Source organism: Geospiza fortis, unplaced genomic scaffold (assembly GCF_000277835.1).
Source record: "Geospiza fortis unplaced genomic scaffold, GeoFor_1.0 scaffold164, whole genome shotgun sequence".
Lineage (NCBI taxonomy): Eukaryota > Metazoa > Chordata > Aves > Passeriformes > Thraupidae > Geospiza > Geospiza fortis.
The window spans coordinates 1,366,463-1,436,086 of NW_005054426.1; the positions used below are offsets into that span (position 1 = coordinate 1,366,463).

Below are 69,624 nucleotides of genomic sequence, written 5' to 3' on the forward strand. Positions count from 1 at the left end.
CCCCCCCCCCCTTCTCCTTCTCAGCCGGCAGTGCTATCAAATTTCAAGGGGGCACAGACACCGACACCAGCTCTCTCCCTCTCTCTCCTGGGGGTGGGGGGGTGGCTGCCCGATGCCTCTCAGGGTTCCTCCACCCTTCCATCCTGCAGGGGCCTTCACCTCCCTTCTCTGCCCAAGGCCTGGCCTACCTCACCCGGCCGACGGAACCCAAGAAAGCTTCACCCTCCGAGTTCTCAGCTTTTAACCCCCTGTGTTCTCAGAGGCGTGTCCATGTCCTCAGTGGCCACACCAGGTGCCAATATTCAAATCTGAGCACCTATTGGTTTGACCACAACATCCCAAAAAAACTCAATTCCTTTTTGAACCAGGACAATCTGTTTGAAGATTCCAGGTGTTTTCATGCTAGAGAAACAAACACACTCACTCTTTAATATGCAGCAGGGATTCTTAGCACACTGTGATGTTTCAGCTCTGGTTGCCACCTCTTGACTTCCCTGAGGAAAGCTACCACTCCACATGAATCTTGCCCTCCTCTCTGAGCATATTTTACATCCCTCTTCATTTGAAGAGCCCCTTTTTGACAAGGAAGGAGTTTGGAAGTCAGGCACAATGCAGATGCCAAGCCTGGTTATGAGCCTTGCTGGGAGGGATGATGTGGAAGTTGGTGCCCACAATGTTGCAGTTTCAAGCTAAAGGCCAGATTAACTGAGAAGTGTTTCCCTAAGTGTGATTTTCCTTGAATTCTTTTTTAATCAGTGCTGTGCTTCCAGGTGAGTTTTCTTCTTAGACTGAGTGATATTTCTGTAATTTAGAATGTCCTTCCCAATTACTGTTAATTACCTTGTCATACAAGGAAGATGATTAATTGCGTTACTTGATTTGGAAATTCATTGTTCAAAATGGCCTTCAGAAGCTGCTATGCTTAGAGCTTACAAGAATGACGAAATTGCAGGTTTGCCCTATGGTTTGGCATTTTCAGTACACAATTGAGATAAAGACAGCAGCTGGGGGGAAAAAGAGGGTATGTCAGAGAAGCATCGTGTGAGATTTCCTAGCTAGAAATACATCAGGTTAAGAACAAGGCCTCCTTTTAATTGAATTCCTTACTCACTGGATGTGTTTCCAGTTGATAAGATTTCTGACCTAGTGTAATGTTCCCTCTCAAAGAAAATACTATTTTTTAACTATGTGTAAATATCAGTCTAATGTAAAATATTTCCTTACTTCTTCAAATTAATTGATGTTTCAATATTTCATTTTCTAAGTGCTTCTTTGAAATAAGGATTATGATCCAAGCTTGCTTTCCTTATCAAAGACTATTGAGTTTCTCCCATATTTCTCACTGGACAAGTGACACAGAACTTGTCCCAAAGAGGGAGGATACTGAGAAATGAAACTTTTTTGGGAAGTGGGATGCAAAAGTAGTGATACAGTGAGGGCAAATCAGCCCTTTTGTAAAGCAAATATAAGAGAATGCTAATCTGGTCCAGTAGCATTTACTATTTATTTACAGCTGATCAATAGAAGTCATTGAAGTAAAAGATGTCCATGCTGATAAGAGGTCTGAAGAAAAGCAGACATTTATATAAGCAATGAAATAATTTATTGCTATGATAATTACATGAAGATTTTTCAGGAATCAATTTTTCTGTCATAACATTTTTAGCCTCGTTAGGGGAATATAGAAGAAATTTATGTCTAAGACAAACTTAGTATATATCCAGAAATTTGTTTGACTTGAGGTTACACTTAGGATCTACAGTAGCTCCAGCAGCTGAGGCACTGACTCCTCAGGGGCCCTTGGAAAAGCCTCTTTTGCCAGTGTTATGGTTCCTGAAAAAGGACAGTAATCCTAGATGTTGATTACATGATCGGAATTTTACAAAACCATACTGTAGTCTGTGCCTACCCTTTTAACTGATGTTGAAGCCCAGATATTAAAACATGAGGATTCTTGGATAAATAGTTTACCCAATATAAGGACTTGTTTGAAGAGGAAAAAAATATAGGACGAAGAAAAAAGAGAGTGACATATGACCTTTGCTGAAATGCCACAAACCAGAGCAAAATGTTTAGTAGTGTAGAAGACAGTTGATTACCAAGGAAGCTGAGGAATGGACTGCTGACTTTGATTTTTAGTAAAATAATAATTCAGAAAAAATTTCAAGAACAGAAAGGCGTTTTCAGATCTGATAATTTCTATTCAGCAGTTTTGCTGGAGGGAATAAATAATGATTTAAGCAGCTGAAAGAAGTAGAAGATGAGAAGGAATAGAATCAGGTTATCTGTCTACCATTTCCTTACTTGGACTACTCTGTTTCCCATTATGTTGTCATTCAGTTTCTGTCTCATTTATATGAGCTAGAAATTAAATATTTCTATAATTTGCTTCTTAATATAATAGCTGTCTTTCCCCCAGAGTTGTTCAGAGATGTCTCTGTGAGTTGTCATTCCAAGTAAAATAAGGAAGGCAGTTCTCAATCTTTCTCCATATCAGGCCTCTTTATGTGGTTTGTTACCTGTAACTGAAATGGGTTAATTTTAAGTATAAAAAGCCTCTCTGCTCTTCACAGACTCCATTAGATTCAGTTGAGTTATATTGAAGGTCTAAGGATTCCACCATTCAATATATTTTGGGTGTAGTTTACTGTGCCAAGACACAAAATGGATTGTCTGGGCTATGTGACTCCATCCATACTGATAAGTATATTACAAAGTGGGCATCAAAGGCCTTATGGTTGGTGAAAAGAAAATGATTGAAGAATGAGCATCTGTGGCAGCTGCCAAAAGGATGAGCTTTTTATTAGACAAGAAGTACTGCTACCATAGGCATAACAGTTTGGGAGCAGACCTTGAAAATGCCTTGAGATACCAGCATTAAAATAACATTCTGCTCATAAAATTTGCAAGCATGTTGGCCCTACCTGCCTTGGAGGCTGTAATTCCAGCTTTTTTTTGTTGTTGCTATTTTTGTTGTTTTAGGGGTTGTTTTAATATATTTTATTATCAGCTTTCTGTGTCCCCTATTGAAGGGAAATAGCTAAAACTATCTGTGTTATATGGTTATAAAATTGCTGCTTACCAAATGTAACTAATTTCATGTTGCTAAAATACCCTAAAGAATGGGTTATTAGGAGAGTGAGAAACTGTTCCCTTTATGAGTAAGGGCTTTTTCATGTCAACTTTTATGAGGTAATGCATGTAATGTAGTATTATTGCAGAGGAAAAGCAGTTGTTCAGCTAAAATTTCCAGAAACAGAGCATCTGATTTTTAAAATACTTCTTGTTATTTAAAACTATATTCTTATTTTGCATCTTTGCCTAATTTTGAGCTATTTTTCACTATCTGAATGTGGAGATTAGGTGTGATCCTTCAAAGATATCTACACTTGTTATCAGCAAGGATGGTTTAAAGTGATCTTGATATCCCTGTGTCCTTTTATCACAATCTTTCATTAAGTTGAGGTGTGTATTTAATCATACAGAGGCTTAATTAAATTTTCAGTTCTTTGGGTCAGAGACTTCGTAAGTGCATCTCAAAGATGCAGTGGCTAGCATCTGGTTCCTATCAGAAAGTTGTATTCAACCTGTGACCACCACATCTCAGTTTTACCAGTCCAGAAGCCATCACTGCACATGACTTGAGAGTTGACCATTACTAAATTGCATGCAGGAGAATTCCTAAGCCATGCTCTCTTCTGTACATAAACTTAATAAAAATCTTTTAAACATCAAGTGACTTTGTATTCTCATAGGTGAAGTTCTATTTTCCTACCCTGATTGTTTTCCACGTGGTTTTTTAAATCAGTGTTTCCTGTTTAAAGCATTAGGTCTACAAACTTAATGTACAGTCCTCAAGTAGTATTCCTCCTTTATGACTGTGAGTGCTCTGAGCATCAGCATCCTTTCTGTAAACTAGAAATAGTGCTGCCCCTCCACTTGTCTTTTTTTTTTTTTCATTTGTTTGGACTCCAAAATATCTGTGAGAAGGAACAGACTGCATGACTGCAGTATTGCTTGCTGGCAAATAGCTTTGCTGGGTTGAATGCTGTACTTTTATCCTTACTTACCAAATATTTGGATTTGAGAGGTTCTCTTGGTCTCTAAGGAAAGTGGGAAATGCATGTCACTTTTCACTATCAGAAGAACCATTTCAGAAAGTTCTGGCAAACTGTTCTCTGTGTATTGCTGTAGTTGTGCACCTATTAATGGGAAGTGTTTCAGATGGAGGCCACTTTTAGGGATGGGGCTGTTTGGAGCCAAAATGTTGTGTTGATTGTAGTAGCTGGAACACCCTGGATTATGTCCTATGTGAGGGATGTAAACCTGCCCACGGAGATAAATATTAAACAACTGTGGCTTCGTTCTGCAGCTGATGGTTCTGTTACATTCCATTTTGCTCGGCTGCACTGGGCTCAGTGAGGAGCGGGGTGTTTGATGCTTGATCCATGGGAGGCCAAGAATCTGAATTTCTGTGGAATTCTGTACAAGCCTTTGGATGCAGTTCCTCTTGCACCCACCTCTGTGCACAGCATAAAATTTGCAGACACCCCAAGCTAGGCATAAAATAACCAGTTTTAACATCTTGTAAAACAGAGGGTGTGAAACAAAGCTTGGGGTCATGTGATGTCACCACCAGCGGCACAGCTTTGTTTTACCTGGTTTTTCAGTTCCAGAAATTGCACGCTTAAAAAAAGAAGAAAAGGATAAATTGTTGAAAGCCACTTTTCTGTTGCTCTGCATGCTTTATCTGCTTCTGCTTGGCAACCTCCACACCTGCTGTTCTGACTACTAAAAATTGTCCTTTCTTTTGTCCTGCAGGTATTTCTGCTTAAGAGGAGAGGACAAAGGATTCACTAGCATTTTTCTTGGTTTCTGTGCCTTGTTACTTTCAAAATTAAGCTTTTGTTAACAATCCAGTGTTCTTGGGGTTGAAAATTCAGGGGTTTTAATTAGAATAGCTGTGAACTAGGACAGTTGCAGTAGTACAGCCATGTATTGCCCTTAAAACCAGCTTTTTATGGTATTTTTGTGTGCAGCAGTGAAAAATGGCATTTTCTCCTGCAGTGTGAGGCTGGTTGTTCAGTCAGAATGAGGCAAAAGAACAGGTGAAAAGGAAGTTACTCCCACCTTCTGTTGTGCATTTTTTTTCCTTTCCTACAGCCCATGGTTAAGGCTCCCACACAGTTTCCTTTTTCCTTAGCTGGAGTCTGCTTTAGGAGCAACCTTCATTTGTGATGTTACTGAGAAACATTTCAGTATGTGAAACATTTGCAGATGTTTTAAGAGGAGAGGCAAATTCTTTTGAACTTGCTGATGCTTGTGGGTCCCTTTCATCTTGATTCTGTGATTTCTCAGTTTACTCCAGTGGATGTTTTTCATCATTTTCTTTAACAACAGGGTGAGGAAGCTTTGACCAAAATGTTTGCAGGAATTCAGAGTTATTTTCTTCTTAAAGGACTAGTATCAGGCTTAAAAAAAAAAAAAAAGACCTGCCTTTTGCGCATTGGAGTGTTATCCTTAGGAAAATTGGAATAATTCTGTCAAAATACTTGCAGAGCAGATCTAACTAGGTCAGATAAGCTACACTTTGTGTTGGCATGATTAAATGATCCTCATTAGGGGGGAAAAAGTAGGTTTTTTGCATTTTGAAATGTTTAATTGGATTGTAAAGGAATGGAGTAATAATTTGTATTCGTAAAAGGAAACATTCTTTCTAAAGCTGATGGAAAGAGGAAAAAGTCTTTACAAGAATTTCGATTTCCTTTGTATTTGCTATGAACAAATTAATGCTTTTCTGAGTTGACTTCAATTTTTGTTTAACTTGCTGCTCCTATTTTTTCACTTTTGAACAAAATAACATTTGAAAATGTCTACAGACCCAGAGTGACAGAAGGTTAGAAACCCATCTGATTAAATGCAGATGTTGATAATTGATGTTGAAGAATGTGAGAATTAAATAAAATTTAGATGTCCCAGACTTCGCACTGGAAGGTTTATTTTTCAGAAGAGGCCATTTTGAAAGGAAAATGTGTCAAAATATGTTCCCAGAGAGACTGTAGGTAGTTTTTGCTTTCTGTGTATATACAGCTGGGAGCATATTGGGGAAACCAAAAATGTGCTCACAATTTTCACTAGATAAACTGCTAATATATTACTTTTTTCTCAAATGGATATTAAAAATACACAAGCCAGGTTTACTGCCCTTTTTACAGGTATACACATTCACAAGTTTTAGAGCTATACTCTAAAGCACAATGAGGGATTAGATCTGGGAGTTTTATAAAACCTGGCTGTTATAAAACCTCTAATCTTACTATAAAAACTCATTTTATTTCTTAGTAACATCCTTAGAATTACTTGGACAAACTGTTTCACATAAACTAGTAGAAATTGTATTATTAATTTAAAACAGGGTAATATTTTTAATTAAAGCACATATGCTTTGGTTCTGTGCTGAAAGTAACTCAAAAAGTCCAAGTAGAAGTTTCCCTAGAGAAGAGCCTTGCATTTCTTTAAAAACTGAAACTTGATTAACAGTAGAGATTAGAGATTTGTAATCACTAAAAAATGTATCCTATCCCTTTCTTAAACTCTCTTAGAATAATATTACACAACTGTGTATACCTCCTTATCATTCCTGCCTCATGGGAGACCAAGACCATTCATAATTTCAGAGTAAAAATTCAGTTTTCTCAGATTGCTTTGTTTCATGCATAGTTTGATTGTCTCACCCTGGCAGATTTATGAATTCATTAGCAAAGCACTCAGTTGAGCTCTCAAGATTGTAGATCAGCTGACTCAGTAGTCCAGGTGTACATCTCAAATGAGTTATTTCACTAAAAATAAGAGTTCTGGATGACTACAGCAAACCTTTATCAGCTGTCTATGCTCAGGCTGATAAAATACATGCAAATGAGAAAATACAAATATTTTATTTCTCAGTGGCTTCAGATCATTAGGGAAGGTTGCAGCTCTTGGCTAAAGAATGAATCTTGCTTAATGACAAGTGAGAAAGTTGCCACTAACTTGTGCAGAAGTTAGTTATCAGTAAATCATCACAACTGCAACTGTTATTTTTACAAAGCTGACTGTCTCCAAAAAATAGTTTAGGTCTTTTTCCCCAAAATATATACAGTGTAAGGCCAGTTGTAGAACAGACAACAGTCTAAGATTTTCTGACCTTTATCAGAAATAAATCTAGGAAATTAAATATCTATTCTGCCAAATGCAAGAATGTAATGAATCACTTATTTGCACTACAGCTACATTATGGTATTATCTTTAATATCTTTACATATTCTGTGGAGACAGTTTAGAATTTGGCTGTGAATAGAGAGTTTGTGCTCTCTGGTGGAACTTTCTCATCAGTTAAATTTTGTGATTATATGGTCTGAATGCACCACTGACTCTCTAAAATTAATTCTCTTGTAATAAAGGGACCCTTTAACTTCTGTATCAGACTCTACTGTGGGAACTGCTAAAACCCTATTCCAGCTTGGATGTTTATGATGTGGCTGTGGGACAGTTCCCAATTACCAACTAAATGTGTTAGTGAAAAGAGGAAAAAGAAAGGTGAAAGGAGAGGAATGAATGGCTTTGACAGGTGACACTTGTGGCAGATGCAGGTTTCTTGGCCCCATCCTGTTAATAACAGCTTGAAGTTCATAAGTTGGCCTTCAGACTGTACCTCAGAGCTTTATTTTTTAGGATTCATGAATGTTGTCTCTTCATAACTGTTTGGAGAACAGCTATGGGAAATAATAAACATGGGAGGGTGGAATAAAACACAGCAGTCTATATTTTCAATTATAAAATTCATAAAAAAAGAGGAAGAATTTTGTGGCCTAGGTAGTGTGATATATATTTGCTCAGCTTTAGCAGTACTAAAGCTCTGACTGCAAAGGCTTCATCTGCAGCTGGGTAGAGACTCACACGTGCTTAACTTCCAGCAGATGTGTAGTGAGATGTTTTTAGGGAAGAGGCACTGAGTAATGTTAGTGCTGCATCACAATCCAGAAGGTTTTCTACCAGCAGCTCCTTTTCATAGGTTGTTTCAAGTAAGGCAACTGTCAATTGAAACCTAGTATCTGTTTGTCATAAACATTTTGTTGAGGTCGCTGCAGTGTGAAACCACATGTTTTCTTAATAATCAGGTTTTCTTTCATGCCACTTATATTGCATCCTTTGTAATAAGCCTGTAATTTCATTGCAATGGCATTCATGAGCACATACTGGATGCATTTTTAAGCCCTCTTTAATGTGAGAAGTGAACAGAGCCAGACTAGGAGTTAGGTTTGGATCACTGCCTTTTCTTTTCCTTCTAATTTTAAACAGCTTTCTCAACAACTGTCAGGCTCTGGTCGTGTTACTCATCCCCTCACTGCTGCCACAGTGCACCAGCATTGTCTCTCATGTAGTCCTGATGCATTTTTACCCATGTGGCTTTGTCTGAGTGCAGATGTGCCTCTCTTCATTTCAGAGGGATTTACCTGTGTGCCCTTGCAGTAACTGAGAATTAGCAGAAGCTCCATGGCTCTCTGCACTTTGGTAATGCTGTGTTTTTATTTCTCCTGGAAGAACTGGCAGCTCTTGGGATGTTTGTTAGGATTTTCAGGGCACTGAGAAAATACAAAACCACTGAATACAAAATGATGCTGAAGTTACTTGCACAACCTTGCTATAAATGATAGAGGCAGATCAAAGAGGGGGCATAGAAGGTATAACAAGAATGTTTTTAAAAGAAAGATTGCAAGAGATGTAAGCTGTTAGCCTAAGAAAAGGCTGAGTGAAGACATGATAGCACTTCTTGTATGTATTAACTAAAAGATTGATGCAAAGAGAGGAAACCAGTAGGTAAATCATTCTCCAGCTCCACGGGAGACAGGGCTTCAAGCAAAGCAAAGGGGCTGCAAATTTGGTATAGGGAAACCTTTCTAGGGTAGAGAAACTCTCTAGGGAATTGACTGAGAAGGTTAGAAAACCACTGGTGGTGGGAATCCTGTGAACTTCTGCTAAGAATGGTTTAAATAGTCTTAATCCTATGGCAGGAAAAAGGAATTAAATAATCTCCTGAATTGCCCTATTTTCTGTTCCAGGCAGAGAGAAAGCTTGTGAGGCAGTGCTGATGTGTTTAATAAATTCTCTTGCTCTAGCTCCTTTTGTTTTTCCTAATAACCAAAAAAATGCAAAATGTGCATTGTTTTTCAGACATCTCTTCTAAACATAACTTTCCTTCAAAGTCAGGGGAAAATAATTCCTTCATCAGAATCTTCCCTCATGAAATGGTTGTTTCTCTTGGCAGCTTTTCTTTGCAGTGATTCACTGATTCCCTTCAAGAAAAGACAGCTAGATAAAACTATGAGGATAACCAAAGCAGTGTAGGTAGGAACAGAGTGAGAACTAAAATGTCACAGAAAAGTAAAATCTGGTATAATGAGCTCATGCATTTCTATGGTCCCCTTGATCATAACATTACAGCACCTTTCCTTTGAGTGGTGCTGTCTTTGGATCATGCATGTGTATTTTCTGTGAGGGAAAACAAGATTCTGGACAGGATCCTTATTCATGAGAAGATAGCAAAAGTCATGAGTGAGGACCATTTCTCCTGTTCCAGATTAGATGTGTGTCATGGTTTAACCCCAGCCTGCAACTAACTGCTATGCAGCTGCTTGCATAATAATAATAATAATAACAACAATAATAATAGTAGTAGTAGTAAAAAATAGTGAGAGAGGGGAACAAAGATAAGATGTGGACACACAGTGAAAAAAAGCCTCTAAAAATGTGATTCTTCAGACATTTCTTTAGTCTGCTTTCTGGGGTAGCTGCAGAGATACTTGTGATTGCCAGCAGAAGGGAGGAGGTGGTGTGAGGGTATGAATCTTAAAGGAGGAGGAAAAGGATGGGCATCATCCTTACCTCCACAGTGACCACAAATAAGCTTGGAATGGTGCATTAAAAATGAAAGCAGATGCATTAGACCACCTTTCTAATTGCTGGTTTGCTGAACTAAAAGGAAAACATAATCACACAGCCTCCAGACGCTCAAATTCTACTCAAAAAACAAGAAAAAAGACTCCAACTAAATCTTCCTTTCCTCCATCCTTCAGATGTAATGCTCTTGCTTTAAAATGACATCAGTCTTTAATTAATAACAATAATAAATAATAATTTATTTATCTAGACCACTGCTAATTACCATGTTTGTGCCATCCCTATTCTGTGGCCTGACATCCGGAAATACTGTGTATGACTTAAGCTCTTCCTTATAGCACATCACCTGTTGTCCTGCACATCTCTTCCAGTGGCTGAGTGGATCTCTAATACCTCAGAGATGTCATTGTTGTGCTGCTGAAATATGATGGCTTTAGCCAGATAGCAGCATGTAAGAAATTCAAAATAGTCATGGAATTAACAGTTACTTGTATTTCTGTCCACCAAAAATGATCTTGTTCCGTGTAATGATCACTGAAGCAATAAAATTATTGCTTATTAAGTTATAAAATTGGAGCATTTCACTACCACCACTAAAATATACCTAGATGTATGTATTCACTGACACAGATTCTGTCACTCTGCTGGCTCTTGATATGCATCTCTATCTAGTCCCCCACTCTGATCCTCCCAGCTGATACTCTATAAAATACAACCATTGCACGAGTTGGATTAAAATGCCAATTTCATTGTTTCCCATTCTGTTGGATATAATTGAATAAATTTTCCCTCCCTGAAAAGCTTTTAGATTTGTACCTGCAGTGCTGTTTAAGAAATTAGCAGTGAGGCTGTACTCAGTTGCTAACAGGATTGTACTTTCCAAGACATGCACCTGATTTCCAGACTGAGTTATTCTTCCACAACTGATAAGAAGCTTGTTTTCATCATTCTCACTGGCTGCTCAAGTTGCATGATATTTTACAGGTGTCTCCTACATTATAACTATCTTTAAGTTACTTTAGTCAAGAGTCCTGAGAGAAATAAAATTAACTTTGCCAAAATCGCATAGTGATCATGTTACTTATGTTTATCTCCCTAATTAATTGTTAATTGGAATGCATGTTAACCATGCCATTAATTTTGTCTGGATCGACAACACACTCACAAGCTTTTGATTACCTGAATTATCTCATTTACTTCTAAAAATCTTCTTACATTTCTACAGGTCCTCTGAAACTTGCCACTGTTTTCCAGCAAACTGAAAAAATTATATATGTGTCCCCCAGCCAGCTCTGCTGAAATAACTAGGTACAAATTACATATAAATGCAAATATCAAATTGCAAACCTTAGTATCAACTCATTAATGTCATCCTGAATTATTTTTGATATGGAAATATTTATTTAATAGGCTCAGCTATATCAAACATCTTTGTCATCCCAGATACACAACAGGAGTGCTTATTGATCTCTTTTTAATTAGCTGTTAAGAAGGCCAAGATTTGCCTTATTAATGCATCACTACCAGAATTCCTGCAGCTTTGGTTTACTCAGGAAAATATCAAATTCTTTTTATTCCTATCAATACTGGCAATAGCTTGTTCTTTGTAGCTGTTTTTCATTATTAAATGCCTACATTCTCAACCACTGGCTTGTATTCATTATTATTCTTTTTTTAAAGACAATTCCAACTTTAAGTCTGCTTAGTTTTCTAATTAATATGATATTCCGTCTGGAAAAGAAGGGAGGCATTTTTCAGTATTCATGAGAAATACTCTTACTTAACATTCCTAGTTTATTGCACTTTTATTTTCTTTCTACAGTGTTAAAGCTTCAAATTGTTTTCCTCTGGAGGAACTGGCTTATTTTAAAGCTAGAAATACAGTGGTTTGGGTGTTAATCATGCTTGCAGCAAACAGTGTAAACTGGTGTGATTTCTTGTACAGAAGTGTAGATATATTATACAATAGTAATATTTAGTAATATATAGTAATATTTAGTAAATAGTGATATTTATGTATAGTTTTTACTTAATAATCAGATCTTCTTGAGGTATAAATTGTGTTGTTTTATTTTTCTGTATTATCTACTATGTATAATTTGGTCCCTGAGTAAAGACAACCCTATGAATGGGTTTGTCTGTATTCGAGGTAGAATTGATCTAAACTGTTTTCCTTAATAAGCCTTTGATATGTACTGCTGGGTTTTTGTTTCTGTTTATTGTATGTAGACGTTTAGATTGGGTAGGGTTTATTTGGTTGGTATAGTCAAGGGTGTTAATTAATTAGATGGTTTTTGTTAGATGTTGTTTCTGATTTTTGAAAGATTTTTTTACTTAATGTTTTTAAGGTGGTTTTTAATAGCCTAATGTATTTCTTTATTTTGTTCGTAGTTGGTGTGTGATAGGGGATATAGTATACTTATTTAATGTCATGTTCCCTAGCCCAGGTGTTGATTAGGTTGTTTTTGAAATGAGTTCTGTTGTTTGATTTAATCTTTTTAGGGGTATTATGTTTCTAAAGGACTTGTGTTTCAAGGCCTACAATGGTGTTTCTGCCCAGTTTTGAACTGAAACCTCCACAAGAAGTTACACCGGTTTTTAGATTTGTGATCCATATGCTAAGATAGCTCTTGGTGAATCTGCTTGTGCCACACACAGCATTTTGTGTTAGTGAGGAATCTTTTGCCTCTCAACACTTTGTAGGTAGCACCATGTCTCCCCTCTGGTGCCCACATCTGTTACTCAGAATTCAGTTGCTCACGGTGTGTTAATTTTCACCCCCTCCCCCTTTTGTTACGTGCAGGTGCAATTGTTTGGGGATTTTCATTTGATTCAGTAGGTTGGAGCAGACACCAACTAGTAAACCATGCAGTATTTATAGGATACAGCATATTCATATACAGCTTATTTTATAGGCATTTAGCAAAATGTGTTGCTTGAGGTGTTGGGAGCAGTGTAATTTTTACAGAAATTGCCATTCCCTTTCTTTTTTCCCCAAGCTGTTCCATTGTAAACACCTGAGAACAATTTTAGCAGTGCAGGAGTTGGATTCCGTGCACCAGGTTGCTGCAGCACCCCCTGGGCCATCCTGTCTGTGGCCCCAGTGCACACACACACAGAGTTCATGCACAAAGGCAGAATTGACCTCTGCTGTTGTGCCCTGATGCCAGTGTGAGTCCAGGATGCTGGAAACCTCTGAGACCCATAGTTAGTTGGATTTATCAGTGATAAAAATGACAGGTGCCACCAGTCCTCTTGGTGGTGACGCCCAGGACAGTCCCTGCTATGGCTGCTGTTGTTGAATCAAGGTGAAGAGGAGTTTGGAAAACTGTCTGGGAAACACCAAGGAGGGCTGCCAGTCAGATCAAACTGCATCACTTCTCACTCCCTGTCCTAGGGAAACAATAAATAATAATCCCATGAAAGGCTGTGATGCTAATGAAAAGACATTTTTTGAAGTGTTTCCAACCATCTCAGTTGCTGACCCACTTTCTGAGCGACTGCACCCTCTAATGGGGTAAAACAGATTGACTTTCAAAGCAGTCAGCTTATTTTTCTATTGTTTATTCCTTTCTGGCCCTTACGCATATAATACAACAGCCTGTTCTTGTGACAGTAAAACAAAAAGAGTTCTGCTGGATGTAGATTACAGGGGACATATGAATATTCAGTAAAAACTTCATATGATTCATCTCTACTCTGGGTTAATGAAAAGTATGTAAACAGCTGTATATCTCCATGGTGAAATGGGAAAGGAATTTTAATCATAGAAAGGAGAATTTATTTCCCTTTAAAAAAGTGAAAAAAAAATTTCCAGAAAGAAAATTGATTTTTTTTCCCTACTGTGTGAAGCCATGTCATTTTACCAAAGCTTTGTGGGGAAGTGAATATTTGAACAATGAAAAGAGATGAAACAGACATTTAATCATGCTGTTGCATCTTGTCCAACAGATAATTCTCTAATGGACCAATGAAAGCCAACGATGACAAGTTGTGGTCAACAGTCCTTGAATGTGCTGATGGTTCTGCTTTCATTACTCTTGTCAGCAGGTAAATTTTATAATTTATCTTTTACTGATGTGTGCCACAGCAAAAAAATAATTGCAATTTAATACAGGGTTCCTACAAAATAAACAAGACTAAATGATTGTTAATTGTCTAATAAATCAGTCACAGAATCATAGAATGGTTAGGGCTGAAAGGGACCTTCAGGATCATCTAGGTCCAACATAAATTAAGCCTCTTTGTGTTTAATAACTGGAAACTGGAATTTGAAATGGAATTGAAAATTCACTGTAAGAACAAAGCAGACTGAAAAGTTGAAATAGTAGCTTTATTTCTTTGGATATGCTACTTTTTCAGCTCACCTAAAAGAAAAGAATAATTTCTATACCACCATAAAACACATCAATTTTGCTAAATAACCATCCACTGGAAGTAGAGCAAGTCAGGTTCCAGGTGTGTGTTTTTCTGTGTGCACACCAGAGAATGTAAAGTACCTGAAGGATTGAACTTGGAATCTGTGTAATTTTCCTGAATCTAAAGAATTGACTGGACCAGAGATGTTTCTCCTTATGCTTGGTAGTTCTACTCTACATGTTTGCAATTAGCACACAGAAAGGGTTTGTGTGGAAATGTGCTGTTAGAGCGAGAATTAGTGAAGTGCTCTGATTACTGTTTGTATTTGTTCATCAGAAGTCATTTATGGCATTAGGGTTTTTTTGTAATCGTGAGTGAATATTTAAAATAAAATTTTCAAAGGTTGTCAGTCCAAATATATTTCACCTTACATGTTTTTAGTTCAGTATCTTTTGTCCTTCACTCTTGAGGCAGTTTTTAATAGAAAAAGATGGTTTTTTTCAATCCCTGCTTCTTATTCTCTTGTAGTACATCACATCCCCAAGCACCAGAGTTAAAACTTTACCAGGCACCATGTTTCCTAAACTATCCTTGTGCTCCAGTTAAAATTGTTACTACTGAGTCTGTGTCTTTAACATTCATGAAATATTAATACTCATATCCGCACCAGTCAGTTCAGGCATGTGTTTTGTTGCCCACAGTCTCATTGCTTGTTTGCAGTGTTCAAGTTGATTCTTGCTAATGATAGTTTATTATTTAGCTCTGACGCGGCCGTTTTGCTAACAATGTTACCATATTATCAATTAGAGCACTCCTCTGCTCATGTTAAATCATTGTTTTCCTTTAGAGCCCTTCCCCTGGAATCCCCATGTATGGAACTTCCTAAGTATTTCTAAGAGAGGGAGGAAAAAAAAGTCTGGGTTTGAGGGAACAAGGGTTTTAGGGAATACACCAGCGGCTGAATACAGGTGTTTGCATAGTGCAATCACAGTGTCCTACTCAACTCCAACACAGGAATTTGTATCAACTTGAGGAAATGGGTGGGAGGAGCTGTCCTTCTCCTCTAATGGCCTGGGATCAGGCACAGGGCCTGGAGCTGCTTCTTTGTCTTCCTCTAGCCTAAAGAAATTTCAAAAATCTACCTCCCTGGTGTAGCAATGAACTTGGTTATTGAGAAGTCTTCAATGAAGTGATCCAACAGGGATCAAACATCACAAAACTGTTCCAGCTGCTCCAGGCTCTTCCGTCAATTTTTAAGTTTTTACACCTTTGCCACTCTTTATAGGGGACTTCTGCTAGAGCTGTCCTGAGATCCCACTCCTCCCACCCATTTCCTCAAGTTGATACAAATTCCTGTGTTGGAGTTGAGTGGGACACTGTGATTGCACTATGCAATGCACTATGCAAACACCTGTATTCAGCCGCTGGTGTATTCCCTAAAACCCTTGTTCCCTCAAACCCAGACTTTTTTTTTCTCCCTCTCTTAGAAATACTGCCTATGAAGTGCAATGTTTTTATTTGAAACCAATTACACACAGCTTTTACTTCTTATATAATTTATCTATTATCCTTGATAACTATTGGCTTTGTAAATGTGTTTCTTATAATTTTGTTGCTCCTTGGATTATTGGTGTTTTATTATCTCATGTCCTATATTAGCATGTAGAGTCCAGGCTTAATTTGAAATCATCACAAGTCTTTTGTGACAGCCAAACTGTTTTCGCCTTGTGGAATTTTGCCACTGTGATCTGCAGGAAGGGGTTTAGGTCATTGGTAACTCACAACACATTTTACAGGAGGAAATTCATTATTTTTCAGCCAGCCAATGTAATTTTTTTTCCTCCAAGACAGATCAGTTTCCATAAAGGAAAACTACTGGCTTTATGCAATGAATGATAGGGGGTGTGGGGGAGAAAGAATACTACTCTCACTGGAATATAAACCTCATTTTTAACCTGAGCTGAAATGAAAATCTAATGGCAAGATTCCCTTTGAATGCCCTAGATTTACAGACTTCCATCTGTAAGATATTGCTTCTCTTCCAGGTCTTTGGTATACTAAGATTAACAATCTCAGTAATCAGTTTCTGGGTTGAGAGTACTGAAACTTGAGGTATTTCATTTCAGTGCCAGCAAGATCACAGTGACGTTTCAGGGGTGGTGAACACTCATGGGTTTTACTGGGCACGCAAGAAATGCATAATAAAGGGAGGAGCACCATGCAGTCATGCTGGAAGGATGACTTTCTGACCACTAACTCTTAGATTGGCTTTGCAAATCTAAACCTTTTCATTTAAAGGATTGAAACACATGTATAAAATCAGTGCTGACAGCAAGACTTATATTAACAAGCAAAAATCATCAGATTATTTGCACATTACAGCATTTTTTCTTTGAAGTAGGAAATAAACATCCACACACCAAGTTAACATGTGGTAAAATGCATACATATGAATATTTCTATGGTTCCATATGGAAAGCTGATAAGCACCAGCCATCCAAAGTCTTGAGGCTTTAAAAATTTAGTATCTAAATTAAAAATGTATATTAGGCAGATCTCTAGCTGTGACTAGATAGAGAAGTAACAGTTTGACATTTGCTGGCTGTGTATTTTTTAAGGTAAAGTAGGTAAGTCTGGTGATGATGAAGCATGACAGACTATCCTCTTGAAATCAGTTGGAACAGAGAGAGGAGCATCTGTGGCAACTGTTTTCAAAAATAGCCTGACAATTTACACTCACAACTCCAGACACAGCCGCACCTTTGCAACAGACAATTTAAGGCCTTTACATGTACAATCTGAAGTATTTCTATAGAAATAAGGTCCTTTAAACCTGGGGATTTAAGTGAAGCTATTTTCAGAAAGAATCTAAACAAACAAAAAAAACTTGGAAGAAAATAAATCCCACTTTGTTTATTGTCTCTCTGATCCACAGAGAAGAATAGACAGCAACTGAAATTACACAAATTATAATAAATTGAGGAGGTGTTTTCTCTGTGTGTTAGGTCTGGCTGGGGTGGGGTCAAGCTGTGTTTTAGGCTGGTGACCAAAGCAGTGCTGGTATCACAGAGCTGTGGCCGGTGACAGGCTAGCACTGTGACCTAGACTGACCAAGGTGGTTTCTATTCCATGGGATGGAGGCTCAGCAATGAAATTGGGGTGGGAGTTTACTGAAAAATTGCTCAGAGACTGGCTGGACATCAGTCTGCTGGTAGTGCGTGATTGCTTTAGCATCACTTGTGCTTTGTTTTTTGTTGTTGATGGTGTTGTGGGGTTATTTCTTATTTGTTATACAGTGTTTATCTCAACCCATGAATTTTCTCTTTGCTTCCTGATTCCCTGTCCCATCCCACTGGGAGGGGGAAGTGAGCAAGCCACTGTGTGGTGCTCAGCTGCCCAGCAGGGTAACCCACCCCACACTGACTGCCCAGCTCAGAATGGCATTCAGTCATCACATCAGGCCTTTATTTAATCACCAACACGTTTTGCTATTTAAGGATTTGCTTAGGACTGTTTCATTGCAGACATCCCTCCTCCTAGGACCTGATGTTATCTTATTTCTCTCTTCCTTCCTTCTGCTTTTCTCGGTTTTCATTCTCAGAGAAGTTTGGGGATTCTTGTCTTTTTAAAATGTGCAAAGGAGCCATGTAGGGATCAGGGGACACTTCCAGATGTGCAGTTAAACCAAACTCTTGGCAGTGGCAAGCGGGCTTAACCCCTGAGTGGTAGAGACAGGACCAGAGGCCATGGGCACAAAGTGACCCAGAGCCTCCCTCCAAATGTCAAGAAATGCTTTTTCTTTGTGAGGGGGACTGAGCAATGCCACAAGTGCTTGTGGAGGATGTGGAGTCTCTATCCTTGGCGATACTCAAAAGCCATTTGGACACGATTCTGGATACCAGGTGGCCCCGCCTGAGCAGAGGATTTGCATGAGATGACCTCCAGAGGTCCCTTCCAGCTGCAAACATTGAGGTTTTTCACAACATAATCTATCCTGGCACCCTTTTATTACTGCTGTGTTAATTAAGGAGGGGTGTGCAGTAAAGTCCTTGTTCAAACAAACTCATTCCCATGCAATTACATGCTGTGTGGATTTTGTGACAGAATTTGAACATGCAGATTTGTTACAAGAGTTACAGAGGGTATTGAAAACCTAAGTCTAAAGAGAGTTTCTTTACTGATGATAGCATCCTCACATTTGGAACACATATTTTTTCCAAGGTAGAGCAAGAACAGGTAGGTAATTAGTTTTCTCAATATCTGTATTCCTTTAGAAATTACTTTCTTCCAGCACTTTCAGTTCCTGGCTGAATTAATCTACAAAAATGATTTCATCTTTCATGCAAGTAATGATGCCAGGTATATGTGTGCATACATAAATATTTGGAGTGAGCTTTCTTGACTCAGACTGCAGTACAAGATTACCTTGTCATCAGCCTAGTACTCTGGTTTTTGTTCTAGGCTCCCCCTCTCTACACACAAATAAAGTGATTTCCACTGTCACAATCCCTAAAATTTGTCTTAAAATTAATATATTTTATAAAATTGACAAACAAAAGTATTAGGAATAGACTATTTTTATTTTTTTTAGGCAAAGTAGAAAAAAATGAGGATCAGACAGGCAAGGTGCACAGATGCAATTTCAGATCAAGAGGGGCTCTGTGCAGAGGGGTACGGTGCAGTTCAGCTAAATCCATGCAAGTCATTATGTGTAACCATTTGTACTGGTAAACTGACAGAAAACTCATGCACCAAATTACAAAAGTTAATTCTGTCAGTCCAAAGTGAATATATCGTTTGTTAATTGGTGTAACGTTATGAACTGCAGCTGCCCACATCACTGCTGAGCCTCAGTTCTCCAAAGGACAAACATTTCACTGCTGAGAGGATTCAGACTCAGCTTCCACATTTCACATTCCTTAGAGCTTAAGTCCTTTGGGGTGTCTGCATACATGTACTCTTAAATGATCTTGTAAGGCCTACCATAACACAAACTGTGAATGTGGAAACAAACATTGGCTCCTAAAAGTGTGGCATTCACATTCTCTGAAAAAATTCCTTCGCCCAGGATTTTTCTCCTGAGAAGACGAGGCACCTCTGAGAAAAGGTAAACAACTCTTTTCTCATTTGCTTCTCCTGTGTTTGGCTCATGTGGAATGTGTTTGGGGATTGTTTACCCACAGGTGATTGTTTCATTGGATTCTGGTGTGAGTTGTTTTGACACATTGCCTAATCTGGGCCAAGCTGTGTCGAGACTCTGGAAAGAGTCACGAGTTTTCATTATTATCTTTTTAGTACTGGGTAAGTATTCATTCTGTATTTTTAGGATAGTATAGTATTCTTTAATATAATATAGTATCATAAAGTAATAAATTAGCCTTCTGAGAACATAGAGTCAGATTTATCATTCCTGCCTTTGTTGCAGCATTCCCTGCAAATACAATATAAAAGTCTTTCAGGAAGCTGCATATGTTTGCTTATGACCATTTTGGAAGGGATTTCTACCCTGTCCCTCTGCACAACTGAAAAACTCAAAAACTCAGGAAAACCAAGATGAGAAAAGGGTATCAGTGGACAGTTTCTTTTTTACCCCAGTAAAAGTGATGGTGAAATCAGTGTGACACAGAACTACAAAAAAAATGTTCTCAGAGCTGTATTAAACACTTTACATGAGAACTTATTAAAGAAGAAATGTAAGAACTCCCAGAAACACCTATATTTTATTAGTTCTGTCTATTTGCAAATTCAAAGTTGCTCAGATTTGTTATACTGTTTGTAATGATTGTTTCTGGTAGACTATTCCTTATCAAAGACTGACCTTCAGAGAAGAAGAAAAGAAATCAGGAACAGTAAACTAAGTGCCATCAAACTTTCATTGCAGTTTCTACACAGACTTTTTGTTTTTATTAAGTCGTCCCAGGAGAATCAAGCATGAACATTGTTGTTATGGATTATGGATATCCCTATAACTAGAACAGTAGTATGAAAAAAATTCCCTAAATACTTTTGTGCTTCTTAACATGGAGGGCATTACTCCCTTCCCTTAAAACAAACAATGATAATCAGAAACATAGAAGCAACAAAACTCAAAATACAACAGAAGTCTGAACATTGTTACCTTTAAGTACTAAATGTTAAAACATTGAAAGTTCTGAACTACTGATGTTTTTCAAAAATCAACCAACAGTTGTTTAGCCTTGAAAAATAAGAGTTGATAAGACGCAGATAACAGAAGTGACTGACAAAGCCAATGTTGTTTTTGTTTTCCAGTGTTGTCCGCACATTTTCGGGTCTGCGAGCCATACACGGACTACAAAGGTCGCTACCACTTTGGTTTTCACTGCCCCCGTCTTTCTGACAATAAATCTTACATCTTTTGCTGTCACCATAACAACACAGTGTTTAAATATTGCTGCAATGAGACAGAATTTCAGACTGTTATGCAGATGAACTTAACAGGGAATGCAGATGGATATATGCACAAGTAAGTAAATGAGTTCTAAAGTACTCTTCACCAAACTGTTCCTGGTCTAATAACAGACTCTGAGGTGCACTTAATGATGAAAGCAATTAGAATAATTGCATATACAGAAAACCATTACTAAAAGGTTTTTGTTGTTGCAGAGCTCCTAAAAGAAAGACTATTTCAGCTTTGCTTTCTTTGCTTTGACATGGGCTACAAACATTGCAAGGAGAGTAAAAGTTCCATATAAATGTGACAAATAAAAAATTACATATAAAAGTTAGAAAAGTCTTTTCCCCTGACCCTAATTTGATCCAAATTATGTTTAAATGTGCATCAGTAAAAATAAACTCCAAAGCTGTTCATAGGTGAGAGAGGAAGTGAGCTGACATTTTCCATATCAACCCAAATGCCCTTTTTGGAATCCCTGATGTTTTTGAATCTTAATCTCTTGTAACAAATCACTAGCCTTGGGAAACATAATGTATTTGCTTTTATACCAACATTGTGTGGTCTCCTTGCCTGTTACCTGGGATACTTCCATGTTCTGCTGAGGGCTGTCCCCCAGAATAAATGTCAGTAAGTTTTTATTTATAAAGAAGTAGGAAGTAGCAAATAGATCTTTGTTACTGAATGCCTATTTACAGGAACAAAATCTTCCCTTGTGGTCAGTTTGCTATTTAGTATTGACATTCCGGCCACACTGATCTGCTGTGATTTCCCTTGGTGTAATCCCCAAGATCGAATTCTGATCAATCTACCTTCTCTGCCATTTTATTCTGGTATTCAGCCTCTGCAGGACAAGGAAGGAGCAGATTAAAGACAGATGGAATCCCAGTGTATGGATTGTTGTTCACAAGAGGATTTTGGTGTTTTCTGTGGTGCCAGTCAATTGGTCTGTTGTATTCACCCCAATGGGAGCAGGTGCAGGGCTGTTAGGAGATGATGGTGCGGGAATACGGATGCTGGCTGGTGTAATTTATTGTGTGCAGCTGTGCTCAGCTTGAGGCATCAGCAAAGCATTGCCTTCCTTAACGCCCACTCCTCACACAGAGCTGCCCAGAGAAATTTCAGTCTTGCCTAGACATAAAGTTGCATTCTCTAAATTTACCGGTTGTTAAAGTGTCAATCACCTGCAAAGACAGACAAAAATAGACTCTACCCATATAAGATATCTTTAAATCAATGTGGATCTATACTGCTGTGTTACTTTATGTGCAGTTACATCCTTCAAGTGAAATTTTCTTGCCTTGGCTTTGTAGTGCATCTGTGATCATGAGAACAGATCACACAGAATGCTGGGAAGATACTGCAGTACGAAGCCTTTTAAATACCATCCACTTTCTCTACCTTTGGTGCAGCTCAGACAATCCAGCAGGTTTCGTCTGGAGCTCCCCAAATCTGGCATCATAGATAGTCCCAGGCAACCAGGTAGAGTTTATAGCCCCAGTGCTCCTGCATAATGTGTGCTCTACACATGCTAAAAAAAAACAGGTGTGCTGCCCCTCTGTGTACTGGGGTGGCCCTGTCCCCTCAGCAGCCCGGGATGTCAGAGAGGTCCTCACCAGGCTCTCAGAACAGAAGGGCTCTGCAGGTAGTCAGAGACAGGGCCAGAATCTGCTGCACACTTAGAGTGGTAAAATGAGCCTCAGGAATGGGCTTGTGAGGCTGTTGCCCCCATGCTTTTCCAGGTCTTTGTCCTGCACACAGCAAATTTGTTTTATTTCTTGCTGTGTTGTTCTATAAACCCTGCATCAGCACTGCTGACCGCCCTGTCTCACAGAGGTTGGGATGTTACCGTCAACGGCAGTTCTGACAAGCACTAAGCCAATGCTTCAGGCTTTGCTCAGTGTCTCAGCAGCTCCTCTGTGTAGTCATGGCCAGAACTTACTCAGGGAAGGCTCTTCTGCCCTTCCTTTCACCAGCAACCTGGAATGTAAAGGGCAACCAGCCTTTCCAAGGCAGAGGAACAGGTCCAGGCTGATTGCAAAAGATGCCCTGGGACACAGAGCATTTCTCTACCTCCAGCGTTGTTTGCCTGCTCACTTCTGCACATGTGCGCACACTACCAGAGAAATAAATCCAGGGGTCTTCACATCACAGGGCTCTTGTGTATGCAGGCAGTTTGGGAAAAAAAAATTAGTTTGATATTCTGTGAACTACAGCATTCATGTTGATAAAAATATTTAGAGCAAAAGTATTATATTAGTTTTCATGTGGAACTATTTTTTAAAAGTCATCTTGTTCAATTGTGATGGAGAAAGAGGTACCTGTGTAGTTTTTGTTGGTAAGATTTGTGGTTGAGAACCACGTGCAGACTATTTACCATCCAGTCCAGGACTTCCTAGGGGCATCAGCTGTGTGTGAACTTTTGCAAAGGTATGTGACATCCTACTGGATACAGTAAAAAACCTCTGGAGCTGTAGTGTAGATAAGTGCAGGAATAGAACTGGTGTTGCCTTGTTCCTCAAACATCACTTCTGATAAATCTCTCAGGAGCAGGAAAATGAAGAAATGCTGCTTCCTACGTAAAACTCCATCCATGGAGTAAGACAGACAGGAGAGATCTCCTCACCCTGAGCTCAGTGATTTTGGTAGAAAACTCCCTGGTATTTTTAGAAGGAGCAGAAACAAGAAAACCATATGTGCCTACATAAAAAACATTGCAAAAAGCTTCTTAAGTAATACTCTGACTTTATCTATCGTACACAATAATTTGGATTCTAATGCTTCCAGGCTTCAGTTTACAGTGACAAAGTCAGCTCTTTGTTTAGATCTAATTTCACACACCACTGAAAAAAAATCTAATGAAACCTATTGTACTGTGGCAAGGGAGAATAATTTAAGATATGGGAAAGGCAATGAACTTTAAAAAAATGGATTATAGTTTTCAGGGAAGAGTGATTCAACATTATTGCTTGGTTTATTTCAATATTATTATTTGGTTTATTTTTCCCCTTAGCCATTCTTGTGATCACCAAAACAGATTTCTTGTTTTATAATACAGTTGAGGGAAAAAGTTAATGAAGTGACTTGAGACTTCTTTGATATTGCATGGCTCAAAAAGCACATTTGTCTTCACCAGTCCTACAATGCAACTACAGCCACATTAATTTACATTTTTCCATTACTGTAACACGATATTTGTATGTTTTTTATAAAAGGAAAATATGGGAGTATTGATCTTTGCAATCACACAAATTAATCAGTCTATAATATTTTTGAATGTGAATAACTCATTTGGTATTAAATATAGAAATAAAAATTATGTCTAACAGACAGGAAAAGCTCTGTAATGCAAAGTATTTTCCCTTAAAACCATCAAAGAAATTGTTTAGCTATTCTTAAAAATAGTATTCACTTGCACCTAGTTTGTCTAGTTTTCATAGTCAGGTTTTCTGTTGTGCATATTTTGGTGGATTAACAGTAGTACCACTATGATAGGGGTCCTTAATCTGCTACTGCAGCAATGGTCTGGCAGTCTGTAGTGTATCCAAGGTTTTGCTTTTCTCTTTGGTTTGTCAGAGTGAAATGGCTTTTGCACACCTCATTCCAACACTGGCATCCAAAGTAGGGTGAGAACAGAAGAGCACCATCTTTCTCCAGGTACTGAGTGTCCCCTGCAGAAATGGTATTTGCTTAAATAGCACTCAGAGAGTCATCTTTACAAGAAAGAAAAAAAAAATCATCAATGCCACTACCAGCTGTTGCAAAAATATGTAATTTGTCAGGGAAGACCCCTCATGTACGGCAGGAACAGATTCCTCAGGAAAACCCAGGATTGGACAAAGGCCTGGAGATAATTATAGAAGAAAAATGGGGGGAAAATCTCATTTAAAGTGTAGATGCAAAAACTGCACTGGCTTCTCAGCACCAAAGCTGTAACCTTGCATTTCCTAGGGGCAGCCCTTATTGTAACTAATCCAAGGAACTGCCCCTTTTAAGTAGAACGGGAGGGAACTATTTCTGTGACCATCTGCCCACATTTAAACTCTGCAGCTGTAGAATTCAGCCTGCAATTGTTCAGATTTGTTGGTTTTTTCAAACCTGAATTCCCAAATTAGTTATTTTTTGTTCCTGTGCTGCACATAAACCTCAAGAAAATCTACTAAAAAGATATAGGCTAGTCATAACCAGCTTGTTATCTGTCTCAAAAAGTGAATGAATGAGATGGATGCAACTTGATACACCCTGTAATGGAACAAACTCTATAATTTGAGTCTCAGCACATTTAGAATCTGTTCACACTTCAGTTTTAGTAAAAATTAAACTTCTGCCCGAAAGAACAGGAAAACCAGATTGCAAGAATAAACTGACAATTAAATCATTCAGGTCAGTGAAGTGAGAGCAAGTCCTAGAAGTTTTTGGATTCAGAGTTCTCTTCTGTGTTTCTGGCCTTACTATTAATCCGTGTAAATAAGATTGTTTATTTTCTAATGAGGACATCTTGATTTGCAGGTCAGTTTTAATTTTTATTAGTAGCCATCAGAAAAATTACCATTTTCTTCCATCTTAATAGTTGGAGAAACAGAAGGTATCAATGGATGGAATATCCTTCTGCATATTAAACATGCTACTTACTATTTTTACTTGTGATTTTTCACAAGGCTGTTTTGATAGTGCTGTTGTCCCATTGTCTGTTAATTAATATAAAGCAGCCTTTCATTTTTTGTACTTGTGAGAAACAGATGTTTTTTAGGAGGAGCAGATGAATAGCTTACATATTGGCATGATTATTAAAGTACTGCTTTAAATTGGAATACTCAAAATAGCTCTAATTTTCACTAGTCAAAATTTTGGTGGATAAAATTAAATACCTAAAATACAAAAAAAAAATCTTTTGAGTTAACTAGAAGGAAGGTTTTTTCTTCTCACATTGTTGCCAAAACAAATATGTTTTCTAAGTGTGGGTCAAATACAACTCACCTGTATGCAAAATGGATCCTATTGGAAGTAATGATGAGCAAGAATGGGATTTATCCAAGTGCATTTCTTCCTGACTTTTCCAGCTTTTGCTTGCATTTTATTTATGTTAACAGAAAATAAAAGAATTTACCCCCAGTAGGACTAGATCTACTGGAAGTCAAGAACAGCACTGCTGAGAAGCCTTGGTTAACCAGATCCTGTTTTACTTTTAAGGGCCTGAACTGCAGATTTTAGTGCATTACTAAGATCTACCCTCTGTTGTGTGAAGCTAGGCTTGCATGTGTAAGTCTTTAGCAGAGGTAAAGACTCTGGAGTTAAGGGTTTTCAGAACATTAAACTTTGCCTACTTCTAATCCTTCTGGAAATGTTCTGATTTATTTCTTTTTTTTTAATTTTAATTCTAGGCTTGTGTAGCCCTAAAGTTATACAGGAAGTGAGCCATTAACAGCTTGGACCTTCCTCTTGTTACTTAGTTATTTAAAATGGAACTTCATTTAATCTAAGGGCATTATAGCTGTGTAGTGGAAAAATCATTCCCTGAAAGGAAGAATCACTCTCTTGAAGTGCTGACAGACAGCAACACAGACAGTAAAATTCTGATTTCTTGTTTCAAATCCTTATTTTTTAAAAGTATAAAATGGAAGAGTCATACAATAGTTTAAATAGAAATGAAAGTTCAAAGCAGAGACTTGAAATATTTTGATCCAGAAAGGCTGGAGGACATGTTTTTAAAATACCAAAATACCCTTCTGCTTTGCATGTCTTCTCATCCTTTTTTTTTCTTCTTGTAGTTCTTCCATTTTGGTCAATGTCCTAAAACAATATGATTTCCTCCTAGTTTTTCTGACTGGCTGTGAAAGGAGAGCACCGTTGAGTGTGTGTTCAGCTTTAAGTTCAGCTCCATGCAGATGTGGGTTACCCACCTATGACTTGGATATAATTCTTTTGAGACTGCCTTCCTAATGACATTTTTTACTAACATCCCTTCAGCTTCCTCTTGATTTTATAGTCTCCAGTACATGTACTTCCACATTAGCTCGTGGGTCTAGATCAGCCTTTCTTTTGCTTTCTACTTAACAATCTAATTTTTATACATTTCTTTCCATTTCAGTTCTGATCTCATTCTCCCCACTCACACAGTTTCCAATCCAAACTGCATTTACACCTGACAGTCATTTTTCTTTTAATAATACTTCATCTCCAGCAGGGCATTAGCACTTCTTCCCCTTTTCGATCTCCACATTTTTGACCCCTTACACTTTTTCCTCCTGTTTTTCCCCCCTTTCTTTTAATACCATTAGTCATCTGTCACAGATTTACAGCACTCTGCACCATGTAATTGCCATGGCCTTTATCTATATATACACATTATAAATACACCAACATATACATCTCAGTCTTGTACATATTTTCCTTTCTGTGAAGTGCATTGTCTAACATTATTTTGCCAATGTTCTTCCTTCCTACAATTTATTGCCAGCCATATTAAGAGGTCTCCTTAGCAGCCACTCTGGAAAGCCTATGGACAGATGGGAAGGACAAAAATTTTTTTAAGACAGGTGGATTTGGTTTCTAAAAACCATGCTTATAGCAGTATTCATATTGAAAAAATGGCTTAATTTTAAAGACACATGCTTTGGAACAATATTTTGTTTCAGCCATCTATAAATAATTAATGAAACAAACAACCTTGATGAACTAATGCAGTGACCACTACTGACAGATAGTTGTTATCCCTTTTCTTCCTTTCACAGCAACTACAGTGCACTGTTAGGAGTGTGGATCTATGGCTTTTTTGTGGTGATCTTACTGATACTGGACCTTTTATATTACTCTTCAATGAACTATGATATTTGCAAATTTTACCTGGCCCGCTGGGGAATCCATGGAAAGTGGATGACACCGGGCCAGAGTCGATGGATTAACCCTGCTCAGGACCCAAGACAGACACAGCCTCAGCCAGAGACACAGCCTCAAACTCAGCCCCAGCCTCGAACATCACAGACAGTACACACCTTAAAAGGAGATGCTTTAAGCCCACCCCTGGTGTCTTTTCAGAGTACGTCTGCCTGGTAAGTAAGCAAAGCCGTACTGAGATATATTCTTTTACTGTTTTGAAGTGTGAACAGTCCTCTATGTTTGGAAGTGCCTGTGAATTCAGGCTGAACAGCACCACTTCTAGCACATAATTATTTACATCATGACCTGAATTACTGCTTAGGAGTAATGTCTTACTCTGAAATATATTAAGTCATCTTTTAATCCTTTTCTTGGAGAAACAGGTGCTGCCATCTTTCTGTGCTGAGCAGTTTTACTACTGTGTCATGCAAACAAACTACAAATCTGCATCAACTATAAAAGTAGTTTTAATCTGGTCTCAAAGACTAATTGCTATGTGTATCTGTTGCTCTGGTTTTAAAAGACTCTATTTATAGTGACGTTGGGATAGCTTCAATGTGAGATGTCACAAATCCTCTCTATTTGTGGCATGAGACACAGAAACAACATTAAAACCAGGTTAGTTTTTTATATGCACAGCCAAAAAAGCTTTGCTTGATCTCCTTTGACAGAGTGACACAAATAGGCTACTGTAAGGTTAAATGCTATGAAACCAAGACAAAACCTCCAACAAAACCCCTCAGACCAAAAGGGAGGCAGATCTAAGGGAGCAAGCAGAACTTGCAGTGTAAATTGAAAAAATTAAACAGCTACAGGACAAAATGACGTTGAATTATTTTGGACTCGTTTTGCAAGGAAGATGAAAGCAAAGGGAGAGAGCTGAGTAAAACATTTCTTTGAAAAAGATGTCAAGAAAGGCAGGGACTTTTCTTCTTACCAAGAAACCATTAGTACTTGGAAGGATGCAGAGAGAGTACTGAGTCACCACTGTGTTTTAGAAGAGTTCCAGAAGGCTGAGTGTTGAGTTTTGGCAAAATAAAGTGATCTAAGAATGTGCAGGGTGAAAAAGATGACAGCAGTTCCTGGAGCTGTGGAACACATGAAGCCTCAGCACTGATGTCAGTCTGAAACCTTTGGGTATCGCTGGGTTACAGATGGGATGGTAACAGTAATGGTCCTTTGATTTCATCATTTGCCCTTTAATTTTAAGTGTAAATAGAGAGCAAATAGAGCTAAAGATTTGTTGCAATAGGGAAAGAAGTGATGGGTTGATTAGCCAGTCCTGGATGTATCCAGTGCAGATCAGACTGAAGGACCATTCCAGCAGTGCTTGCTCAAACAGAAGAGGCTGGGGCTGCTACTTAAGAGAGAGAATTGCTTGTGCTTTGTTGTGAGCATTCTCCTTTTTACTTCCTCTTTCCTTTGTCCTTGCTCTAATTCTTCCAACTTTTTTTTGCACATTGATTTTCCAGTCCCCAGCTAAAATTGCCACATAATTTAAGAACTACATTTGTAGTACAGTAATGGTATCCTGGCTTAATATGTGTGTGTACATGTACAAAAATGACTGCATCTGCTAATTATGTACTATTAGTTTGCTCTAACATTATAAATTTAAACTATTCAATATTCTTGAAGGCTTGATTCCTGGTCACCTCTCATGACTGACTCCTGTTCTGTTTCTTTGTTTTTCCCAAAGTGTTAAGCAGGCCGTGTATGTTAGGATCAGGTGAGCACATCCCATATGCTCCTTGTCCTGTGTTGGCAGGAGATGAGCATTGATAAGCCACTCCAGTAACACTCACTTCTTCCCCAGTGAGCTGTGTGTGCTCCCCTCAGCTTCCACAAAATTGTTCTTTTCCCCTAGTCCTTTCCTTGCTCAGTGGAAGAAATAAGTAGATGCTTCCTTATCAAAACCCTATTTATCCCCTGTATATCAGCATGTAAAACACTACACTAGCTTCTATATTTTCATTCTTGTAACCTGCAGCTTTTGGAACTTAGAGCCTCTGAACCAAGAGCACAGATGATTCAGTCTGAGTTGGATACAGAAAAAATAGCAATAGGCACTGGTGATCACAGGCAAGATGTTTAGCATGCAAAAGAGGATTTTGAGTAAACAGCTCCCTCGGAAAATGACAGATTTGTGTACTACAGCAATTGCTAAAACAGTGGGGAGTGGGTTGCCTGGCTATTTATTTCTCTTTTAGATAATCTGCAGGTTATATAGATGAAAATATGATAATTTTGACCTACAGAAATTAAACTTAGTTTCAGAGTCTGATTTTCTGCTGCAGTCTATATTTGATGAATGACCTCAGTACTGTCTTCTCAAAATGTAACCATACTATCAGTGAAGAAGTGAACACTTACTGGATTTGTAATTTCCGTCCCCATTTTTAAAATCACTGAGTCTATTAAAAGACCTGTTTTACATTTTCTACCTGAATTTCCATTATTCTAGATTATAACACCTGTTTTGGTAACACACCAGGTTTCTAGTCTAAAAAAATCAACTTTTCAGTTTATGTTGCCATTTTAATGCGTCCTAAACTTATCCCAGCTTTTCTGTCTGCAGGGAAAACAAGTGTTTTTCCTTAGCGCTTCACAAACACACTATGTATGTGTGTGTGTGTGTGTGTGTGTGTGTGTGATATCCTACCATAAGAATGGTTCCTGTGTTCAGATGAGCATTTTAAAAATGCAGAATAGATCTTTGAATCCTGACAGGTATGGATATACCCCCAGGCATAAAAAACTTAAATACAGTTAAAAACATTTTCCAAACAAGTTTTCAGGTTTTTGTGATGACAGATGTTGTTCAAGTTGTTAACTTCCTGTACTACATTCATCTGAGCACAGCTAAAAATATGCCCATTCTAGAAAACACTACATGATGACGTGTAAATCCCAGTACTGCAGAGAACTGACAGTGTAAGGAACTGTCCCAAGAAGGATGTCAGGATTAACCTATAGCTTGTAAAGTAGTTTTTGGATCTTCCTGGATCAAAAAAATTATGTAATTGGTTTTTATTTCAGCATTTCTTTCCTTGCCCTATTTTAAGTGCTATGAATTGGCAATGAATTGGGTATGTTAGAGGGAAAAATCAAGCAAGTTATAACATAGAGTGGGTAGAACCATCCCTATGATGTTTAAACATTTGTCACAGTGGATCACTTCATTGTTTACTTGAGACAAAGAGAACCATGTATAGCCATATTATTATAAGTAAAGAGGTCTGGAATCCATTAGGCAAGCTTCTGGCTGCTCTTGCAGTGTCGTGCCAGGATAGGAAGGAAAATCATTAATCTCAGGAGCACCCAACCCCATTCGGACTAACAAATGGGTTTGCTTCATCCCGTAGTGTGTAAATTTTGCAGCCCAACTAATGCTGATTTCTTCTTTAGTATGAAAACCACCTGAGGGCTGCCCAAGGCCTGTGTGGGCGGAAGGTCATGGTGGATGCACCTTCTGCAACCCCAGCGCCGGCACAGCCGAAGTGACTGAGCTCACACAGCTGTGCCTTCTCTCCTGGTGATCCTTCAGAGCATGAGCTGGGCCCTCCACACTCTCTGGCCCGAGGGAGAACCTGCAGTCTGGTTACCTGAGCAAGCTTTTACACCTGGAAATGGAACTGCAACAAGCAGCAGGCAAATTATTTCTACTGCTCAACAAAGTAAAAGCCAGGGAGGCGATAAAATGGAATATTGCCAGTTGGGGAATTGAAATCCTGACTGCTGAAACAACTTGTTCTCACAACTGTGGGAATATTGTTAATTAATAATAATTAAAACAGACTAAAGAGGAAGATCACATTAAGAAGCGTGGGCCAGGGCAGCCTGGCAGAATTCCTCCAGGTCCTCTGTGGCTGTGTTTTGTTCTGGATGTGAGAGGAAGACCTGATCCTTCAGCCTTGCTCTGCTGATGTTAAACTCCTTCTCACCTCCATCAAGGATGCAAATCACAGGGAATAAATACTGTCCTGAAGTCCAACATTTGCTTCTGTGTTCTTTGCCTTTCTGCACAACAGCAGGCAGAGACACTGCCTGTGATCACACACGTGCTCCATGACTCTCCGTTTCAGAAACCTGCTGCTTGGCTAGAATCAGGAAAGAAGCAACCCAGCAGGGTTAGCCCCTGTTACTTCCTTCAAACAGCTGGAATGGATTAGGCAAAGGCAAGTCTATTTTACTTTCCCTTATTAAATGCTGGAATCTGCTTTTGCTGTGAATTCCTCTGGGGCACTTTGTCTTTCGGACAACAAATAGAATAGTTTCTAGCCTGCTGCTACTCACCTGGTACTTGACACCTCTTCAGATGACTACCAAAGCACCAGAGAGAATAAAGCCTATAAAAATACTGGCAGAGTTTAGGAGCCAGCAGGTAACTGAGCATGTCCTCAGCAACTATACAAAACCGCATGAATATTTTGCTGGTGGCTAAAATGATCTTGTGAAAGAATTTGCTTTATACCAGATTTTGAAACAGGATATAGGCTATCGCTGCAGTGCTTCTTTCAGTGACTCGTAGGAGCTGCAATCTCGCCTGTGTCATGAGACATTGGTGCTGCAGTGGGTCACTGTGCACACAGTCCACCAAAATCATGAGCCATTGTGGTGACAGGGGAGTTAGTTCAGAGGCTGCTCTTGATATAATTATTTACAGTAAACAAGGGAAAAAAGCTGTCTCCTTCGATTTTAGGTAAATAAGATCTCAACTTCACATTTGCAGAATTACTTCACTGGACAGCAATAGGATGATGCTGTTTTAAAGATGCAGAATTTTGCATCATAGGACCAAGCATAGTTTTTTTATTTAGAGCCCCTACATAGACTTTTATGTTAGACTAAATTTGGCAAGTCAGAGCATGAGTAATTTGGTTTTTTTAAAAAGATGAAAAAAATTTAATACTTATATTGTGCTTTTTTGAAAGAACTCCCTGGGAATTGACATCACCTAGAAAATGTTTGGTTACAAAGATTAGGTAAGTGTGTAGGGCTACGTCTACCATTATCTGTGGGCCTCCAATGCCTTTGGAATATATTGGGTTAGAGTAACAGATAATGCGGAATGTATTTTCTTCTAAATATTCTTACCTTGCCTGCTGAGAAGTGCATAACTGCTAAAATAGAAATTAGCTCTACCCCAGCCCAAACCAGCACATCAAGGCAGGAAACCAACAGCACAAAGACACAGTGGGCTTGGAACCAAACACCTCAAAATCTGCAGTGCTCCAAGTCTTATTGCTTGCCTTGATACAACATGCAAAAAATTGGGAGATTTTGGTTCTGTCATTTCCATTTAAATAATTCAAGTTACTGAGTGCCTGCTTCCTTTCTTCCTTGTATTCAGAAATTCACTGTTAGCATGTGAAGTTAAGCCAATGTGCAATGTTTTTGTCCAGTTCAATCTAAGTCTTTGTGTACCTAGATATGCACAAACTGCATCTTTTGTTGATACATATGTAGTACACATAGTTCATTTCATGCCATATTCTCCTTTTCCTCTGGCTCTGTAAATTATAGACCCCATACTGATTTCTCTACATTCTTAACTTCAAAGTCATGGCATGTGGGCTTATTGATATTCTCTGTTACAGCTGTTTCTCAGCCTTTTGATTGAGTTGGGACTGTTGCATTTATCAGCTTCAAGAAAATCTTTCTTTTAAAGGGACTTTTACAGTTGAAGTAGTTTAACTTAAATATGATAATGAAGCATGAGAAAATAGTAATTAGTAACTCACTCAAAAGTGAGTGGTTAAAAGGTTATCTGAGTACTATTGCTGAATGAACTCTTTCTACTGAGAAATGAAATCTAGTAAAATTATTGGAAACCAGAGCTGAAAATCTTCCATATTTAAATTTCATCATCTATTTCTCATTTATTTCTGAATAGAATTTTTTGCAGTGAGATCATTACCTCATCCCCATGATACAGATATGGAGTGACACTACTGAAGTAGCAGATAGCAGCATAAAATTTATGTGAAATCAGAACACTGCAATTAAGCCCACAATTTTACTGCATAATGTCAGAACACTGTAGCATCACACAGGAAGGAGTTTGACGTCCCAAACTGTATCAACCAATTCCATCTCCTCTGTCACAATAGGAACCAGTAAACTTTAAAAGACTCTATAAATATTTTGATAGTTACAGAAGTCCTACCCCTGGCATCCACTTAGATGCTAGATGCTCAACAGTAATTGAGTAATGTTTTACATGTTTTAAATATGCACAGAAAAATAAAATAACATCCTCACTTGGGTTCTGAAGTACAACAGAAAAACTTTAGCATCAGTCAAAGATGTTTCCAGAATAAAAGAATAAAAGGGGAGATGTTGAGAAGCTGGAGTTAATGATTTAAACAGACAATCCTTACTTTATGCAAAGTGGCAACAGGATTTCTAAGTAGATTTAGTGTAATTCATTGTTCTGAAGTGAAAGAAAACACATTTCAAAAATAAAAAAGAAAAAAAATATAGACAGGATATTGCCCATTTTCAGTAGTTTATGCTGCAGAAACTACTTAAAATACCTCCAGAACAACTATCTATGTATACACTTGGTGCTTTTAAGAGAAGTGAGTAGGAAGAGCAAACAAGGTAAGAGTCTCTGAAGTAAGATGCCACTGATTTCACCTTGGAAAAGGAACTCCCAATGTATATTTTGAATGTCAAAAAACAAGTAACTTCCTAAACCCAAGGAGTAAAGAAGATCCTGTGCTGACCTATTTATTATTTTCAGAGTTAAGCAAAAAGCTATATATAATAAGTAATCTTTCTATGGGGTAGCAGAAGATCTTTTAAGTAAGCTAAAATTTCTGTGTAAAACGATGGCATATTATGGGATATCAGACATTAATGGAATAATCAGAAACTTACATGATAATGCTGAAGGTGGGACTGTAAATGGTAACAATTTCAGACAGCTATTTTCAGTGAGAGCTGAGGTCAGGAATCTACCATATCATTACTTTTATTGTCCCTGTCCCCTGATGAGATCATAATGAAAACAACCACAGTAGTCATTTCATCAGAGAAGCGCTAAAACTTGTCTGTATGACCTTGTTTTTATAATTATGCTTCACTGAACAGTTCAAAAAAAGAACTTAAAAGAAAAGAACCAGAAATTAGACACAGATTTTCATTATTAGCAAGGTATCAGATATATCTTGGCTGTTTAGGTCTCAAAAGCAAAATAGATCAAGAAGCACTGAAATCTGTGTCATTATACTCTTCACTGAGATATGAGAGAACGCTGATGTCAATCAGCAAACAATTTTCAGGCACTTGAAAGCTTTTGGGAAAGTTACCTGATCAACACTGTCATAAATAAATATGCACAGACACCTACAATTCACTGCAGGAAAAAAACATACCTCTGAGGAGAGTTTGAAATCCACATAGAAAGTTTCTTGGAAATTTGCAATGCTGAGGAGATAAAACCAGCTTAAGACATGAAATGGCAGGAATATGACATGTCACTGGAAAGCAATTAGAAGTGCTGCTAATGTTAGTCCCACCTCAGGTGACAACATGATCCCAAAACAGAACAAGTGAGACACATTGCTTCAAACAACTTGGAGGTGAGTTTAATCAGCACAACACTATGCAGCCTGCACAAAGCAGCAGCAGAGGAATAATTGGTTGGAACTTGGCACCCATCATAATATACAGGAACGCAAAAAAGGTGTGTAAAAGGTGGTTATGTGTGGAAATAAGCTACCTCACTTCACTTCCCAATAGGGTTATCTGTTTCCTGGTGTTTCTGTATAGTGGCAGCCTTTACTTAGGGTCCAGAGAATCTTGGAGGTGGAATGGCTTGGGAGACAGAGCTATTGACAGTAAATGTTAAAGGCAGAGACAGAAAAGTGTTTGCACAGCAGCTCACAGCAGAAAAATGACTGTGGGACTCAAATCTGGAAGGGAGCAAGCTCCGCCCAGAATTTTCTTTCCTGAAGAACTGGTTCTCTGGTACATCAGGGAGAAGTTTATGCACAAAGGAGTTGTCCTAGTTACAGGAATTGTGTGTATTAACGACCTGATCATATCTCTGAGGTGAGCTCTGCTGAGCACGCACCACACAGGCTACCTCCTGTCTGCTGGAAATCACTGCTGGCCGTCACATGGAAAAGGAACTGCAGTGAGCTTCCTCAGGAATTACAGTAAATTAATTAAACAGCCACTAGGTATATTCTGTGTTGATTACTGTTACAGATTTTGGTCACTCACACAGAGGATGGAGGCAAAATAATTTTCAGTTGCATTCACAGTCTTTGGAAAGCGGTGAGTGACAGGGAGCTGCTGAAGCCAGCACCTGTTACCTGCTCATCCCCAGCACAGCTTCACCAAAAACGTTCTGAAGAAATTGTCACTGGAAGGCAGCCAGAGATCAGCCTTTCACTCACCAAAAACCTTCTAAACTTCTCTCATGCTGCTCAAGTTAACAGCAGCCAGAAGAACATCAGCCTGATTTGCATTTTAAGGCATTTTAAAGAAAATTACATGATGGAATGAGAGTTGACTCAATTTATTTTTTTAAATATTCACTGAAACCTCTAACAGCATAACAAAAATAGGCATCCCAATTAAAAAGAGCCCCAGTGTTTGCATGAACAACAAAAAGAAGATAAAATTGGGGATGAATTTTTGAGGGTATTGTGGGATGATGGCTAAACAAGCAAATTTGGAATTCTGGAGTTCATGGAGAGGAGATACCAATTAGAAGTAGGCAACTGTTGTCTCACGAGTAGTGTGAGCTTGCTAGAGGGAAACACCACCTTCCCTAGGGCCTGCAGCAGGAAAAATCCTTGTGACAGATGGGAAAGCATTCAGGAAGAGCTGCAGAACTTACTGGACTTCTGGAAAGTTTGTCAGACTATGGAGTTAAAGAAGCTCAAGGCTAAGAGAACACTAAAAGGAAATTTGAGCTCAGTCTGTAAATTCTTCATGGCCCAGAGATTTCAGATATCAGAGGACTGTACAAAGACAGAAAAATATCCAATACCTGGAAGATCTAATTATACAAATCCTTACTGGTGATAAAGAGCAGGATTAAACTTAGTCAATTTAGCTATCTAAAAATCCTGTATCTACTAGTTATCCTCACTAACACATTGAAAGAGGCATTTCCACGGGGTTATTCATTCCACCTATCTTAAGATGGCTGAAATTGCTTGGAAGTCTGGCTTGATTAAATTTTTTGACATTATGCTGGAAGATGAGTTTACAGAAGTCGTTTATCCAGCTGAAATTTGCCAGTGGGATTTATCTCCTCCAAATGTGCTTTTTTTTTTAAAGTTGGCAGTTGATCAAGGAAATGTCTTGAGATGCAGCAGAACACCCATTACTTGTGATTTTAAAATTGGCAAGGGAGCTTGTGGAACATAAGCAACAGTGGGAAGAACGGGAAGCTAGGTCTGCACAGCTGGCCAAACTGAGGACCCTAAGAGAACAAAAATCTTCAAAAATCTGATTTATCTGGGGAATGGGTGAGGCTGCAGTCCCAGAAGATTTACACCAACATCAGTTTTCTTAGAATCATTAGCCTGGAAAAAAACTCTTAAGGTCATGGAGTCCAATCATTCTACTAGCACTGTCAACCCATGTCCCCAAGTGCCACATCCCCACAGCTTTGAAATCCCTCCAGGGATGGAGACTTCACCACTGCCCTGGGTACCCTCTGCCAGTGCTTGGCAGTTCTTTCAGTGAAGAAATTTCTCCTAATATCCAACCTAAACCTCCTCTGGTGCCACTTGAGGCTGCTTCCTCTTACCCTATTGCTTGTTACGTGGGAGCAGAAATTGACCCCCACTTCTTTCCACAGGTTTTCAGTCTCTTTCCAGATACAGATAAAGAGCAACAAGGTCCCCCCTGAGCCTCTTTTACTCCAGGCTGAGTTCCCCCTCGCTTCCTCAGCCCCTCCTGCTGCTCCAGCACCTCAATGTCTGTCTTGTGAGGGCCCAGAACTCGACACAAGATTCAAGTTGCGGCCCCAGCAGTGCCAGCCCAGGGGACAGTCACTGCCCTGGCCCTGCTGCCACACCATGGCTGGCACAGCCCAGGTGCCATTGGCCTCCTGCCCCCCTGGGCACACCTGGCTCCTGTCCAGCTGCTGTCCCCAGCACCCCCAGAGCCTTTCCCAGCTTTCCAGCCCCTCTGCCCCAGCCTGGAGCTGCAGGGGGTTGGCATGATGTAAGCATCACATTATCCCAGCATGGCAAGCTGATCATGCTCACTGAGCAGTCAGAAAACACAAACCAACAGCTGCGCATCAAAACTCACACGATGCTTTTCTCCAGTTATATTACCCTCTGCCATTCAGGACTGCAGCGGACAAACATGTGGCCTTCTTCCTTCCCTACCTCTTCCAATAAATGCCTGATTATACAGCTGCTGCATAATAGCTGCTGATGCCAGTGGAACTGTGCAGTGATTGCATAATCACTCCAGAGAATGGGAATCTCTGGGCAAAGCCTCATCCCAGCACCACCTGCCCAGTCCTCATCTCTCAGGTTCTGTGGGCTCAGAGAGCCAGTGCTGGTAGCAGCACTGAAGAGGTGAAAATTATTTTTGTATGTAACAGGCTTCCAACTTTTTGTGTGGAAGCGCTGTGAGATTATAGTCAACAAGAGCATCCAGCAATGGGCTCTGTTACAGTGTGTGCATGTAAAAGCTGTTGTGGAATTAATCACCCTGAATTCTTACAGCCTTTCTGCTTCTCCTCTTATGTTAAGATGCACACATGATAGCTGCAGTTATCACTGGGCACCTCTAAGAAGCATAAATTTCTGTCATAAAAAAATAAGCATATAATAGATCCACAATATGAAATGTGCACACAGATGCAAAAAAAAAAAAAAAGAAAAAATAAGAAAAAGAAAAAATATTCTAGAACAAAATAAGAATAACCCACCAACTGGCAGTCATAACGGTATGCAACAAAAAATTTCCACGCTTTGTAAATTATCATTCAAACCATGCCATACCAAGTGGAATTCCTCAGTTCTGTGACACCAACCAAGCACTGTTTTTCTTTCTCCGTGACTCAAGAAAGGCTGCTGTGCAGGGATCATACACTGCCACTGAGCCATGCACTAAGTTCCTGTTGCAGCCAAAGGACATTCGATGCCCCAGCACATCCATATCTAGATGCAGCTGTGAGACAATTTAAAAATAATAAACCAGTCACAGTTCCAGCACTGGCGTCAAAACATGTTTCTGTGTAAAACCAGCCTCTTATACTGCTCAGATAACCACAGAAGAAAAATTGTTTTCTTGCCTTTTGCACTCTGCTAAAATTGCCCAGGGTCCTTAGCCTCTTCTCTTTCCACATCACAGCACACCTCAATTTCTCCTATCACTTTTTTACATGGGAAAGGCGGGGAGGAAAGAGGGAAGAAGCATTTCTGCATAAAATTGCCTTTGTAACATTGCTTCCAGTGTGTAGTGCTGTAACCAATGATGGTGTTGTGGGTGTTGCCCTTCTGCTCCCAACTGCAAAGAAACTAAGTTAAAAGTTATTTATTGCTTGGATGATTATGTGCAAGTAAACATAAATTGGATCTTCAACAGGAAGCCAAACAGGAACCATATTAAATTTCAAAGGCTTTATTACTCCTATTGATTTTAGCTGTTGATACTTTTGTTAAGGTTAAAAAGCAGTTCTGTGTTGTTTATAGAAGTATCTTCAGAAACTTATTTTAAAATAAATAGTTTAAATTTTCCTGCTGCTAGAAAAGCCACACAAATTCAGTTGTGAAAAGAAAAGAAAAACATATACAGAAAGAACAGTTGCAGGAAACATGACTGTTTTCATCCTACAATGAAAGCTCTCAACACAGTAATTACTATGTATTTTCTCTTGAGCTCTGACTCAGAAGACTAGCCCTCTTCATACTGAAAAGTGAGAGCAGAAAATAAAGCTCTTGGTAAAAGTAATAACTATTTCAAAAAAGACTTTTTCTCACATGTCATTAATATGTATTTTATTTCCAGAAATGACAGAATATCCTGTATTGCACAGAGGTAACTAAAAAAGCTAATTTAACTTCGACTAAATACGCAGCTCTGGGCTAAATCACAGGTTTGGTGCTCAAAACTCGAGTGCTGAAACAGATTCCTCCTTCCTAAATAGATGGTTGTGCAGCTGGAGCAATTTGAACCTCTGGCAAGGCAGAGGGAAGCAGCACATGCATCTTGTCTCAGAAGATTGCTTATGCTCAGGAGAGGGAAATGGAAATAAGAAAGGGGAGGTAGCTTCCTGAGCCAAATGACGTGCAGAGGCTGAGGAGCAGTTCCAACACCCAGAGGGGTTCCCTGGTTGTTGGAGGCCAGCACAGGAATTGGGCACCTTCCTCCTCCTCCACTGTTCTGCCCCCTTTCTATGCAGCACCCCCCCTCCTAGCAGGGGAACAAGAGCCTGGAGTATTTCTTAGTGATCCAGCTGGGATCCAGTTCAAGCAATATACTCATTTGATCTGCTTTGTAAACCAACACTGCCACATTCTTTCAAACAGAATCTGGGACAAACTCTTGTCCTGCTTCTAATATTAAGTCCCCTGAAATCTCAGTGGCTTTCAGTTTTCTTGACTTCTGTGGGCTTCGAAGAAGTCAGCTCCTCAAAGCTCTACAAATGGTACCAGAACATTCCAGTCTAATGTTTGGCTGACGCCTTTTTCCTTGCAGCATGTTTCAATAGTTCAATTTCCACGCAAGTGCTTGGGTTTTAGCCTCTGTTGGACATCAGGACATGCTAGGCAGCAATTTTAAGAGATTGAATTTTGCTGATTGCAAGATGTTAGGGCAAAAAGAGCAGGATATTCACCTGATGTAGGCTGGCCTGAGATGTTGTTTAGGTCAGTAGATTATTCTTTAATTTTACACAGAAACAAAGCTACACCTATATAAGAAATGTCAGAGATTATATACAGGAACTGCGGGCCAGATAAATTGATACATAAATAAACGCACACCTTTCCTACATCTGGCCACATTTTTCCTCTACTCACTAACATTTCTGTTCAATTAATGCAAAGGTACAAACCACATTGTCCTGTATAACTGAGCTGCATTTACCCTCAGCTGTAACTTGCAAAAACCTGTTACAACACTTAGAATTGACCATTCCCATAGGTAAAGATACTGTGAGCGATACTGCGTATAGCTTGCACAGACAGCCTTTTAAATTGTCCTTTGTTTATAAATAAATAGACTTAAAAAATTAAAAATTACCAGACTGCTCTATAAGTGCTCTTCTTTCTGAATCAAGCATTACTGTTGAACCAAAGTTTTGGCGCTTGTAGGTTTTCAAAATCCCTGTCAGTATTTTCAGTGCATTAGGAGACTATGTAAGTGGGGAAAGGCAGTGTCCTGATAAGCTACATTATAAATCACATGCCAAGTTTTACTGGTTGTTTTTTTTTAATTGTCACTTTTTAGAGGATCCGTTAAATTTAGATTATCAGTCAGCACGAAAGGAGGCTTTTTTCTCCTATCATGTACCTGAATTTTAACACAGAAGGGCACGCTCTTGTAGAGCCTCCTGTATTTCCCCTGTGCTCTCCTGGATCTAAGATGAATGGTTTGGCACTGCTGTATAAGAGCTCAGCACACGTGGAGAATATTTGAGTGTCTGAGGGATGTCAGAGCCACTCTCTAGGAACAGATTTTGAAAGCTTGTGACATCAGCTTTTGGGAAATTGGGAAGAGCTGGAGTCAGAGATAGCTCGGTCCTTACCATTGATGCAGAAATAGTTCAGGTTCACAGCTTTTTTAAGAGCTTTTACAGCACTACCAAGAACAAATTGAGGATCAAGCCCTGCTCCAGAGAGTGCTCATCTATTACCCCACCCACAGGAACATGCAGCACCTCTTGGCATGTCATGAGCCTCAGGGATTCACCTTTCCTGCCACTAAGTTTGTGAGATAGGGGAAAAAATCTAGGACTGCACATGCAGATGTGGGATAAGAATCTGCTTCCTTTTCCAGAGATAGCTGTGTTTGAGGAAATACCTACAGGCCTTGGGTTTTCCATCAGAATCTTTTAGGATATTAGGGGTCTGTTATATGTGTTCATCAAATCTGGTCGTGAATAAACTTGAGGGAAGTTTTCTAACCAGAACAAGGAGACTACAGAAACCCTTCTACTTAGTGGTACTGGATTGTAAAACAGTTTCATATATTTACATGGAAATTTGTATATTTGCATGTGAGTGTGTGAGAGTGAAGATGGTGTTAAGAGAATCTGTACTACTGCTGCACATTTTTGTGATTCAGTTTTTGGGGCCAGCGGGGCTTCTCATTTCCTAAGTTAGGCTTGGGACTCTGAGGTTCCTGCACTATCAGTTTCATTTGGATTCCATCTGAGGAGGAATAGAGTAGCTCTGCAGGTGTAGAGTAGCTCTTCAGAGTTGTTTTCTGTTGACAATAAAGGACCCTGAGGTGACTCTCTAGAAATTAACCCATTTTACCATTCTGATGTCTGCATTTAGGTGGGATTAAGCCCACTTAGAGTATCTATGCCATTAAATTACACTACACACAGCAATAAGTCTCCTTTCCAAAGCAACACACTTGGACCTTAAAGAAGCAGACAAAAAATACTCTCTTGCCTCTAGCAATAGTTCCTCTGTTTTTAAATATCTTCCTCTATGATAGGAGTGCAATTAAAGCTATTTGGTCACTCCAGTTACATGAAAAAGATGTGAAAATGAGCACAGTCTCAAGTGGAATAATAAGTCTAGAATTCTTCACATGATACCCACATTCAGCTTGGCTTTATGATGCCTTGGGGTCTTGAAAAAACTTGAAAGCAGCTCAAACTGTTTACATAGCAAAACCAGGGTTGTGGGTTTTTTTGGATCATATAAAGAAATTTTGGTTCAGGTGTATCAGCTGTTTATTAGCAGGACTGCCACATATTAGCAGGAAAATTCATCAACAATCAACCAGATGAATTTCAGCCTCAAGCCACACATCTGTTTCAGGCAGCCTGGTAGTGACACAAGAATTTCATAAATATCTGGAGAATTAGTAAGCCCAACTAATTTTCAGTTTTACTAGTAATGGGCCATCCACGCTTTTAAGACCTTTTGGAAGGCTTGGGGTGTTTTGAGTATTTTTCTGAAATAACCTTAAGAAGAGGAAGAAAACATTTCAGATTGTGAAAAGTCAGACTGCAGCTCTTCAGTGAGGAAAAACACAGCTTTTCAGTGATCATCTTTCAGTTTATGTGTTCAAACCTTCATCTGTTCCTCTATTCAAAACTTTCAAATCGAACTTTGAAAGCTTCATATTTCCATTTAAAATAAAAACAAACCTCAGAAATTCTCCTGGATGTTTTTACTTTCCAGAACAGTGTTCAGGAGTATCAATCAATTCAGGAACTACCAAATGAAAACCACTGCTACTAATTGAAAAATACTTGACTTTCAGGAGCATAGGATTACTTCAGAAACCATTATTTACAGTAGGTAATGTTTATTTATGTTAGCAACCCAAATGGTTTCAAATCACTGCTCTTTGCAAGTGAGTATGGTAAAATATGGCCATTAGTAAAAAATAGAGAAAATTGTATCCTGTGTGGTTTCATTCCTCTCCCACCCAACCCAGCTGATGGGACAAAATATGTATTTAATTTGTACAATTATAGATATTCCAGAGACTCTCTCTACAGGAAACCAGTTTTCCCTCCTAGCTTTGCTCTGTTGGCCAGGCAGCCATATTAATGACAGAAGTTAAGCCAGCTGCTGTTTTAACACCCTCAGTTCAGGGGAAGGAGCTGGATGAGGCCAGTCCTTGCCTGCTGCAGCTCTCCAGGCTCACTGCAAGTTCCAAATCTCCTCCTGCATCCATTTGTAGGACAGGCCTTGGATCCAAGCAGATCCTAAGCCTCACTTCCCAAAAGAGCAGCCAGATCTTTGCTAGTGTGGCCATAGTGTTGTATTAAACCAGTTCCTGACTGGTTGCAATTTGTTTCCCAGCTCTCTGGCTTCCAGATCACAGCACTGCCCTAGACTCAAAAGCAAACCAATAAGTCTACCAGTGTGAAGCCCAAACACATCGTATAGGCAAAGTGTTCCTCTGAAAACCATCTCTGAACTCAATATTAGCAGCAAAAAGTCATGGAATCAAATTTAGAAGTAATTTAAAGAGGCAAAGAAAGCCCCTCCACTGGTGTGATATCCCAGTCTCATGCGTGAGTGCACTCCAGTGGGGGATACGCAGCTATTGGTAATTAGAAGGTCTCAGTATTGTTTTCAGATTTATCTGGAAAATAAGTCCTTGTCTGTCCCTCTGACACAGAGAGCAGCCCTGCACCTCCCCTGACCCACCAACCTTCCTCTGCAGGACAGCAGGCACCTGCCTGACATCCGCCAGCAACTCTCTCTGCCCAAGCCAGCCTCTCCCTTCGGAACATGAGAGCTTCCCAAGGTGTCTGAAGTTCCTCCAAAACCAGGGAGCAGCTCTCAGAAGTGATGCAATGCCATGTGCAGTTCAGGTTATATCCCCTGAGCCCATAATCTCACCTTTACTGCTCTGTAAAAGGTGAGATTCTTAAGAAATGTGGTTGTAGGAAATGGAAAGCTAGAAACTTCCACCAATACTGAAGGGTTTGATTTACAGCCTTGGAAGAAGCTTGGATTGATGTAAAAAAAATTACACAGACATTAAGCAGAAAAATGATAAACTTCCGTTTCTCTAGTTATAAGTAAAAATATGCCTTAAGTAAATAAGACATGGTATTGGGTAAGATGGTGAAGGGCTTTATAGTGTGGCAATGTAATTGTACAGAGTAAGCTGAGTTTGATGTTCTCATAGACATATATGTGTGTACATGTAATAATAGCCTATTGGATAAAAGTATCTGCAGTGCGGGAGAATTAAGTTAAGGTGATAGGCTACAAAAACAAAATAAACTTTGTGGCAATTTTCTATTGGATTGGAATGTTATATATTGCCTTGTAATGAAAAAACTTGTGACTACCTTGAGCTATGGCCGACTTCTTACCCCTCTAAAATCTCACAGCCTTTGAGGTTGATGTTTATCTGAGTAATAAATCGTTTTTAGCCTGACAGTACTCCCATCCCTTCAAGTAAGGCATCGATAATAATAGTGGTGAACAATTTAAAAAGCAGACTTACCAGCACCCATAACAAAATATTCAGATGGAAACTTCTTTAAAACTGCATCACAAGTTGTTTTTTTCTAATAAGTCTTTCTAGTGATCCATTGTAAACAGTCAGTGCTGGGATGTCTGAGACAGCTGACAGCAATCACCTTTTTACACATGATGCCCTTAGGTGATAATTAGCTCCCATTACACAGACAAGCGATTCAGCTGTGAAAGAGCAGTGGAAGTAAGCACATGCCTGGTCCCCAGCTGCATTTCCTAGGTGGGAGAACAGCCTGACAGGTGACATTCACACCTTGTGTCTGAACTCACAAACACGGTGCTGATGTTAGCTCTTTGAAGCGTGAGCAAACACACTGCCCTAAGCATAATGCAAGCGAAATTTGAATAATCCAAATGCTTTCTTCCCACCTGCAAAGCAACATTGTTTAAGTCTGGTGAATCACGCGTGTATCGCACATTTGTTCCATTTAAACCTTAACACCATCCTGAGGTATTTGCTTTCAAACATATTTTGACATTTCTCTCCATTTTGGCAGAATTGTCAGCTACAGGAGGAACAGCACTTGAGTTGAAATTTCAGGCTGTTTTCCAAGGCAATATGTCCACTGCCTGACTTTTGTGTAAACTCTTAAGCACCAGATGTCTGTCTTCCCTGAGCCAGCTATTATTTAGAAATATTAGCAGAGGCTGTCAGTGATGGTGGTCATTTTTAGCAGTGGCTGTGACAAAATTGATTTGCCACCACTTAAGGTCCTCCTCCCATCCGAACCTCATGCAGGTGCTGGGATGCATTTCACAGCTAGACCATAGGAGAATTTGTGATCCATCAAAAGTGAGGTAATTCAGCCTGGGGATGAAAATAGAGGCAAATCCAATGCTCCTTTATGACAAGATGGCAGCACCCAGGACCGTTGCTTAATGCTGAGTTGTTCCTTGTCAGTTCAGAAAATCCTGAACATTCAATCTCTTCAGTATTGAGCCAACCTGAAGCAAATTTTTCTTCTTGTTGAAGTTTCCTCCGAATAGGAAAAACCTGAATCATTCAGCTATTTTGATGTTCTCCCAAAAAAAGATGAGGAGCCCCACCTAAAAAGTCAAGTCTGAGAATTTCCACTTTCTTTCATGCAAACAAAATGGCCAAATTGAGATTGAATGAGTGGCATTCACTCTGGAATTTTGTAACTTTCAAGAATTAGTATTGGTAATGCAAGCAACCTTTCACTATATACTTTGGATATAATGTTACATGCTCTGTATAATATAGCCATAGGAGTCTACAGATTCCAAACGATGAAAATTATTTCCCTGCTCTTTGGCAGACTCCACAGGCAGAGGGATTAGATTATATTCTATTTCTATTTCTTTCTGGTTTGAGATATATTTAGTCATTTAGTGCTTGTCCTGCAAGTAATTTCTCATGTTCTCCCTTTCAATCTGATGAGGCTTTTATGAAGTCTTGTGCATCATGCTTTGTCCTCCCTTGTCCTTCTATTTCTGGGCAAGGAGGGCACATTCCTATTTCCTGCAACAAGGTGTAGCCACCAAGGGCTTCCTGTTGCAGAAAGCTGTTTGTTAGCCTGGCATCCCAGCTCTGCCTGTGCCAGAGACAGCAAAAGCTTTTCTCCCAGTCACAGTGAGCAGGCTGGAAGGCAGATGCAGATGACAGCAGGCCTGCTCAGATCAGTGTAGTGCCATTTTATGCCAGAGTAAAACCTGAACAGTTTCAGAGGCTGGTTGCTTTCGTGTGAAGTGTGAGCCACAACTCGTGTAAGTCTTGGATCCAGGGTATATCTGAGGCCTGAAGGGAGTGTGGTGATCCATGGCACTTTTTAACCAGAGGCCTTGTAATGGTGAATGTGGCAACTGTTTACCTCATTTGTTAGAAAAATGGCAGAAATCTCTGGAAAAACTTGCCTCCAGAGGCTCTGAATCATTCCCTCATTACTAACGGATGGCATTTCATTCCAGCAGAACTGCACTACCAGGCAATTACTGCTGTCAAAGAGGAGGCAGTCTTTTAGTTGGCTGCTGCCTTGTCAAGCAATGAGAATCACAGAATGATTTGGGTGGAAAGAGACATCAGAGCTCATCCAGTTCCACCCCCTGCATGGGCAGGGGCAGGGACACCTTCCACTAGACCAGGCTGCTCCAAGCCCTGTCCAACCTGGCCTTGGACATTTCCAGGGATGGGGAAGCTACAGTTTCTCTGGGCAACCTGTGCCAGGGCCCCACCACCCTCATGGTAAAGAATTTCTTCCCAATATCTGATCTGAATCTCCCCCCTGCTGATGTGGCTTGCCTGGGTGCTTTTCATTGAGGAGTCTGGGGTGCTGTACAGTGACAATAACTTCTGCCAGGGAAAAGGAGCAACCTGGGCCACCTCCAGAGCACAGGCTTCAGCTCTAAGTGCATTAAAACCCTGTATAAGTGACCAGAAGTGACAAACACAGGGTTTCTGCTGCCAAGCACACTGTGTTGGGGGACTGGAATATAACACTCTTGCACATGGAAATTAGCATTCATCTCTCTTAGGAAAATGCAGGTACTTTTATGGGATCCTGCTATTGCAAAATGATGTGAAGCAGTACCTCTCAACCTTACGGGTCCAGCCCCCAGTCAATCAATCAATCAATCAATCAATCAATCACACACCACACTTCATTTATTGTAGGGGAAGAGGACCTTTTAGCTTAGCAACTGTCCTGTCAGGGTTTGGTTTCATGGAGAAGCTGTGGATTTGGCCCAGACTCATCCAGCTTGGCAAATGCAGGGTAAATACTCCCTACTTGCTGTAAGAGGCTTCCAGAGCTGAGTGGGGTCTGGCTCTGCTGTCCACATCCTCCCACTCATTCTGCCATAGCTTCAGACAGAGGAGAAGAATTGGCAGGAAATCAGAGCTACTCACAGAAGTGATATTTTAGCTTCTCTGCTGCAGACAAATATTCATGAACTTTGCTATGATCTTTGGGTCCAAGAACTCCAGTAACTCTCACTTTGGTGACACTCTTGATTTTACCTTAACCTGGAGAAGGACCTGGCCAGCAGCAACTTGGGGACACTCAGGTAGAGGAAAAGAGTAAGTGGCTGACAGGTCTGACATGTTTAAAATTACAGTCTGTCCTGGGACACACAAATGCCTGCTCTATCTGCTTCATCTCTAAACATTTATTTAAAAGCAAAGATAGATAAAGAAAAGAAACTGTATCCTGTCAAACAGTCTAGTGATTTAAATTATGTAGATAGCAGATTAATAAAGCATTTCACAGGAAGGGAAGCACATGTGGCAATCTACAAAAGAGATTAAACAACTGAAGGTGCTGGAAAGGACAGAGGTGCCTGCAAGCCATAATATGCACTCATAGTGTGCAGTTTCTTTCTCCCCAGGTGTTTTTTTAATTAGTTATAGCTAAGTCTCCTGAGACTCTCTCCTAGATATGAACAACTAATTGTAAACTTCATCTGTGTGCAGACCTTACAAGAGGCAGATTTGCATGTTGTGTTAATGTGCATTTCTACCTATATCAAAAAAGGACAAGTGACAGAACAAAACGATTTTTTTGGTTTTGTATTTCTAACATGAAAAATGCCGTGTAGGCTATTTGATTATTAGAAAGGAATTAGCTGTCAAACCTTGGCAGGTCTCATGTGACTGAGTTTTGGGTGAAGGCTTAAACCCTCAGAGTTGTAAGAAAATCTCGGATTTCTGTCTGGAGGTCCTCCCTGGCTGACAGTACTGTGAAAAATGTCTCAATGTGAATTAAGATAACACTGTTGTGCTATGGCTCTGGTGGCTGCATACCCAACCTTGCAGTGTCCAGCATCTTGCACTTGTTACCTGCTTGAGCAAACGGACGTATTTCTTTAATTTGTTACTATGATTAGTGATCTTAGTCTGCCTCAAAACATTCCCTAGCTGGACTTTCAGCCCAGCGCCCTGCACTCTGCCATAGTTGTCTGTGGATGGACCCCACAGCCAGTTGCACACTCTGCACAAGATTTAAAGCAGCAGATTTAAAGCAGCTGTAATGTCCAGAAAGTGCTGCAAGCAAAAAGCTTAGTAATAATTACAATACTTCTGTAAGGAAAGCACATAAATATATTATTTACTCACGTATATGTGTGGAAATAGAAGTACATTTTCTCATCATAGGAAAGGAATAGGGATCAGAGTAAGCAGCCAGGACCAGTTTAATATGAACAGGGAGAAACAAGCTTAGCCTCCCACTCTGGCTATGCAGAATCAAACAAGAGAAGGAGAATGCAGCCATCAATAGCACACACAAGGTCATACCAGGCCAAAGAGAACTAACAAAGGAAGGTAGAAGCCTCTTAACACCTCCTCTTTCTTCCTCATGCTTTTCCTTCTTCTTTCTTGCCTCCCAAAATTAAATCTGCAGCTGGGAACACTACAAGTTTTTCTTTACAGAAAATACTTTTGTGTTGGGTGTTCCTGAAACATTATGGAAACGATTTGTGCTTTATGTCTTCCAGAAAATTATATTGATGTGCCTCAAGATGGGAGGGGTAAGACCAGACTTCAAGGAGCAGCTTTCAGGAGAATCAGCTAAATTACAAGAGCTGAAAAAATTCTGGATAAGTAGGAGAGAGAAAGACTACAAGAGGAAGATTGAGCAAGTCACCTGAAGACAGACACCATTCAAAAAACTTCTACAGGCAAATGATATAGAAAGAGTCTCCAGGAGAAAGTAGTCTGTAAGCAATATTTTAATTCTAGACTGACACTGTTATCTCTGAAAGGAAGCATCATATTTGTGAAAATGCTCTGTAGGAAGAAAATTATGTTGCTCTAGCAAATCCACACAAAGGTGGAAAATGACCACAAGACAAACCTTTGGTAGATAACTTTTCTTTGCCTCCCCATCCATCAATTGCCATTTGAGCCTAATCTCAGCCTAAGTGTCAGAATCCTGAATGTGAGTTTTTCCAAAATTCTCTGGTGAACACTTTGTCACGATAGGGTAGATGCTGGTAATCCACATCACTGGTAACCATATTGTCCTATGCATTGCAAAGGTAAGCAGAGCCCTTTCATTGAGTCGGACTGCAGGCTAACTTCAACCATAATGCACATTTTTAGATCACTGGCAATGACTCTGCTAAGACTATCCGAGCTCATCTTAAATTCAGGTTCTTGAAGAGGGCATCCTTTATTAGGATGTAACACCTTCCACCCCCATACTACTTGAAGCTGAAAGCAAAACAGAAAAAACCCAACAAATTGTATATTTCAAAAGCAATAATACCACTGTCCCCCTCCTTTCCAAGGCAATAGTCAAATTCCCTCAGCCACTGCCTGACTGCAGAGTTTACCCCACACAAGTCTCAGAATCCATTTGTAAGCCAGAAAGGCAATGACTTTGCCACAGAGGTACGTGGAGCACTTGATCACTGGGTTGTAGTAGGTTGACTTAACTTTCCACAGGGCAGGGTTATTTTAAAATCATACAGTACCAATTACATGAGCAAATCCTGTGAAATTCAGTTATTTAAGATATTTGCATGGAGAACCTGGCAGTGACAAGCAAACAGAGGAGTTCATCTGGAAATCATAACACAAAGCCATGATAATGCCAGTTTAATCCTTCATGTCTAATATTTTGTCCTGCAAATCTCAGTAACTTTAAAATAACCTTACATTTTACCATTTAACCACAACATGAGGAACAACTTGTTAATGAATAATCAAGTGCTCCTTTTGTACCTCTTTGGCTGAATTAATTTTAGTTTTCTGTTGAACTCAACGGGGACACTCTTCTCGTGATCTGAGTTAGTTCATGGCTACTGGAGTTCAGGATGGTATGTGACTAAAACCATGAAGGAATAAATAGTGTTGGAGGACCCAACAAGGCTGGACACCACAGGAGTGGAAGCCCAGTCTTCAAATAAAGCCCAATCTGAGTAGGATGCCAACATGCACATGCCCCTTTTCTCTGTAAACCAACAACTAAACATGCCAGGTATCACTGAGTAGGGGCAGGCAGTGCCTAAAAGAACAAATTCACAGGTGGGAGTGCTACCCTGCAGGCATGGATCTCCATCCTGTCTCAGGAAAGCTTGAAGCCTGGCTCACTCTCACTCATCACAGAAGCTCCTGCACATCCCCCCAGCTTGGAGAGACCTAAGGGAGCTGCCACAGTGCACCTAGGATGCACTGGAGTGTAACCTGTGTTACACCTTAAGAACTCTCCAAGAAAAGCAAAGCAAACCGAGTGGCTGGAGGTGATGCCATCCATGCCAACATCATGCTCCTCCACACTTCCCCCTTGGCTCCAAGATCCATAACCCCTGCAGACACCCAAAAAAGTATCCAGTGTGGCACTCTGCAGTAACTGCTTGATCCTTTTACTTCTCCCAGCACCTACTTTCATTGTGAGGTGATGACTGCCACAGAGAGCTTTGGAAAAAGCTTATGTTCATAGAGGAATTTGTATTAGATACTGGTTTGTGTGACTTACTGTATTTTGTAAGGGTTTTTTTCCCTTTGGGAATTGTGCGTTATTAATGAGCAGTTTTATGCTTTACTTCCAGTACACGTATACCTTGTAATGGATGTGCTTTTTGTTAGTTTGTTTTCTTTTATTCTCTATACAGAGCCAGTAAATGTAAGGTAGATACTCTCTGGCTGAAATTCTAATTTTGCCTACCAATTAATTTATGGATAAATCCATGTCGTAGCTGGTGAACAATTTTTCATCAATTGTGTTGTTATAATCACCTGATAGTCTCTCTACTTTAGCAGAATAAAAGATCCTGAATAAGACTAATGCTAGCTGGGCCTTAAATTAAAGGGAAATAGTGCACCACATATTTCCCTACCATCATTTCTATCAACCCTTCTTCCTTGCTTTTGGGACACTGGAGAAGAGCACTGGCTACACAAACAGCCACCTGAACACCTCATCCACCTCTGTAGCTGTGCTCTGATATCCCCCTGCATTTACTTGATCAAAACTATGGTGGACCAGATAAACTGCAATGAATTTTTCAGTTATTTCTGCAGAGAGATTGGTACAAATGCAATCCTTCTCTAAAAGAAATTATCTGGACTAAAATTATTGTATTTTTCTCTATGCCCATTGGGATATGTTTGGAAAAATAAGGGTTCTGAAATTAACACTTTAAAAAGTGCATACATTATACCTCGCATGTGACAATGGCAGCTGTCTATCTCAGTGGCTGTTAGGGAGCTTCCTGCTCCAGAAGCCCCTTCCCCTGCCCAAATAATTTCCTCTCTTCTGTTTCACTGAGAACTGTGTCCAACTTCTTAGTAATTGCTGTGTATAACGTAGGACATAAAAAGTTAAGTTATAAAGCTTGTGCAGGACTTGATGTTGTAATTTAACCATCTCTCATGCCTGGTTATGGATTTTACAAAAAACAGAGTGAAAATAATCTGGCCTCTTAATGTATAATTCAGCATATTGTAGCAGCTATTTTAGACACCTATTTTTTATAGTTTTACTACAGCTGTAATTTCTGTATGAGGACTGCCCACTTGAAGAAGCAGTGAAGTTAACACATCAAAAGGATTTTTTAAAGTCTGTTCTATTCCACCACCTGTGACTGTGTATAAAAAGTAAAGCAACAAAAAACAAAACCTCAACCACTGCTGGGAAGAAACACCTTTTCTCAGCTTCAAAAGTTCTCTTCTGTAAGACAGGCATTTCTTCTAGTCCTCCTTTTACAAAAGTAGTAAATTACTAAGAAAATAATATATATACAGTACAATAGTCTATTTTGATAGTCAGCAGACTATTTTAGGCTAATTAAGCTAACTAGAAATTGTAGGGTTGCAGTGATTTCTCTTTATTGATACATTGATGATAATACTGTTTCTATAACACTTGGTGTTTGAAATCAACACATGCCAGAGTCCAGTGATTTGCTAATCTAGTTTCTGGTCTGATCCTGTCCTATTTTTTTGCAGCATTCTCTAACTTCATATTATGAATCATGTTGTCTTTCTAAAGTGATTGCCAAGCAAACCAAAAATGTGTTTTACACTGCTATTGCACTGCTCTCGTCTTTATATACAGTAGTTTTTATAAAGATGTCCTTAGGTTTTAATAAATGAGTGTAACGTGAACTAATCTCTGTAATAAAACTTGCTTTAATGTTTCAAAGGCTGTCTGGAATAGCTGTAGAGATTTGAGCTTCTGAGTATTTCAATAGCTTCAAAATTTGTGGCTTCCTTTCCCTCTGCAGGAAATCCCCAGATAGCAGAACTCCATAGTCTGTACAAGGATAAAATGAAGAGAGTGTATTTAACCCAAAGAATGGACTTAGAGATGGGGGGAAGGGGCCCCAAGAAGCCAAACCGCACCACAAAAAAAAACATTAAGGCCATTGCATTAATCAATACATATTCCATTTAGTCTGCTTCACATTTCCAGTAGTTGCTGATACCAGATATTTAAGAGGGAAGTGCGGGACACTGAAGAGAGATTGCTAAGAAATAATCTTTCCACTATTCGAGGCAAGCTGAGAAGGCCAAACTGCAACCGAGTAGAAAGAAAGCAACAGTTTGACTTTCACACATAAAGTACTCTGTCCCACATGGCTCATTTCTCCTGCTGAGGCAAACACAGTTCAGTTTGCTCTGTACAAAAAGGCAGGACCAACAACTCTCAGCGAAAAGAGATTTAATTTGTTCTTTGCTTCCAGGCTGAAGGATTTGGACAGTTTCCCCAGGAAGTTTTAGATTTTCTAAACACTCTCTCAAGTCTCTTTGTCACCTGTTGTTTAGGAGGTATCATTGCCAATGTTCCCAAAATACTGAGAGCTTGGAGCTGAAATTTCAACTCTCCCATTAGTAAAAGGGAGGATTTTTGACAACATCACCTCTTGGAACAGATTGCTTCCTTTTTTAGAAAGAGTTCTTGCTCTGTCCTGCTGCCCCCAAGCTTTAGTTCTCCTCAGCTGTTTTCCTGTTCAGCACTTGCTGTCCTCCTTGGCCCATCCCAAATCCTTGATATCTGACTGAAGTCCTGGCATTTATACACAGCAGTACCTTTTCCCATTAGAAATTATCCTTTCAGCATCAGATCACTAGCCTCAGACTAGAGACTGTGCTGCGGGAATATACCTAAACCGCCAAAAATTGATTTTATAGCCAAATTTTAAAGGAAGGATGAGAAATCCTTTGTAATGTCACTTACTAGTTACTTCATGCGCCAGAGTGCATTTCTGGAGCTTCTATAACAAAGCACATGAGCTCTAAAGTAGAAAAGGATCATTTTCATTAAAGCAACACTTCAGTAATTCTTAGGGGTTTTACAACTGTAAGAGACTACAATTGCACTCCACTGTGCTAAAATTTATGGAAGGTATTGCAGAAAGAAAGAGGACAAAAAACAGCTTTAAAAATACATAATGTGTAAAATTACATGTAATTGCAACCCAGTCCCCTTCTCAAACTGCACCTGCGATTGTGAAAACAGTTAAATATATGAGACAAAGGACATAAATCAATGGATTTGGTGTGTTATAGCTCCCTCACCAAGTTTCAACAATTTTTATTATGTGCTTCTAGTAATTGAGTAAGGGTTATATTCAGCACATTATGCTCACCAGGAACAGCTTTTATATACCAAGGAGCAAATTAAACACCTCTGGAATTTCCATGGGAGATGTTAAAATGCTGATATTGACTTGCAGACTGCCATTATCACCAAGTCAAAAACAAACAGGAGCATCACAGCCAGTTCTTTAAACTGTTTATTCTTACTAGAAAGCAGAGATTTCATTAATTTGCTGGTCGCTCACACACACAGAAGGACAAGGAGAGAAAAGAGAGCTAAGATTTGATTTTTATTTCCAAGAAAACAAAACTCTATCATTCACCCAAGCTATTCCAAACAATTAGTTTAATTTAGAAAATGAGAAAAAAACATTACTTGGGGGGTAGAACATACTAATACATTAGGTATGAGTAGCTACTGCTGCTGCTTTGCTGTAGTGAGAATTAGCAGTGAAAATTGGGTTTAAATCCTTGGTTTAACAACACACAAATTAAAAAAAGCTTGATCTAGGTAACATTTGAGAATACTCTCCCCTTAGCCAGCTGCAGAGATTTAATTTAAGACATTTTTGGGAATTACATGGGTTTTGTTTGTTTTGACTGCCTCATAGTTACTGCTTTAAAATGCTGTTTTTTCAGGTAGGGCTACTGAAAACAGATGAAACCTTTGAAACATCTGAAAAGCTGTGTTCCATTTTACCTCAAAGCTTTTGCTCCCCAGCATAAGGCCTACCTCCTCTTCTCTCCAGTATTTGCTGTCCTGAGAATTGAGAATATTGCATCATTACCACTATTACTATGCAGCATCAAACTGTTCCCTGCAAAGCCACCTTCATCAAGCATTCCTGTCTTTTGTTGGAAGAATTTATGTTGCAAAATGCTGCTGGGGTGGGTGGGAGCACAGTAGGAAGTGCCACCTTCAGTGAGATTGTCATAGCTGGGGTTTGCTGTATAAACTCCATTATCATTTTAACCACACAGTCCACCTCCTATTTCCCTGAGTGAATGTGCTCTCAGCAGCCACCAGAAAAAGCCAGTTGGGAATTTATCTAGCAAGGAGACCCAGCATCCTTGTGCTGGATCTGCTATTATTATGCAGATAGAAGAGCTCAAGACATTTCAAAACCTCTCCCTCTTTTCTTTGCTAGCTGAATGGATGTTTGTTAAATAAATCATCTCCAGCTAATAAAAAACCTTAAAAGCCCTAAACCCTAAGGAAAGAAATCATGCAATACTGTGAGTCTCACAAATTTTGGTTTTTTATAATACCCACAGAAATGCCACATAAATAAAAGGCACTGCTTAAGCCCCAGTTGCATTTTTATGGAGTTTCTAGGCTGTAGCTCAGTGGCATAGGATGTGACTTCTGTTGGTGCTCTGCACTCATCATTTCTCCTTTCACATCTTCTCCCCACACTGCCCATAAACAAGGAGCACTCTAAGCATGACAGGCAATGCTCTTGCACTACTGGAGGTGCTCCCACCCTCCCTGAGACCCAGCCATGCCTCACAGCCTATAGTAGAAACAGGTGATCCACCAGATGGGGAATAATGTGCTCTGGCTCCATGATTCAGGAGGCTGAACAGCTGCTTTATTAAGCTATACTGTATTACACTAATACTATACTAAATTACATACTAAAAAGATACTGTACAAAAAAATATAAAATAAAAACCCATGGCTGTCTGGAGACAGCCAGGACACAACTTTGACCCATTTGGTCAAGGAATCAAAACAACCTTCACTGGTGTCCAATTAACAAATCACTTTGGGTAAACAATCTCCATAACACATTCCACATCTGCAAAACAACAGGAGCAGTGAATAGAGATAAGAATTGTTTTCTCTTCTTCTCTAAGCTTCTCACTGCCTTCCCCAGGAAAAATCCTGGGAGAGTGTTGTGCCTGCTGCTCTCTGTGAAGAGAGCTGCGGCCACACACAGCCCTCAGCAAGCAAAGGCTTCTCTGCAAGGACCAACAGCTTCACCTTCTAAAGCATTGTCCCTCCCAGTCTGTGCAGGAAGGTCTCTGCTCACCCAAGGCATTTCTGATGAGATGCCTTTGGCTGGGGACCTGCTCCTCTGCCTCAGGTCCTTCAGCATTGCACCAACAAAAGGGAACCTCAAGCGTTTGGGAAAAGTGCCCAGAAGTGGAACTTTCAGGACGGAAATAAAACAGGAATGCTTGGACTACTTGAACACACAACTTCCGCTCCCAGTCTCCAGTGTTCAGACAACAGGAAAGCAGGCCATGGGAGAACTGCTGCTGTTAAGAAATCTTCTTTCTTCTCAGCTGTAGGATTGTAGGCACTAAGGCTTCCAACAGCCTTTTGCAGAGACACACATTCCTTGCTGGCAGGAATGGACAGTTTGGGCAAATCCAGTTTTCTGTTTCACTTCTCCTTCTCAACACTTAAAGAATATTTTGGCTGGACTGTGCTCTTTCCTAACCAGCTGCAAAATGCCACTCTCTGCCTGCTGCAGCCCAAACCTGTGTAGTCACTAGAGGCTCCCAAATGAAATTCTAACACCAGCCCACAATGGAGGTCCAGCGTGCTCTGGACCAAGTCTTGTTCCTGAAAGAGACTCTGTCAGAGCTGTGTAAAACTTGCAACCTGATGCTATGGGTAGATTGTTACATGGCCACTTCCCAAGGTTTGACCCAGGGTCCCTTGTGCTGTCCTCTCCTAGAGGGCACACTCCATGGAACACTGCCCTTCCCTTTGCCAGGTCTCCCCATGTTGCAGGAGTGGCTTTCCAGCCCCATCACTCTCTGCCTCACTCCACCACCAGGCAATGAGGCACTTCCTTCTGTTTTTCAGGGAGCCAGGAACATCTGCATGCCCTAAGGCAAGGAAGCAGTTTTTAAAAACACTTTTAAGTGTGAGCTTTGCATCTGTGATTCACATCCACACTCTGCTGCCCCAGTGTTACCCAGTTTGCACCACAGGGTTGGGCTTTGGCTCTGCTGCTGAGGTGAATTGAGGAGACAAACCTCAGGGAGCTGGCAAGCAGCAAATAAATTTGGAACAGAATAGGGTAAAACCAGCAGGGTCCAAAGAAGGCCAAGCTGTGTGCCTGGTTACTGTGAGCCCCTAAGCCAGAGGGAACCCCCGCCCCCCTGTTTGCACATACCCAAGCAGCAGTCTCATACCTCAGCCAGGCTCCTTTCCCAGGCTAAGTCAAACACCCAGAGATCACCCCCGATCAAAGAGAGCCGCCACTTGCCCAGGGCATGTGAGCACATGCCAAGGATGTGTCTGCAATCATGAAGAACGGTCTGGCCCAGACCCAGAAAGTTTCAGCCTCCTTGGCTGAGAGACTGTCTCTCCTCCTCTGTGCCATGTCCCATCTCGAGCCACTGGCTTGGCCATCCCCTTCAAGCCTGTCTAACTTACATCATTAATTCCTCCAGTGCTGCTACAGGAAAATGAACACTACAAATGGCTACTTGGAAGACACAAAGAAAACTTCAGAACTGACAGGAAAATATAAAACTGGGTGGCAGGGGGCCTCTGCAAAAACATGAAGCTTTTGCCAAAACAACTGCAGGATTTTTTTAGTGTTTTTTTTCTTCCCATTTCAGCCAAAAGTTTCTCATCCAAGAAAACCTACCTTGGCATACCCAAAACCATTGGTTTTAGCTGAACTACTCATGGGTTTCCATGTGCTTTGTAGCTCCAAGGTACAGATCAGAGAGGTGGGATACATTTGGTGGCAGCTAGGTCTTAGCAGTTCACTATCACACCTGGAGCTTGTAGGGCGTTCAGAGAAGAGGGTATGAAGCAAAAAGTTGGGCTATTTCTCACCATAGACTGTATCAAAGAGAGGACACCAAGAAAATTGCCCTGCCTGCAGAATATTGCAGAGTCTTCCCTTCAGGCCCTCCTAGTAGGGACTTCTTGGGTGTAAATACGAGGAGTTTCTTCGAATGTCTTCATTTGAACTCCACGTCAAGACACGTACTTTAAAGAACAGCAAGTTCAAGTCCTTGAGGAAAGCTTTATGAAAACTGCTGTGGCTGATGTATTCCCAGCATCTGCTGCTTTAATCCTCTCTTGTTGGAAAAGAAAGGAGCTCAGCAATAGGCTGGTAATTAATTCTGCAACAATATTCAATAAGGAAAAGTTTGGTTTTAATAAACAGAACAGAACTGCTGATTTAATGCAAACATATTCAGTTAGAAGGACATCTCAAAAATATTTATATTAGAAGCAAGAACAAAGCAGTAACAACCACACTCTACAGGAAGTATTGCTTGCTGTCTGGTGATTAATAAACCCCAGGAAAGAATAAAATGGATGGTCTAAATTTTTCTTCCCTGTTTCCCATAAACTGAAAAACACAAAGGAAATAAATGCCTATGGTGAAACCAAAGCCAAAATTTTGCTGTCAACTTATGGTATTACAGGAATGTCTTGAGATGCCCCTCCCCAAGAAGCTCAAGTGATTTCTTATAATGGTGATAGAGGAACAATGAGGAAGACTTCTAAAACAGTGGAGACTTATCCAGTTTCTATAAACTGTCTGTCAAGCAGAGAAAGATTTCCTCCCCTGCCGGTCTCTGTTGCTGCAGTTCCAGCAGAAAGCAGTGGGAGCTCAGGCACATGCAGCCTCAGTTAGCAGCAGCAGTTAGTCCCTACCAAAACATGCTAAAGAATGTGCTAAAATTCAATTGTAATATTTCTCCCCAAAACATTTAGCTCAACAGGAAATACAATGCCATATGGGCAGTAAAAGTTTTAATTTCTTTTCATTATCCTTTGTTTTTCAATAAACTGTTGGAAAACAAGCTACAGAAAACTCCTGGATGTTCATCTTAGAATTCTTCTTTTACCTAAAATATCCTCTCTCCAAATCTGCCTGGCAATATATTCTGAGGAATCAATCTGTCATCGAGAATGTGCCAGACACATGTTACGACCTCAACGCCAGACCGCAACTGGAGGTCGTGTGGGGTTTTGGCTGCCAGAAGCTTTCTCTGAGCCTTGGGCTGCACAGTTCAGCTCTCACCATCTCAGGTCTTGTTATGGTCTAGCCCCAGACAGCAACCAAACACCACAGAGTCACTCCCACCAATGGGATCAAGGAGAGAATATCAGGCAAGGATAAAAGCCAGGATACTCATGGGTGGAAATAAAGGCAGTTTAATAGGGAAAGCAAAAGCCACACACAAAACCAAAGCAAAACAAGGAGTTAATTCCCTGCTTCCCATGGGCAGGCAGGTGTTCAGCACCTCCAGGAAAGCAGGGTCCTGTCCTGTGGAATGGCGCTTTGGGAAGACAAACACCATCACCCCACATATCCCTGCCCTTCCTCCTTCTTTCTCCCCCCTTACATACTGAGCATGATATCACAGGGTCTGGAGCATCCCTTGGGGCAGGCAAGGTCACCTGTCCTGGCTGTGTCTCCTCCCAAATTCCCAGACACCCCAGCCCCTTCCCAGCGTGGCCTTTGAGGGGCAGGAAAGGCCTTGGCCCTGTGCAATCCCTGCTCAGCAATAACAACACCACCTCTGTGTTATCAGCCCTGCGTGCAGCACAGATCCAAACCACAGCCCCATTCCAGCCCCTGGGAAGGAAACTAACTGGTTCCTAAAAAGAGGCATATGTCCAAGTCTGACATTGCAAGGAAACAACCTGGAAACCTTTATGAAGTTTTCAAGTGCTCTGATGAAGATGACAAAGACAGAGTCCATATGGATTTGCAGTCAGACACTGGTTTAAAAACAAACAAAAAGATTGCAGTAATTTAAATATGTTTGTCCAGACCTCTCATCCACACACTATGGATGCAAATCTCCCCCTTGCACCACATCAGGAAATTTTGAGAGGAGTCATTAAGTCATCTCTGTATTTGATGTGTCCTTTTTGAGTGTCAGCTCCCTTTCCACAGGCAAAATCCCCCAAGCCCAGCTGCAACATTCCTGTGCTGCATCCATCAGTCACTGTGGACACCGCTCCTTGCTTGCACCACAGCAGCTGGAACATGGAATCCTCAGCTGGCATGGGAAAACTGCCTTTTCTAGACAGCTGGAATTGCTGTAGCAGCCTCCTCTGCAACAAGGCTGTCTGAAGTGTAGAAGTCACAAATATATAAAAGAGGAGGTGGAAACACTCTGGATCAAAGCAATGGGCGGAGGGGGGTTGTTTGCTTTTAAGTTCAGAGTTGGGGGTGTCCTTGGGGTTTTGCTTTGTTTTGCTTTGGTTTTTGAGCAGTACAGGGACAGTGGGGTCTGTCCAACGTGGTTCAAAGGCAAAAGAGTTGGCAAAGGTCCCAAGTGCCAGGAGAGGGGGAGGTCAGAGCACGTGGCAGTCATGGCAGAGCTGCAAACTCCCTTTTGCCCATGGATTTTACTCGAGCAAGATGTTCACCTGTCCCACACAGGGCTCTGCTTATTATTAGCCCTGGCCATGCTGCAAGTTTCTGTGCCAGAGTCAGCAGTGTGAAATGCCCAAAGGATTTGTGCCCAAAGTAGCTCCTCTGTGGCAGAGGAACTACTGGCACACCTGTGCAACACCATGAGAGCAAAAGACTGTTTTGAGTTCAAAATAAAAAGGGTTTTTTAGACATTTTACTCTTCCAGTTTTCAGTTTCTGCCTCAAAAATGAAACTCTGACTCTTTATTTCTCGTTCTTTAGGTGCTGGTTGCTCAGTAGTTACCCCTCATACCTCCATGAGGGCTTTGGCTGCGCCTCAGGATCAAACAGTAATAATGGAAACTACAGGACAGAACAAGAACATTGTGTGGCACAAACACCAAACTATACAAGCGTCCCACACTCCTTGATTGTCTTAGGTCTAATGAATTCCCAGCAGATTTGCCATAAACAGATAAAACCCCTAAGAAATCAGAGCTACCAATGGTAGTCCAGGAGAGGGACAGGAGGATTTGGGCAATATATTTCATCAATTCGACAGAAATAGAGGTATAGAGTAAGTTACTCTCATGACACTTATAAAGGCAAGTCTGAAAAAAAGCAGGAGGAGATAATTTTGTAATTCTCAGTGTGAATCCCCAAAATAAAGAGCTTTATTCTTTGAAATAGAAAACAATTATTTATTTCAGCTGTGTTCACATCCTTTTTGCCCTCCAGGGTTAATCTGCTGAAAAGCTTTTAGCTAAGATTAATGTATATCCAGCTGTCTCTGGATTTTTCTGTTCTATCCAAATTTAACACACTGCAAACAAACAAACAAATATTGGCAATAACATATTAGCAAGAAAAGGAACATTCCAATTCAAACACAATTCCCACAACATTGCCTTTCACTCTGGAAGAATAAAGCCAATTGAATTTGTTTTCTAAAGGAAAAAAAATTGAGATGGGGTGAAAAAAGGTACTCTGCTAATTTATAGCATTGCTCAGAAGACAAGGAGATTAAAAGGTTTAAGAGCTGGGAGTATAAAATTGCTGGTTGCCTGCATGGTACGTGTGGAGATATTGCCAGCGGGGAAACTGGGGCTACCAATGCCACAATGGTTTTACCTCACCAGCAAACCCCTTAAAACCTTCTGCAAGAGAACACAACCTTCACTTCAATGTGCTCAATCACTCCTTTTTGCCCCAGCCAATTCCTCTTCTCCTGCATAGGATGTTAATTAGGCAACTGTTGGCCCTCATGTAGCTGCTAAGATCCGGTTATTAAAATTTTTAGAGATGCCTCTGCCTAAATTAGTGCAAATAAGACTATATGCCAAAGTCAATAGTATGGATTTTATTTAACAGTAAACCTGAGAGAGAGACATAGAAAAGAGTAGGGGGAGAGAGAGATAGTGACAGAGACAGATTAAGCAGAAAATATCACCACTCTGTGGATCCCAACAGCATCCCACTGATCCTCTCCATCTTGTCTTCTTAGTGGTGATGGTCCCCCAAAAAACCACAGAGTTCATGGATTAATATACATTTGGGCCAGGTGGGAACGCCCAGATACCTCCCCTGGGGGGTCAGGTTTGACACTGTCTTGCAAGACTCTGGATCTGTTGCACGACTTTGCATCATGTGCAGTTTCCTGCTGCAAGGCCTCAGGAATCAGTCTGGGGAGTGCTTTGGGAGTCTTTGATGGATTATGACCCCTTAGCAGCCAGTTTGGCTAAAGAGTTTCTTCACCAAAACACCACAGAACAAAAAATAAAACATCATGGAACTGCACCTTTCAAAGCTGAGAAGTTCAGCATGAACATCTGTAACCAGAGCACAGAGAAAAAGCTGACCAAGACTGCACCAATGAGCATGCCTTGATCTGACCTCAACATGCCAGTTTTTAAGGTATCTTTCAAGTCCTGCTGGATTCCTTGATTCACTGTCAAATACAGCCTGTATTGGCTTACTATTTTTTACTTGTAGCTTTCAATTGACTTAGTCATTATATGGAATTTTATTCAGGGCTAAGTTGCTGTCATTTTGTCATTTCACAGCTGACACTGTGACTATCACCCTTCCTTAAAAAAAACCAAAACAAAACAAAAAACAAACCAAAAAAACCAAAAAACCCAAACAAAACAACAACAATAGCAATAACAACAACAAAATACTGTGCTTTTTAAAGCACCTTTATTGTTGCTCTACATTTAATTAACCACCAACAAGAGGCCCTGGGATGTTTTTCTTTCTGAGATTATGAAGGATTTGTTTCCAACTCTTTGGAAAAAAAAAACAACCAGAGGCAAGGTTAACTTTCCAGAGGAGCACCACAGAATAGTGGAGAAAGTCTGTGATGTGGTGAGAGGTTAAATTAAGGCTGTGCAGAAATGCTGGCCAGCCTGAGTAGTAGGGATAAGGTCAAGCCCATAGGGACACAAGAGAATGAAACTTTTTAACTGAGTTTTTTTCAGAGAAAAATACTGCTTCAATTCTACCAAAATTGGAAGGAAAAAAATCTCATGAAAATGAAGCTGGGCCTTATTCTATCACAAATGTTTCAGAAAGACGCATTCCAAAACGGATTTTTTAAAAAAAGCCTCGAATCTTTCAGGCTGTATGCAGCGCATTAAATTTTCCTCTAGAGCTTAAAATGGAAATAAAATAGATTCTTGCACACAGTCTCTGCAAATACTAAACTTGGTGTGAGGAGCCAGAGCTCTCCCCAGATCTCAGCTTTTTTTCAGATTAAACCAAGCTGTTCTCTGATCAGCACTGCAAGAGATATATGACTTTAGATACTACTCAAGTCCTTGTCTTTGGTGATCCACAGAAAATGTGCATCTGTTACAGAAAAAGGGAAGTTTAATTGGAGCTGAAGAAGCTCTAGTTTTCAGGCTGGGTCATGTCAGCAGCTAGTGCAAGAACCAGGATGAATGAGTGTTTTCCACCACCTTCCTTTGAGGGGCTGTAAAAAGATCAGTCTTAAATGTTATCACACACAAAACTTTTACTAGTGTTTTTTATAAATAAAGATTGATTTTGTTTTTCAACATCAACTTACAAGGAAAATTCTTCAGGATGCTCAGTTCTAAAGATGTGTAAAGGCTGACAAGGGGCAGGAAATTCAAACTTCATAGAAGCTGTGGAAATATTCCCCTACTGTGTAAAAACAGTTATAAGAAGAACCCTAAAATATGAATCTGTTTACTTTCTTGGGGGCCTGGTGCTGTTTTCCTGTGAAAGCACAAGCCTTGCCAAATCCAAACCAACCAGCCCTAAGGAACAACTGAAAAATGTAGAGAAATATTCCCAAATATGCCAGGGCACTGCAATATCCAAGCACCTCCAAATGGCCTGGTAAATGTACCAAGGCTAAGTGATAACAGATGTGTTTTAGACTATACAAAAAAAAAAATAAAAAAAAAACAACAATAGAATAAAAGACTTTAAAATGTAAATGTCTTGGATAAAATAACATGTCAATATAGTTAAAACTAGTAATGACGTGTTATTGTTTGAATTTCAATGAAGGTACAGTGCACATGGAAAGCAGCAAGTCACCTTTAAATAGCATTTCACTTCTAAAGGAAAATAAATACAAGAACCAAAAAGCAAACATAAAAAAGCCCTTTCTCACAGACACCCAGGTTGAAAAGAGGCTCAGTTATTGGTGCTATTCCTGGATCACTGCTACAATACCACTTCTACTTCCTCCTTTGCTGCTCATTAATAGTTGCTGTTGCTTTTGCTTGAGAGTGCAGCAATTCAGAAACATATCAGACACATCTGATGTGTATCCAAAAACCTGAGGGTTTAATATGGATTAAATCACTGAATGTTCTCTCAGTATTGCCAAAGTCTGGCCAAGTATCAGAAGAAGACCACTAAAAAATGGGTATTCATGATCTTCTAGCCTCCCTCAAATCTGTCAAGGCCCTTCTGCACCCTCTGAAGCGCTGTAAAATTTATCCTCAGGAAGGATTCCAGGCTGACGGTTCATCTTTTCTTACTTCCAGAAATCTGAGCCTACCCTGAAGCTGTGGGATTTCCACTGCAGCACCCTCCCCTGCAACTGGCCTACTCCTCACAACATCTTCTAGCAATTTTGTCTTGGCAGGTTTTCTGCAAAGAAGCAGACTGCAAGAACTAGACTTGTTCTCCTAAAACACATGCATGTAAAAATATAGTTGGGGTCCTTTGAGTTCAAACAAATACTCCTCAACTGTTTTTCTTTGCATGGAAAACTCAATAACTGGCTCCTCTGAAAAGCCAGAGTGCAGATGTTGAGGTATTGCTTCAAAAATTCAGCTTCTGCTGTTTCTCAGCGTTGGGTGTACATATGACCTCATGGCAACACACACACCCAGATGAGGCTCCAGCAGCTTCACAGGTCAAAATAAACACAATAAACCACAGAAAATTCAATATATGCTGCACAAGATACTCACCTTTTCTTCAAGGGAAATTCTATTGAATAGACTTCCTGCTTTATTATTTTTGACAGCATCTGTCTCATTTTATCAGGCTTTTTTCCCAGCAACATACAGAGTCTTCTGTGGCTCACTTGCACAGTTAAAACAGCAAATCATGAAAATGAGATGCGGGCAAGCAAGCAAGTGGTTGAGACTGTCCATGTCTTCAGAGCTGACAGGGTATGGTTCCATCATGTCTATCCACTGAGAGGTTACTGGTGGCATGGAAGTACACTGGAATCACTTGGGTGGGAAGCAGCACCGCCGACCAATGGGATTCCCAAAACCTGGGAGAGATGCAGAGATGCCCTGCAGTCTGCTGCTGTCCAGCATGTTTCCCGTGGCTCCAGGATTTCCATTTGTGGCATGGCCACCTTCTTAGCTTCTTCATCTTTTTATACCAGATTGCTGACAGTATTAGGAAATGTTAATCTCTATTTGCTACCCACTGCATTTTTCACTTACTTTGGTTTATTTTCACTTAGTCTTTTTCTTCCTCCTTTTATTGCCTTCTTTTCTCAGCTGTGTAACTGCATCAATATTTAAAGCTCCTTAAAGATTAAATTACATATATAAAGAAAAGCAAGGCAGCAGGCTAAAGATATATCAACTACTGTTGCATCACGATAACAGTAAGATACAGACCAGCTGCAGCTTCTAAAACATTTCCCACAAAATAATGGGTTTTTCCTCTACCATCATTAAAGGAGGATTTCATGTCCCCATTGTGGCCTGTTTGCTTTCTTCTGTTTCCACTGTAACACAGAGCCCGACAAGCTTGTGTACCCAAAGGGCCACAGACAAAATCCTCTGCTCAGTCCCTCTGTCCATCCACTATGCATACCCAGATTACCTGGAGCATTAATATGTTGCCAGCTCAGGACTTGCTGAAATAGCATAACTTCATGAGTCCTATGGAGTAATTTATTAAATACAGCTCAAACTTCTGCCCGTACTTTCCAAATTTTTAATGCAAGTATAGTACTTGTGGAAAGCAGCACATCACCTTTAAACAGCATTTCAATTCCAAAGGGAAATAAATACAAGAACAAAAAAGCAAACAAACAAAAAAAAAAGCCCTTCTTACAAATAGTTTTCCACCAGTGTACAGAAAGCAAAACAGAACAGATATAGCCAGTGCCTTGGACTGAAATACTTCCCATGCAGCAGACAAGTTGAAGTGTAAATGCAGGCAGTTCCAGAGCCACAGTGATGGCAGGAATCTTGGTGGGTCACCTCATCTACTCTCAGGGCACACAACTGGACCAAGGCCAGCCCAATAGACTGGCCTGACCCATACAGACCAAACGCCAGCCAGGGAGAAGCCTCTATCTCCCAAGGGCAGATGCTCCTGTGCTCCCCCAGCCCAGCACACACTGCCCAGGGATGTTCTTTAGAGCCTGTGAGATTCTTCAGAACATTGTTTATCACTGCCCAGCTCTGTACCTGGGATAAGAAAGGATGGCTAACTTATTCCTTTTTTTATACAACATCACTCAGCTGATCCCCCTGCCAGCTGGGGATGATACAATCCAACTGCCTGACACCTCACCATCAAGGAACTGGTTGTGTTTTCACTCAGGATGTTCACAAGGCTTATGCCGAAAAAAGAGAGCAATATTCTACACATATTAGATATTACACATCTAACACTGGCTCTTTATGTAGTCTCACTAAACAGCTTTTAAACATCACTGAGTGGCCACCACCCAGGACTCACTTTTCAAGAAGTGAAATCCTGCCACATCCCATCTTTCCACACCATTTAATCCCTCTGCCCAGGTACAGAGAATCCACTCACCCATCCATGTTTATCAGCCATTCACCAAACAGGAGGGAAGTATTCAGCATAGGGGATGGAAGTTTCCCCCAGCAGACACCAAACAACATCTGTGCCAAGACAAATAATCAGTGGAATGGTTGGGAAATGTCATCCCATACTGGTTTTGTCTAGAAGTATAAATTCACATTAAAGAGGAGCCTCAATTGAAATGCCCTGCTATTTTCAGAAAACCCATTTTTGTTTGCAGGTGGCTGATGCTGTCTCTGCCAATCTGCTCTGCTCTTCCCAACAGCTCTCCACTCCTCATATCTCCACTGTGCTGCCCAGACCTGGTGCTGTCCATCAGTTCTCACTACCAGGGGGAGATGCCTCTTGAAAGTCACTATCACAGAGAGAAGAGACAGCCATGAAGCTGAAACATACACGAGAATGGGCAAGCTATACAGAATTTTTCTCAAAGATGCAAAAATATGAAGCTGGGAATAAGTTGCTTGGAAGCTAAGCCTAACCTGAAGTGTGAAGACAAAAAAGGGCCAAATGCCAGTGAGAAAATTTCTTGAAGACTTCCCACAAGTGCCCTTGGACCACTTTGGTCACAGTCTGGTGCCTCCTCAGGGTCACCTGAAGCTGCAATGATGGTCAGTGTTTTCCCAATGTTGTGTTACAAAATAATCACACAAGATTACCAGCAGCCATGGGGCATCACACAGCTGTAGAGGCAAAGGGACACAGGCAGGGGACAGAAGTTCACAACAGACATAGGGTAATTGCTGCATTTCAATGAGCTGACCAAAACAAAGACTCTTTGGTAGAATGAAATTACTGATGTCACAAACAGAGGTAAAATACAATTGGTAGGAAGGAAAGAAGTCCTCTCCAGACAGGATTTTCAGTGGTTTTGAGGTTAAAAGAAAGGGGAAGGCAAAAAAGAGGTTTAAAATTCTAAAAAATCAATGTGTTTGATATACTTACATATTCAGCTGGGAAGACGTTATAGCTCTGTGTCCTGGAATTCATCTTTATTGGAAAAAATTAAAAAGGAGCTTTTTACAGCTAAAAGACGGGATCTGAATCAGCAATGCAGTCAGCCACAGATGTAAAAAATAGGAAAACAATGGAACATCAGTGTATTTTGGTTTACCTGCCACACCAGCCTGGAGGAAGAGAAGTCTCTGTAGCTTCTTGGCCCCTGGGGTTTCACAAAGAGTATATTTAATCTTTTTGCCCTAACCTCTAAGATAAAAGAAAATCTACACTGCAGCCTCCAGCTTTCCAGAGCTCCTGATGGAAAAAAAAAGGCCACTGAGTTTGCCAGTCTTCCCTGGGATTTGCTCCTGAGAGCTTGGAAACTGCAGGGTTTTGTGCCTGGTTTGTACTATATGACAAGGAGCCAAGCGCAAGGGTCATGCTCTGCAGATGGTGCAAGATGGATGCCAAAAAAACTCTTCATTTTACTGTCCAGGACAGCCACTAAGCTTTTGCTTCCTGGTCAAACTTGCAAGGCATCCAACAAGAGCAATTTACCAGCTAGAGGGATATGTTTTTCCAGTGCAAAATCAGGTCTTAAGTTTGCTTATTCTTCTCACGTAGCACAACTGGCAGAAGTAACAGAGTGAGATCAAAAGGAAAAGAAACTACATGAGAAAAGATGAAGTATGAAATAATGCTGGTAACAGACAAGCTGCAATTCATGATCAAAGGAATGAATCTGGCCCCAACTATATAAATAAAGAAGTATCTTCCCCCATTTCTGAAAGGAAGAATTCATTGTTTGCCTTCATATCACGCAATCCTTTCAAGTGCAGATATACTTAGGTAGCTGAAAGGAAAAAAAAAGTAACAGAGCACCTCAGATTTTGTCTATTTTGCTTTATTCATCATGAAAGAGGGTTTTCCTGGGACCTCACTGCTTTCCCATTCATGTTATGTATAATCCACAAAATAAATAATCAAACCCCAGAGCATTTTCCATTCCACCTAAACAAGGTAAGTGTCAAAACAAGGTCTCCTGACCATTACCAGCTCAAAGCAGAGTCCTTAGCAGACAGATCAGCACTGCATGCCCCACATATTTCACCTCCACAGTCACAAAGTGGATTTGTGAGACAGGTGTGTCCCGCCACCATCTCCCAGGGAAGGCAGAACCCACCCCATGGGGCTTCCTGGTTCCTTGAATTCAGCTGGAGCAAGAGGCTCAGAGGGGGTTTGATAAGGAGGTGGTGGAAGCACATGGAAAGAAATGGTTTTCCACCCATACAAACTCACCTCAAAGCCTGAGAAAGGAAAAGGGCCTCAAGCCTCTCACCCCCTGACACATGATCAGCTCTGCATTGAGAAAGCTGCCTCCAGGTCTGCTGCTTATGCTCAGGTGAGAAAAAGAGATCCCCCCACTGGAGTCCTGCAGCACCTCCACTTAGGAATGGACTTTTGGGCTCCAGGGAAAAGGAAATCTTTTCACTACTTGAAAAAAAAAAAAAAAAAGTGTTATTTTACTATTCAGACAAAGGCAAATCAAAAGGAATACCTAGAAATTTTCACTTCAACTTTCAAAGTCTCGAACATCATTTACCCTTTTACCTACCATCTTATTTATTAAGGCCACGCAACACTGTGGAGACTCCCACACCAAAGACCAGGAAGCAGCAGAGTTTCTGTGACACATGCTGATTTTCCCCCTCTCCCTCTACCCCATGCCAGAAATGGGTCCAGGCCCAACTCCCAACTTCAGGAGCGGTTC

The 69,624-nt window shown here is 40.2% G+C and overlaps 1 protein-coding gene across 2 annotated transcripts; it reads left to right on the forward strand.

The window, feature by feature from the left end:
- Positions 1–13,884: 13,884 nt before the first annotated feature.
- Positions 13,885–52,863, forward strand: SHISAL1 (shisa like 1). Of its 2 annotated transcripts, none has more exons than XM_031061811.1 (4): positions 13,885–13,986; positions 20,566–20,779; positions 27,439–27,756; positions 49,216–52,863. In XM_031061811.1, coding segments are annotated over exons 1-4 (600 nt in total). In that variant the 5' UTR covers positions 13,885–13,919; the 3' UTR covers positions 49,217–52,863. The 2 variants fall into 2 exon arrangements, with proteins under 2 accessions (XP_030917671.1, XP_030917670.1); XM_031061810.1 differs by lacking the exon at positions 49,216–52,863 and adding an exon at positions 30,992–31,753.
- Positions 52,864–69,624: the final 16,761 nt, after the last annotated feature.

What these genes read in the sequence shown, in the direction of transcription:
- SHISAL1 (XM_031061810.1), top strand. Translation starts at nt 13,920, where the DNA reads ATGACAAGTTGTGGTCAACAGTCCTTGAATGTGCTGATGGTTCTGCTT. An exon ending in TTCATTACTCTTGTCAGCAG is followed by an intron (nt 13,987 to 20,565) that starts GTAAATTTTATA and finishes TTTGTTTTCCAG; the next exon opens with TGTTGTCCGCACATTTTCGG. An exon ending in GCAGATGGATATATGCACAA is followed by an intron (nt 20,780 to 27,438) that starts GTAAGTAAATGA and finishes TTCCTTTCACAG; the next exon opens with CAACTACAGTGCACTGTTAG.